Raw genomic sequence first — 72,089 nt, 5'->3', positions numbered from 1 at the left:
ACCACCTCTTATATGTCCGTGACATCCTATTGAATCTTTCACAGCCGTTAGTTTGTCAAAAAAGCCAAAGGAAATGCCAAAGCATCAATATTAGTGAGCATTTTCTTTAATATGCATATTTAAAGTTTTGTATCTTCAATAGCTCAGTTATTTCTAAAGTTGTGGACATAAAACCACCTCTTATATGTCTGTGACATCCTATTGAATCTTTCACAGGCGTTAGTTTGTGAAAAAAGCCAAAGGAAATGCCATAGCATCAATATTAGTGGGCATTTTGCGTCAATATGCATATTTGAAGTTTTGTATCTTCAATAGCTCAGTCATTTCTAACGTTGTGGACATAAAACCACCTCTTATATGTCCGTGACATCCTATTGAATCTTTCACAGCCGTTAGTTTGTCAAAAAAGCCAAAGGAAATGCCAAAGCATCAATATTAGTGAGCATTTTGCTTTAATATGCATATTTGAAGGTTTGTATCTTCAATAGCTCAGTCAATTCTGAAGTTATTGACATCAAACCACCTCTTATATGTCCGTGACATCCTATTGAATCTTTCAGAGCCATTAGTTTGCTAAAAAAGCCAAAGGAAATGCCAAAGCATCAATATTAGTGAGCATTTTGCTTTAATATGCATATTTGAAGTTTTGTATCTTCAATAGCTCAGTCAATTCTGAAGTTATTGACATCAAACCACCTCTTATATGTCCGTGACATCCTATTGAATCTTTCACAGCCGTTAGTTTGTCAAAAAAGCCAAAGGAAATGCCAAAGCATCAATATTAGTAAGCATTTTACTTTAATATGCATATTTGAAGTTTTGTATCTTCAATAGCTCAGTCATTTCTAACGTTGTGGACATAAAACCACCTCTTATATGTCCGTGACATCCTATTGAATCTTTCACAGCCGTTAGTTTGTCAAAAAAGCCAAAGGAAATGCCAAAGCATCAATATTAGTAAGCATTTTGCTTTAATATGCATATTTGAAGTTTTGTATCTTCAATAGCTCAGTCATTTCTAACGTTGTGGACATAAAACCACCTCTTATATGTCCATGACATCCTATTGAATCTTTCAGAGCAGTTCGCTTTTTGAAAAAAGCCAAAGGAAATGCCAAAGCATCAATATTAGTGAGCATTTTCTTTAATATGCATATTTGAAGTTTTGTATCTTCAATAGCTCAGTCATTTCTAAAGTTGTGGAAATAAAACCACCTCTTATATCTCTGTGACCTCCCCTTGAAACTTTCACAGCCGTTAGTTTGTGAAAAAAGCCAAAGAAAATGCCATAGCATCAATATAAGTGAGCATTTTGCGTCAATATGCATATTTAAAGTTTTGTATCTTCAATAGCTCAGTTATTTCTAAAGTTGTGGACATAAAACCACCTCTTATATGTCTGTGACATCCTATTGAATCTTTCACAGCCGTTAGTTTGTCAAAAAATTCAAAGGAAATGCCAAAGCATCAATATTAGTGAGCATTTTGCTTTAATATGCATATTTGAAGGTTTTTTATCTTCAATAGCTCAGTCATTTCTAAAGTTATTGACATCAAACCACCTCTTATATGTCTCTGACCTCCCCTTGAATCTTTCACAGCCGTTAGTTTGTGAAAAAAGCCAAAGGAAATGCCATATCATCAATATTAGTGAGCATTTTGCGTCAATATGCATATTTGAAAGTTTGTATCTTCAATAGCTCAGTCTTTTCTGAAGTTATTGAAATCAAACCACCTCTTATATGTCCGTGACATCCTATTGAATCTTTCACAGCTGTTAGTTTGTCAAAAAAGCCAAAGGAAATGCCAAAGCATCAATATAAGTGAGCATTTTACTTTAATATGCATATTTGAAGGTTTGTATCTTCAATAGCTCAGTCAATTCTGAAGTTATTGACATCAAACCACCTCTTATATGTCCGTGACATCCTATTGAATCTTTCAGAGCCATTAGTTTGTGAAAAAAAGCCAAAGGAGATGCCAAAGCATCAATATTAGTGAGTTTTTTGCTTTAATATGCATATTTGAAAGTATTTATCTTCAATAGCTCAGTCATTTCTAAAGTTGTGGACATAAAACCACCTCTTATATGTCCGTGACATCCTATTTAATCTTTCAGAGACATTAGTTTGTGAAAAAAGCCATATATAATGCCAAAGCATCAATATTAGTGAGCATTTTGCTTTAATGTGCATATTTGAAGGTTTGTATCTTCAATAGCTCAGTCAATTCTGAAGTTATTGACATCAAACCACCTCTTATATGTCCGTGACATCCTATTGAATCTTTCAGAGCCATTAGTTTGTGAAAAAAAGCCAAAGGAGATGCCAAAGCATCAATATTAGTGAGCATTTTGCTTTAATGTGCATATTTGAAGTTTTGTATCTTCAATAGCTCACTCATTTCTAACGTTGTGGACATAAAACCACCTCTTATATGTCCGTGACATCCTATTGAATCTGTCGCAGGCGTAAGTTTGTGAAAAAAGCCAAAGGAGATGCCAAAGCATCAATATTAGTGAGCATTTTCTTTAATATGCATATTTAAAGTTTTGTATCTTCAATAGCTCAGTTATTTCTAAAGTTGTGGACATAAAACCACCTCTTATATGTCTGTGACATCCTAATGAATCTTTCACAGGCGTTAGTTTGTGTAAAAAGCCAAAGGAAATGCCATAGCATCAATATTAGTGAGCATTTTGCGTCAATATGCATATTTGAAGTTTTGTATCTTCAATAGCTCAGTCATTTCTAACGTTGTGGACACAAAACCACCTCTTATATGTCCGTGACATCCTATTGAATCTTTCACAGCCGTTAGTTTGTCAAAAAAGCCAAAGGAAATGCCAAAGCATCAATATTAGTGAGCATTTTGCTTTAATATGCATATTTGAAGGTTTGTATCTTCAATAGCTCAGTCAATTCTGAAGTTATTGACATCAAACCACCTCTTATATGTCCGTGACATCCTATTGAATCTTTCAGAGCCATTAGTTTGCTAAAAAAGCCAAAGGAAATGCCAAAGCATCAATATTAGTGAGCATTTTGCTTTAATATGCATATTTGAAGTTTTGTATCTTCAATAGCTCAGTCAATTCTGAAGTTATTGACATCAAACCACCTCTTATATGTCCGTGACATCCTATTGAATCTTTCACAGCCGTTAGTTTGTCAAAAAAGCCAAAGGAAATGCCAAAGCATCAATATTAGTAAGCATTTTACTTTAATATGCATATTTGAAGTTTTGTATCTTCAATAGCTCAGTCATTTCTAACGTTGTGGACATAAAACCACCTCTTATATGTCCGTGACATCCTATTGAATCTTTCACAGCCGTTAGTTTGTCAAAAAAGCCAAAGGAAATGCCAAAGCATCAATATTAGTAAGCATTTTGCTTTAATATGCATATTTGAAGTTTTGTATCTTCAATAGCTCAGTCATTTCTAACGTTGTGGACATAAAACCACCTCTTATATGTCCATGACATCCTATTGAATCTTTCAGAGCAGTTCGCTTTTTGAAAAAAGCCAAAGGAAATGCCAAAGCATCAATATTAGTGAGCATTTTCTTTAATATGCATATTTGAAGTTTTGTATCTTCAATAGCTCAGTCATTTCTAAAGTTGTGGAAATAAAACCACCTCTTATATCTCTGTGACCTCCCCTTGAAACTTTCACAGCCGTTAGTTTGTGAAAAAAGCCAAAGAAAATGCCATAGCATCAATATAAGTGAGCATTTTGCGTCAATATGCATATTTAAAGTTTTGTATCTTCAATAGCTCAGTTATTTCTAAAGTTGTGGACATAAAACCACCTCTTATATGTCTGTGACATCCTATTGAATCTTTCACAGCCGTTAGTTTGTCAAAAAATTCAAAGGAAATGCCAAAGCATCAATATTAGTGAGCATTTTGCTTTAATATGCATATTTGAAGGTTTTTTATCTTCAATAGCTCAGTCATTTCTAAAGTTATTGACATCAAACCACCTCTTATATGTCTCTGACCTCCCCTTGAATCTTTCACAGCCGTTAGTTTGTGAAAAAAGCCAAAGGAAATGCCATATCATCAATATTAGTGAGCATTTTGCGTCAATATGCATATTTGAAAGTTTGTATCTTCAATAGCTCAGTCTTTTCTGAAGTTATTGAAATCAAACCACCTCTTATATGTCCGTGACATCCTATTGAATCTTTCACAGCTGTTAGTTTGTCAAAAAAGCCAAAGGAAATGCCAAAGCATCAATATAAGTGAGCATTTTACTTTAATATGCATATTTGAAGGTTTGTATCTTCAATAGCTCAGTCAATTCTGAAGTTATTGACATCAAACCACCTCTTATATGTCCGTGACATCCTATTGAATCTTTCAGAGCCATTAGTTTGTGAAAAAAAGCCAAAGGAGATGCCAAAGCATCAATATTAGTGAGTTTTTTGCTTTAATATGCATATTTGAAAGTATTTATCTTCAATAGCTCAGTCATTTCTAAAGTTGTGGACATAAAACCACCTCTTATATGTCCGTGACATCCTATTTAATCTTTCAGAGACATTAGTTTGTGAAAAAAGCCATATATAATGCCAAAGCATCAATATTAGTGAGCATTTTGCTTTAATGTGCATATTTGAAGGTTTGTATCTTCAATAGCTCAGTCAATTCTGAAGTTATTGACATCAAACCACCTCTTATATGTCCGTGACATCCTATTGAATCTTTCAGAGCCATTAGTTTGTGAAAAAAAGCCAAAGGAGATGCCAAAGCATCAATATTAGTGAGCATTTTGCTTTAATGTGCATATTTGAAGTTTTGTATCTTCAATAGCTCACTCATTTCTAACGTTGTGGACATAAAACCACCTCTTATATGTCCGTGACATCCTATTGAATCTGTCGCAGGCGTAAGTTTGTGAAAAAAGCCAAAGGAGATGCCAAAGCATCAATATTAGTGAGCATTTTGCTTTAATATGCATATTTGAAGTTTTGTATCTTCAATTGCTCAGTCATTTCTAACGTTGCGGACATAAAACCACCTCTTATATGTCCGTGACATCCTATCGAATCTTTCACAGGTGTCAGTTTGTGAAAAAAGCCAAGGGAGATGCCAAAGCATCAATATTAGTGAGAATTTTGCTTTAATATGCATATTTGAAGGTTTGTATCTTCAATAGCTCAGTCATTTCTAAAGTTTTGGACATAAAACCACCTCTTATATATCCGTGACATCCTATTGAATCTTTCGCAGGCGTAAGTTTGTGAAAAAACCCAAAGGAGATGCCAAAGCATCAATATTAGTGAGCATTTTGCTTTAATATGCATATTTGAAAGTATGTATCTTCAATTGCTCAGTCATTTCTAACGTTGTGGACATAAAACCACCTCTTATATGTCCGTGACATCCTATCGAATCTTTCACAGGCGTCAGTTTGTGAAAAAAGCCAAGGGAGATGCCAAAGCATCAATATTAGTGAGCATTTTGCTTTAATATGCATATTTGAAGGTTTGTATCTTCAATAGCTCAGTCATTTCTAAAGTGTTGGACATAAAACCACCTCTTATATATCCGTGACATCCTATTGAATCTTTCAGAGCCGTTAGTTTGTGAAAAAAGCCAAAGGAAATACCAAAGCATCAATATTAGTGAGCATTTTGCGTTAATATGCATATTTGAAGTGTTGTATCTTTAATAGCTCAGTCCTTTCTAAAGTTTTGGACATAAAACCATCTCTGACGTGCTTTTCTAAATGACTTTGACTAGGCCTTTTGGTGTTTTTGATAGGCCAATCTGTATACAGTTAGTCCAATTTGTGCAACACGCAGCTCGAGTACATGCCCAGCTGCTTTCTTGTTCCCTAGATCTGAAGTGAACCAGGGGGCTGAGCGTGAGAAGGTGACTGTTTATGTTTTCACAGGGGCGTGGAGGTACAGGATACTGTTCAGGGTGTTATTATAAAAATCCAATGATTCATTTGCTGATGTGAAATTTGTTGAGGGGATTTGCTGAAAGTCCAAAGTCATGTTGTCCGGGTTGATGTTTTTCAGGTTTCTGAAATGAATTTGGCATTTTGGCTTGGTGTGGTGAGATAATTTCAACTCAAATGAAATGGCTTTGTGATCCGACACTCCCAGATCGTGCACCAGAAGATCGGGGCAGTGTCAGTAATGACCAGGTCAAGCGTGTGCCCTCTGTTGTGTGTGGGGACGTCGACATGCTGTTTTAGGTTGAGACATTCCAATAATTGTAGAAGTTCAGTTGCAGGGTGGCAGGAGGGGGTGTCAATGTGAATGTTTGAATCTCTGAGTATGATAATATTTGAAGATGTGGTACAGAGTGAGGTGAGAAGTTAATTTATCTTAGCTAAGCTGGGTTTGATCTTAAAAGGAGGACAGTTCAGGCAGAGACAGAGGGGTGAGTTTCAAGTCACAGCGGTGTGCGGCGGGCTTTCTCCAAATAATGATAGCCAGAAAGACAGGCTTTGTTTAGTGCAAAATAGTCCTCTGGCTAATGCCAGGTCTCAGTAAGACACATGAAGTCACTTTTTTTGTCCAATATGTGATCATCATCACAGGATTTATTTGTTAGAGATTGTGTGTTAAACAGTTAAATTTTGATGCTTGAGGATAGGGTGGTGGACTGTAGAGGCCGAAGTACACTGAAATCTACTCCAAGTTTGTGAACGGGTCTCGCTGTGTTTCCAGCACTACTACTAGTCTCAGATGTGATGGCGTTCCGATGATGTGGTAGTAGTGAGACAGTGCGTTCAGCTCACCAGGAAGATGGGATGGAGTCACCAGACTGTGAATAAACAAACTTTCTGTGGCAACTTCTATGGATGAAGCGGGGTCGGTGTTGAAGTCCAAGTTGTTTAATGGCTGAGGTACATGTTGGAATGCTGTAGTTTCTTTATTTGAGCAGTTTCTGGACGGAGTCATTAACGCCATGCCAGTGTGGCGCCGGGTCAGGATGGATGCAGAGTTTATAGCCATGTGTGTTTGCCACGGACTTGCTGACTAAAGATGGGATGGGACAGAATCAGACAAAGCAGGATGATCCACAGTTGCTAACGTAGTGGCTACCGTTAGCAGGTAGTCACTCGCTGACTGGAGTGTGGCTGGTTGGTTCCGAGGCAGCAGGGTTCAACCGCACCTGAGACAGTTGAGAGGCTGTCCAGGGATATGCCTCACAGTAGCTGGAAGCCAGGGGTATTCAGTGGCCCGCTATCAGCAGGGAGGAGAATTTTCCGGCCGGCTGGCAAGAGGCTAAGCCGGGTGGTGTTTCCGTGCCCAGCTGACGAGGGCTAACCAGGCAGTGGAGTGTTGTCCGGGGAGGAGCCAGTATTGGTACTGGTGTCGGTGGATGATGGCAAAACGGCAGGACCCAGCAGGCAGTAGTAGAAGGTCTGGTGACAGATGAGCCCAGACTCATATTTCAAGTGTGTGACAGATAATCTGTGAAACGGCTCGAGTGCAGGCAGATGGTGTAGGAGGAAGGTTCCAGCAACAACAGGTAGGATACAAACATCCATTAAAATACGTGCAAAAAAAAGGAAAAAAAAAGACTACAAAGTAGATATCAGACAATATGACTAGGTAGCTGTAGAGAGAGAGATAAAAGAGAAATAAATTGGTTTCAGAGGGAGAAGCGACAACAGTCAGTGCCAGCGCCCCCTCCCCTGCAGTTGTCATAACAAGAGAATCTAATCTGAAGTATTATTATTATATGAAGTAGTAGTCCTGCATTTACAGAGTGAAGCGATCTATTAGGATAATACGGAAATATGAGCTCTTTAAGATATGATTATTATTTTGTGACACTTTCTGCATATCTCTCAATACTTCTTGGTCTATGTGTGGTTGTACGTTTTGTACTGTAAATATCTCTGTTGTTGCAGCTAGTTTTGCTGCTGCATCTGCTTTTGCATTACCGCTAGATACTGGGTCTTCTTTACCTGTGTGAGCGGAACATTAACATATTGCTACCTTTTTTGGTAGAAGTGCTACTATCTCAGCAGCTTGAGCTGAGTAGTTTCTTGGTAACGGTTCTGCTTTTAAGGTTTTATCCTGTGTCACTGCTGCATAACCTGTAGCATTAGTCCCATCCTGCAATTTCCTGCTGGAGCCGTCTACAAAGACTGTTAGCTCACTGTCTGCTAAAGGCACATCGATTAGATCTGCCCTTGGTAAAACTCTTTCCGAAATATCTGCTAGACAGTCATGTGGTTCTCCATCAATTGCGGTTGGCATTAGCGTAGATGGATTTAGAGTAGTACAGCGCTCTATGATCAAGTGAGGTTGAGACAAAAGCACAGTCATGCATGACAGATGTCTCGATGGTGACAAATATGAGATCTTGTTCTGGAGTAGTATAACTGATACTGCATGTGGCACCTTCAAAGTTAGGGAATGAAATAATACAATTAAAGCTGAGACTTGGACTGCCAAAGAGGCTGCCACAACTGCCTGAACGCAGGGTGTTAATGCTCTAGCCACTGAGTCAAGTTTGGTTGAATAATAAGCTAACGGTCTATTTTTTACCCCATGAGTCTGAGTAAGCACCGATGTCATAAAGCCGTCTTTGCAGTCTACTGTTTGGATAAAAGGTTTAGAATAATCTGGCAAACCTAATACTGCAGATCCAACAAGCAACTTTTTAACCTTTATAAATGCATTCTCTGCCTCTGGTGTCCAGGTCAGAAGGTCAGAGGCTGCCATGGGTTTATCATAGATTAGAGCTGTCAGAGGCGCAGTTACTTCAGCATAACTTGATATCCAGCTTCTGCAAAAATTAGTCATACCTAAGAATGACATACTTTGCTTCTTTGTTTTTGTTTTGGGGCCTGTAAAATTGCTGTTTTTCTTCCTTCATCTAGGTGCTTTCCCTCCTGTGAGAGATTGTAACCTAGATATTTAATAGTTGTCTGCCACAACTGTAACTTACCCTTGCTTACTCTATGACCCTGTTCAGTGAGAAACTTACGCAGAGCTATGATGTCCATTTCACAATCTTCCTCTGTTGGAGATGCCAGCAAGATATCATCTACATTTAGCAATAATTGACTCCCTTGTGGTGGAATGAATTTAGCTAAGTTTGCTGACATAGCCTGGGAAAATATTGTTGGTGACTCACAATAGCCCTGTACTTTCAGCGTAACTTCTGTTTTTTTTTTTTTTTTCTTCCCATAGTAGCACTTCTAGTGTGCTCAACTCTAACACTTCCTCTTCAATTTCTTTATCTTCTTTCTTGTCCTTATCCCTGTCTGAACCTCTTTCTTCGCCTAGTCATGCTCGTTCCTGTCTTGTCCTGATAGGTCTGATAGCTGGGCGTTCTCTTTTTAGGACAATCTTGTGCCCAATGTCCCTCTTGTCCACACTCCCAACATCCAGTACCGTGACCTCTACCTCTGCCTCGTCCTCGACCTCTTCCTCTGCCCCTTCCCTTATAACTGCCTCTTCCACTATTTAACACCAATATTGTCGCATCATCTTCTTCTAAGATGAGTGCATGTCCTTTTTTGGCCTTCCTTTTATCTTTAAAGTGTTGTTCTGCATGTCTGGCGTATTCTAAAGTATTTTGTAAGCGGGCAGTGCGATGATCAACCATGTGTTTTGAGACGAAGCTGCTGATTTGGGGTTGGCTACCCTTTAAGAATGCGTTCTTTAACTGTTCCTCATAATGGCTATCATTGGCCATGTCTTGTGGTACCTCAACCCCGCTGTGATTATCAATAGTGATCTACGTCTTCATCATCCTTTTGAATGCACCTATTTATCTCTGTCCAATTTGCTCTAGCCTGATATCTGCCTCTCACACGTCCTTCTACGTCAGTGAGTCTCTGCCTAAGGTTAGCGTCACCATATGGCAGTGGCCTTCCCTGATCGTCATTTGGATTCCAATTTCCGCAAATAAGGCACCAATCGTGTCCCATTATCTGTCTCAGCTCTCTCAATTTCGACCCCATTGAGTCTATAACTGGCATAGAGCCCTTCTACTCCTTCTATATATGTGGCTACTTTTACTTTTGGATGATGTATGCCTTCCGTGGCTTTTTTAACATCCTCCGCGGTCCAAGGCCTGTATACATACATAGTTAAATCTCCATCTTCTCCTGGGTTTGGGTTAGGGACCTGAATCATTGTTAGTAAATCATTGACTTGGGGACATTCCGCTCCACTAGCAGCACCTTTAAATGGGCTCATGGCCTGCCCTTTTGCTATAGCCCAATTGCCCCACCCATGTCCTGATCTTGTGTCACCCCCTGCTTGTTTTTGTAACACTATTGGCAGTATTGGTTCTTGGTGGGGTATCTCAGGGTATAGGGAGGAGGCTGTGGGAGGAGGATGTGGCTGTGGATCATCATCATATTCTGGAGGTGGAGGGTTTTGTCTAGATCTAATTACTGAGTTTATATCCTCTTTGTCCTCCAACACCAGAGTTTCTTTACTCTTTGCTTTTGACTGGCCCCACTTTCTGTTATGGGCTTCAGTGAGCAACTCTCTGGCCTGACTTAATGCATTCTTTTTGTTTGATTTTGGATCAGTTAAGCCTATTTTTTTCGATGTCCTTCACTAATTTGTTACATCCTTCTACAGTGATTCTACCTGTAAACCTGAACTTCTTTTCCCATCTTTGCAAATATTTAATGTTTTCCCTATCTCTTATAAACATACATTTTGCATCTTCAAAATCTTGCTTTTTGCAAAATATATTCCCTATTGTGCTATGTTTTGTCAACAGCCAGTCAGTTTGTATGACACTTTCGTTCGGAGCAACTGACCCAATCAGCAAAGATCTTTGGACGGTTTATGTTATCACCGTTAGGTTTCCGCCGTTTGTTTTTCTCTGCTGAGACACTGTCAACAATCCCCTTCAATGGCCAACCAGTTTGTATGGAATACACCCGAGCAACTGGTCTGATCAGTACGTTAATACTGAGACACCACTGAATCTCTATCTCCCAGTTTCACACAAAGACAAAAACATATAATACACAATGACAAAAACACAACACATAAAGACAAACACACACATCAGTCGTCTTCCTATCGCAATACCTTAGTTCCTCGAACTATTTCCTTTTAACGTGTACACGGAGTTATTTATTTCCTGTAGTCTTCTCACACAGACTATGGACTACCACGCTACCTCACAGAGTTTTGATCACAGTTTATTACTGCTGATCTCTTTCTCTGTAGGTTTTTCTTTAGCGCTTATCCTAATTTTGCGACTTTAATTCTCTGACCTTCAACCGCTCAATTCTGTGTTCTCTTGTTTTGTTTCTTTTGGGTCCCGTCACTCTTCCACCCTCCAGTGGTGACTAGCCTCCCTTTACAGCAATTCAGCTGGAGGTCTTTGTTTAGGAGTCCTCTGCACGGTTTCAGTCCCGCTCCTGGAAGGTGGAAAGGATGTTGGGATCCGGCTCGAAGGACCAAGATGTTAGAATAATCTGAAATGAACACAGAAAGTTGAATTCGGTTTTTAGACAAACAGTAACATTTAATACATACATATATTCTTGCTGCAAGGGGACAAGTCAATACAGCAGCACAGTGTCTGAGTACTGAGGTTGTCCTACGAATACAGGAGATGCAAGGATATTTAAGCATGATGGGCGGTTCCCCTTTACAATGTATATCTGTGTATTACTTATTTACAGACAAAGTTAAATGGCAGGTCCTGAGTTTCCTGAGTCGCATTCCAAGGTCATGGATGCCCTGAGGTGTTTCTGCCTTTATAGTGGACAACAGTAACCACAACATCACATCTGTATACAAGATACCTATACAGACTGTTCTCTCTACGATCAGAATGTTCTTTTTAACTAGTTATAATACATATTTTTCTGACAGAATCTTGTGATCAATAGTATCAAATGCAGCACTAAGCTCTAATAGTACAAGAATAGAAACATGTCCACTGTCTGAGGCCATGAGAAGATCGTTGGTCACCTTCAGCAGTACTGTTTCTGTACCATGATGTTTTCTAAACCCTGAATGAAAGTCTTCAAGCAGACTATTCCTGTGTAAATACACACATAACTGGTTAGCAACAGATTTTTCAAGGAATTTTAGAGATAAAGGGGAGGTTTGATATGGGTCTATAGTTAGCTAAGATATCTTGGTCTAGAGTTGGCTTTTTGAGCCAGGGAGGATCGGGAATTTCCTAACCTTAACCCTTGAAAGGACACTTCTATGCAGCCAAATCATTCCAAAAAAGTGGACTACGGCGTACGCAAAACACAAATCCGTGAAAATGTTTACTGTTTTCCCCTTAGCCCTTGTGCTACCCTTTTGCATACTCGGTCCACCAGGGGGGGTGTTTTTAAAACGCCACCGGGCTGTGCGCATAGGCCCAAGACAGAGATCAGATCGCGAGAGCGCCCGCCTGTGTCCCTTTTGTGAATTTTTTTTGGAGTTGGGGCACCCTCTATGGGGGGGGGTCAGAGAATGGGGTCAGAGAAGCCCCGACCCCGAGGCTCTGGGCCGGTTTGTCCGACTCCTGGGTTGGGGTCAGAGAAGCCCGGAGGCTCCGGGGGGTGTCCGGGGGTCCGAGAGACCCAGAGAGCCTCTGAAAATTATACGCGTGGCAAGCGGGAGGGTTAGGTAGACTCGGGCACATCGAGAAGCCTCACGTCTGGGGCCGCGGACCCGTCAAGGGACACTTGTGGGGAGTCGCAATACACACAAAGGGGAAGGCCTTGATCGCAAGAGCGCCCGCCTGTGTCCCTTTTGTGAATTTTTTTTGGAGTTGGGGCACCCTCTATCACCCGTGTCCAGGGGTCGCCGCTGTTTCTTTCTTTCTTTCTTTCTGTGTGTGTGTGTGTGTGTGTGTGTCTCTCTCTCTCTCTCTCTCTCTCTCTCTCTCGGGGGGGGGGGGGGGGGGGGGGGGGGGAGTTGGGGTCAGAGAAGCCCCGACACGACCCCGAGGCTCCGGGGCGGTTTGTCCGACTCCTGGGTTGGGGTCAGAGAAGCCCCGACCCCGAGGCTCTGGGGTGGTTTGTCCGAAGCGGGGGTTGGGGTCTGAGAAGCCCCGACCCCGAGGCTCCGGGGAGGTTTGTCCGACTCGTGGGTTTAGAGAAGCCCCGACCCCGAGGCTCCAGGACGGTTTGTCCGACTCCTGGGTTGGGGTCAGAGAACCCCGACCCCGAGGCTCCGGGGCGGTTTGTCCGACTCCTGGGTTGGGGTCAGAGAAGCCCGGACCCCGAGGCTCTGGGGCGGTTTGTCCGACTCCTGGGTTGGGGTCAGAGAAGCCCGGACCCCGAGGCTCCGGGGCGGTTTGTCCGACTCCTGGGTTGGGGTCAGAGAACCCCCGACCCCGAGGCTCCGGGGCGGTTTGTCCGACCCCGGGGTTGGGGTCAGAGAAGCCCGGAGGCTCCGGGGGGTGTCCAGGGGTCCAAGAGACCCAGAGGGCCTCTGAAAATTACACGCAGGGTTAGCCCTGGCAAGCGGGAGTGCTAACCCTCCCGCTTGCCACGCGTGTAATTTTCAGAGGCCCTCTGGGTCTCTCGTACCCCCGGACACCCCCCGGAGCCTCCGGGCTTCTCTGACCCCAACCCCGGGGTCGGACAAACCGCCCCGGAGCCTCGGGGTCGGGGCTTCTCTGACCCCAACCCAGGAGTCGGACAAACCGCCCCGGAGCCTCGGGGTCCGGGCTTCTCTGACCCCAACCCAGGAGTCGAACAAACCGCCCCGGAGCCTCGGGGTCCGGGCTTCTCTGACCCCAACCCAGGAGTCGGACAAACCGCCCCGGAGCCTCGGGGTCCGGGCTTCTCTGACCCCAACCCAGGAGTCGGACAAACCGCCCCGGAGCCTCGGGGTCGGGGCTTCCCTGACCCCACGAGTCGGACAAACCTCCCCGGAGCCTCGGGGTCGGGGCTTCTCAGACCCCTACCCCCGCTTCGGACAAACCGCCCCAGAGCCTCGGGGTCGGGGCTTCTCTGACCCCAACCCAGGAGTCGGACAAACCGCCCCGGAGCCTTGGGGTCGGGTCGGGGCTTCTCTGACCCCAACTCTGGGTCGGGTCGGGGCTTCTCAGACCCCCAACCCCCTTGTCGGACAAACCGTCCCGGAGCCTCGGGGTCGGGTCGGGGCTTCTCTGACCCCAACTCCCCCCCCCCCCAACTCCAAAAAAAATTCACAAAAGGGACAAAGGCAGGCGCTCTCGCGATCTGATCTCTGCCTTGATCTCTGCCTTGGGCCTATGCGCACAGCCCGGTGGCAATTTAAAAACACCCCCCCCGGTGGACCGAGTATGCAAAAGGGTAGCACAAGGGTTATCGCACATGTGTGATTTTGACCTGATGGGATTAGCCTGCAGGGGGAGCGAGAAGCCCCGACCCCGAGGGCCTATGTGCGCAGCCAGGTGGCGATTTAAAAACACCCCCCCGGTGGACCGAGTATGCAAAAGGGTCGCACAAGGGCTAAGGGGAAAACAGTAAACATTTTCACAGATTTGTGTTTTGCGTACGCCGTAGTCCACTTTTTTGGAATGATTTGGCTGCACAGAAGTGTCTTTCTGGGGCCTATGCGCGCAGCTCGGTGGCGATTTAAAAACACCCCCCCCTGGTGGACCGAGTATGCAAAAGGGTAGAGAGACACACACACACACACACACACAGAAAGAAAGAAAGAAAGAAACAGCGGCGACCCCTTGATACGGGTGATAGAGGGTGCCCCAACTCCAAAAGAAATTCACAAAAGGGACACAGGCGGGCGCTCTCGCGATCAAGGCCTTCACCTTTGTGTGTATTGCGACTCCCCACAAGTGTCCCTTGACGGGTCCGCGGCCCCAGATGCGAGGCTTCTCGATGTGCCCGAGTCTACCTAACCCTCCCGCTTGCCACGCGTGTAATTTTCAGAGGCCCTCTGGGTCTCTCGGACCCCCGGACACCCCCCAGAGCCTCCGGGCTTCTCTGACCCCGAGGCTCCGGGGCGGTTTGTCCGACCCCGGGGTTGGCGGTTGGCAAGTGGGAGGGTTAGCTAATTTAGAGAGGCTTGCCTTGTGACCATTTTCAGCTAGATATTTAAGCAAAGCAATTGAGTCAATTTTACTTGCTTCCTGTGAAGAACTCGCTACGAGAATATCATCCACATATTGAAGTAAAACAGAACCGCATGGAAAGTGTAAATTTTGCAAGTTATCGCGCAACGCACCTTGAAATACACCTTGTCTTCAAATGAAAAGGCAAACCAAAACTGGCTGTCCGGATGAACGGGGACAGAAAAAAGGCATTTGCTAAATCTTTGCAAATTCAGGATTGGAGCGGCGATCTGGGCTCGGTCCGAAAACAGCGTCTCACCCACAGGGAGGAATATTCCTATATATTTGGCCTTCTGCTTTCCACGGAGTCCTGCAAGTCATATTTAATTGAACAAAGCACAACAGAGTCTGGTTCAGAGCTCCTTCACCATGGGAAGGTTCAGATGTCTGACCCAGATCATACAGAAAAAGACATCTTAAATAACTTTCATCTTTCTAAATCCTTCTTTTCTGGCCGGATTGTCTTATTACCATTAATACAGCAGCTGTTTATTAACTCCTTGTAAACCACACTTCCTGTATCTGCATTTCTAACCCAGACTCAGCTAATTATTCATTCTCGTAAATGGTCTTTCCCACATACCAAAAAAACAATTTAAACAGAATATATGGTAATACATGACTATATGAGAAATTTACATCACAACCAGGTTGGCAAGAAGGTCTGGTTATCATCCTGCCACCTGCCTCTCCAGATCGAGTCCAGCAAATTGGCCCCCAGGTACATTGGTCCTTACATCATTGACCGTGTCATTAACCCCAGTGTCCTCCGACTAAAGCTTCCTCCTGCTCTCAATGTTCATCCTGCGTTCCATGTGTCTCTGCCAAAACTTGTGTTGTTGAGCACACTTTGCCCTCCGGCCGAACCTACTCCACCCCCCCGAATCATTGATGATGGTAAATGGACTGTATTTATATAGCGCTTTTCTGTGTACTAAGTCGAGATTCGCTGACACGTACAACATGAGCGGAGTGGTGCGAGGTTGCAGTCTGAGCTGCTCTGCTGAAGTAAACACACACGAGCCACAAAGGAGCAGCCAAAGAGCTGCATGGAGATCATTAGCCTTTTGCGTCCCATTGTGATTGTGTCTACTGAACTATACTGACATAAAAGTAATATTTACACTGTATGAATAGTAATTCACATAAAATTAAATATTCAAATATTTAAAAATTATTATGATTTTTTTTGAGTTGTAGGTAAATGGCAACCCACCATCACATCACCCATTGACTTGTGAACTGCCGTTTTGAATCCTCAAATTATCAATTTTGACCAGCACCATCTTGGAGTTTTTTGCAACCAAACGTAGGAGCAGACGTAGCTCTGACTGAGAGCATGTACACTGCCTGTCCACCTACACCTGCAACCATGCACCCATTAGATGGTACCAGCTGTCCATCATCCTGTATCCATGCTCCAATGCATACCGTGCTTTGTTGTCTATTTAACTCTAAATGAGAACACAATTTACAAGTCATGCTGTATTGGAGAAGACTTGAAACTTGCGAATGAGACCATAAGTTTTTTTTACTTAAGGTATGAATTTAGTGAGAATTCGGGTCATTTTCTCATAGACTTCTAGAGAAACTTTCTACTGGTGATTGAAGAGAATACAGGCTTCAGGAAATTCCACATTGGCACAGTCTGTCTTGATACAGTCTTGATATCTGATCACTCTGTCCGCCTCACGTCACGTCATTCGAATTCGAAGACCAATACAAGAAGATGGCAGCCATTCATTAAGCTGGGTTATTATGCAGGGGGAAGAGGTTGGTTGTCATATGAATTAACAAGTTTCCTTTGTGTACTCAGACCAAATTGACCAAATTGGCCAAACAGACTTGAATGATGCAATTGAAGACTGAGGTCAGGACCATTGTTAAATAGCTAATGGCAGCTGTTTGCCTGCAGTTACATATTTCCACCAATGTAGTGATTGTAACTGTAATTTTTGGTCTTAATGAGTCCCTGACTTCCTCTGGAGGTGGTTTAGGTCATTGGATCACAACACACCCTTAATGTTTCTCGGATGCATTTACACTTGTACATGTGGTAAAGCTTTTTCCAATTGCAATCCAATGACCCAAAACACACTTTGATGCTAAACGGAGGTACATAGTATGTAAACTCCACAAACAGATGAACACATACCCTCTTCACCAACTGACTCTGTCTCCTTTCTCCATGTTCATTCTGAAGTTTAGTGTCAGGCAGGACCTGTCTCTGCATTAATGTGATTTGATTGGCTGGTGCTTAAACTTGCATATTTCTACCGCACACAGCCCAGGCAAAGTGAAACAACGCAAACACAATGCAGTCCGGCACGCATCATGTCACCATATTCAAAGGGAATTAGCTGCGCTTAGGTTGACGCCTCCAACACGGTTGTGTGAATGCTACGTAAATGTTATTTAAAGTAAATGTAAAGGGACATTGCTGGTTAACACTCATTTTTGCATTGAAATTTTCGTTATGCCTTGAATGATGTCTCAAAATGTTAATGCTAAAAAATTAAACAGTGTGGAAAAAGTGGTTTAATTTAAAAGGTACTAATGGAATTTGATTTTTACATTCAGACTTTCTACATTTGGTACAGGATTTAAAGAAATAGCAGTATAGTAAGCTAAAGCTATGGACAGATCAAGAGGTAGGATGCTGGAGAAGTCCAGATAGGCTGAGTGAAGAGAGAGCAGAGCGTTGATACAGGGACTTCCCTGCGCCTCCATCATCTGTAGGGAGGGAAAATCACTCACACACATAGGCTGCCTCCCACATACACACACACACACACACAGACACACATACACACTTTGCTGAGAGCTAGCAAGGGGCTTTAAACAGCTTCACACGAAACAAAGACAAAGGGACTGTAACCTGCTACAATGGAGGAAAACATGGATGAATCGCAAAGCCAGAAAGGTAGGACGGAAGAGTAGTTTGTTCATTTTTTATCTTTCATCAGATTAACCTGTCTGCCATTGTTCTGTTCATCCATCTCTCTTGGTATCATGACCGTCCTTTGTTTGTGTTGTGGGCAGGGAGATAGAAGATAACATACATTTACTGCAGAAAACAACAGAGCATCAGTTCTTAATTTGTACATTTAATGTTCACATTTCTTTGGCACAGGTTCACACAGACAGTTTTTCTCATCGTTCTGTCCGGCAGAAATGAAAGCATAGGCTGGGCATCTAAATTGTGTCATCTATATGTCTGCTTATGATAATAGCAGGGATTATACAAGCCTATTTTGTTGTGTGTTTTCATTGAATGGATGCATAACAAAGGAGATTGTTTAGGGTGAGGATGACAGGAGCTGGCAGACACTAGAGGGTTCGTGTTGTTTTGCAGGCTGGACGAACAGATGGATGGACAGATGGATGGATGGAGGAGTGGGAGTGGTGGGGAAGGGGTTTGGGGGGGCAGATAGAAGGAGGGAGTGTGGGGCAAAACCTTGAACTGAAGACTAAAAATCAGGAGGACGAGGGATAAATGGAGCATTAATTGATGCCTCCATTGGGATTTTCTTTGTTAGCCTCCATTGTTGATACTTCACGCTTGTCGGAACCCCTTCTCTCCTCTCTCCCTCACTCTCTGCATGTCTCCCTTTTATCTGGTATTTGTGTCACTCCCTACCCTTTCACTCCATTTTCTTCATATCTGCTTATCACTAGCCCCCTCCTTAAACCAGAATTTGTTGGGGGCTATATAAGCCTGTCTGTCTATCGCTCTTGTATTCTATGTCCTTCTTTTTCTGTTTGTCTATCTCTCTCCTAACCTATATATTTTGTCTGTTTTTATGTCTCACTCACTTCCATCTCACTCTGTCAGTTCCCTTCCTCTCTGCCTCCCTCATTCCTAACCTTTCTTTTTTTCACTATTTCTCTGTATGTTTATCATTTTTATGTAGATAGCATATTCATATGTTTAATAACATCCTTCCATATTATTGTTGTAAAAATGGGTGTGTCCATTTTATTTATTGCACCTTCAGTCTAAATCCAGTCTGAAACAACTGATGCTGCACACACAAAATCAGAGATGATGATTGCAGTATTCATTAAATGAATAATTCCATTCATCTTGGTGTTAACCTTTATCAAGATTGTATCTATGGTAACACTCTTATGGAATCGTCGTCTGTAGCATGATGGGCAGTGTTTTTTTCTAGAAGGAACCCCTTTTAGCCAATCAGAAAGCTGGATGGAGACCATTATCTTTCAAGCAAACACAATCTTTCATTCTAGCCACTTATTATTTTCAAATTTTGAATAGATATCACTATCACTCCCTCTAGCCATCCACACAACAATTTCCCATTACACATCCCTGTTATCCTTTCCATCCTCGTTCAATAAATGAGATATTATACAGCTGACAGTAGTATGTGAGAGATCTGGTTTTAGTCTTGAATCTGTTTGAATCAGTGTTTAACTGTCTGACTGGCTGAGCAGATGACTTATGGTGTGTTGTTGATGTGTCGCTGGCTAATATTGATAATGAATAATTAAGTACTGCAAAATGCAACATATGGATTGTAAATCCTGGTTGAGGACTCGTACATCTAAGCTTATACAGTTAACCCATACAGTCTAGTGGTGTATCCGTCCATTCAAATTTAACAATAACAAACTCATGATATTATGTAACATAATTACTAGGGATGGGACGATACCACTTTTTCGTGTCGGATCCGATTCTGATCCTACAAACTTGAGAATCTGCCGATACTGATCCAATACAATCTTTTCCCCATTCATGAAATAAAATATTAATAACGCATTGTTCAGGATACACTTTGCTTAACCAAGCCCTCTGAAACCTCATACTCAACTGTAAGACAAATCAACTCCCCTAAAGGAAGACATACATAGCTAGCAACATGACTGTTATGGAATACTGCTGTTTTATTTCTCACAGAACTTTTGGCAGAATGTTTTATGGTCAGCAACATTCAAACAGGCAAAAAACAAATTGAACCGTAACCTGATAATTAAATAATAATAAATTAACATAAAAATATGACGCCGGAATGTCCTACAAGGCTTAGTAGATGTATGTAAATAGGCATTTATTTGGTATGTTTACTGTAACGTATCAGATCGGATTTTACTTCTTTATTCCCATATCCGATCCAGTCATCTTGGTCAATACTGCCCCAATACCAATATGGATAATCGGATCGCGAAATCCCTAATAGTTACAATACAAACTAATCCCAGCAGAATTGGTGGAGTTTTTGTCATCAAGAAATAAAGTGGCAAAGTTGGAGAAGCAAGTCTCATTAATATTTCCCATAACCATTGTTGCTTGACTCACAGTCAGAGAACATCTATGGCTTGGATGAAACACTTGCAGTTCAATCATCAGTACAAAAGCTTAAGAAATATCTAGTTCATTTATAAAAAGTCAATTGTACAAGCCTGTGTACACAAAAACATATTGGGGGATACCATTGATCATCCAGCTGACTGACTTTGCAATTACAACAGATGGGTATTATTGGGGCGTTTTCAAACATTTCCACAATGACATATTTTGGCAAAGTGGAAATAATTAAAACTGGTGGTCAAAATATAAAACTAAAGGCTTATTATATAATTCAGGATATGTTCAACAACATTGAGGATATTGTAAAAGAAAGAGTATCCAAATTTGCAACTCTACAAAGGTTGCAAACTGTTACATATCAGATAATAGGAATTGGACCAACGGCAAGAACAGTTGAGAATGTAAATCATGGAAGCAATACATGATACTATAAAATTAATTATGTAAAAAATATTTTGGTCAAGGCCCAACAAGTCATTAAAACATGTAATTCCAAGTATGCCGGTCAATGTAACCAATGACGGAAATACACAGCATTAGATTTTTTTTCCTGCAAGAAAGCAAGCAAAACATAAGCATATTTCATTCCAGGTATGATCTCAATCACTAGTGTCAGTTCTTCTTCAATACATTATGATGTTCATTTTGCAAATGATGGTTAAATTTAGAGTAACAGACGATTAAAAACAGGATGCAATGGAGTAAGGATATGATCGACAGCTGGTACCGTCCACAACGTCAAAGTGTTGGTGCATGTGCAGTTCCTCAAGCTCTCACTCAAGCCCACAGCTTGCTACTGCAAATATGGTTACTGTCACGACTGAGCAGGAACTGGACCCAAATGCAAAAGTGATGAAAAAACAGGATATTTAATAATAAAACGAAAACAATCAAACCAAGGGTGTCCACAAAATCTAGCAAACAAAGGTACTCCAAATACTGGAGCCAGGGGGAAAAATGCAGACCGGGGCAAATAGCAGGAACAGACCGGGCCAGACAACATGAAAAAATAGACGATCCAACCACAGACAAAGGGAAGCACAGAGACTAAATACACACAAGGAGGGCAGGGCAATTAGAACACAGGTGAGACACATTAGGAACAGGTGCAGACAATCACAGGGGCAGGAGACAGGAAAAAACAAGACACCAGAAACTAGACACAGGACAGGAAGTGAAACAACACAATGAACTAATTCAAAATAAAACAGGAAATGAGAACGCAAGATCATGACTGTTACTTCTTGTGTCAAACCACCAAGATGGCGGCGGCCAAACTTGAGGCTATAAAACAGGAGTTTACAAACCAAATATGACGGGGAGCCACTGAGTCAAAACCAAAAAAAGGAGTGAAAATGTCAATATGAAAACATAAATATTAAGATCAGCAAACCAACTCATTAAGGAACTGCTACAGTTTCATTTAAAAAAAAAAGATAATGTTGAGGCACACCTTATATGAGTAGCATGTTCCAGTTGCTTAGAGCGTGAAAGCTAATGGCAGTGTGAGCAGTTTTCATGGAGACCTGGGAATAACCAGAATTAGTATAAGAATTATTAGCTTTTTTAATAACTCACAACTATATCACAGAGATATTGAGGTGCCAGACCACAAAAGGCCTTATACACAAGAGATAATAATTTAAAAATCAATTCTCTGCATTCTGGATTAGTTGCAGATGAATAAGATGCGTTGTAGATACAGAAGTCTGAGGTTAAGAATAAAGGCAGTAACAGGTTTCCAGCTTCTTTTTGAGATCGTTAAACTCCTTCTCTTTGCAGTATTTCTTAAATTTTAAAATCCTTTTTTAAACTATGCTTTTATTCTGGCTCTGAAAAGTGAGGTCTCTAGCCTGTGCGGGATTTACCAGAGGCAGCTGTGACCCATGAAGAGCTTGTATGCCTTCTCACTGTCCTTTACACAGTCTGGTGCCTCATTAATCTCTAATCATTGGGCGAAAGGGTAATATGTTATTGCCTATCATCAGCATAATGTGTTTCTTAAGCACAAATTAAATGATAATGGGCCTAAAACTGAACCATTGGGAACACTACATAATTTTTTTTTTTTTAATTGAGCTAAAATGCATAGATACATACATGATAAAAAACTCATCTTCTTCTCTTAGGTCTCTGCATTAAAATATCTTGATTGATTGGATTGAATGTTTTTTTTTTCATTTCAAGGTGATCAACTATGTGTTTGTAGACAACTTTGTAGAAAACGTATGATTTTGCTTAGGATCGGAAGGCTAAACTTTGAACTGTAGTTTTTGATAATAGATTATTCTAGTGTGAGTGAGAGTGTGCTTCTTTAAAAGTTGTTAACAATTTACAGTTTGAGCAAGCTAGAAAAATAGAAATAAAATTATAATGGTTATGAAAGTTTTCATTAGAAAATCTTAACAGGTATTAACTTGAGGAATGCTAAAGACTCCTTATTTCTCTACACTGAGTGGACGTTTCAGAGGATATGCTTCATGTACTTGAATTTGTATTAAGTTCAGTACAGTTTCGTGTCAGGCAGGACAATTGAATTTGAGTTATGTAAATAAAAGAACCCTTTCTAATTAAAGTGTCTCCAGAAAGTATTCAGACTCTTTCATTTCATTATGTTACGGTTTGAATTATAACCCTCCCTTGTTTTTGAGATGTGCTTAGAACTTACACCTGTGGCAAATTGACGTGTTTAGACATAATTTAGAAAGACACGCCAATACACCTCTATATTAGGTCACACAATTCATGCTGCATGTCAGGGCAAACACCACAAGTCATAAGAAACCCTCCATAGATGATAAAATTGTGATGAGGCATACATGATGTTCTCTGCAGAGATGGGGAAACCTGTCAGAACAAACTGAGGAAAGGAACAATGCAGCCAAATAAACAGTGGTCCAACCCAAGATTGGGCCGATTGTTCAGTGCGCAGTTCACCTTTCAGCACAGCAAAAACCCAAAGCATACAGCCAAGACAATGCTGTAGTGTCTTAAGGACAGGTCTCTTACTTTCATTGAGTGGCCCAGTTGAAGCTCAGACTCATTGTACATCTGAGCAGCAACCTGAGGATGGCTGCTCACACACAGTTCCCATCCAATCTGTTGGAATTTGAGAGATTATACAGATTGTACAGTTCCAGGAGTCTACTAATTGATTAATTGTACAGAAAGGGGTGGAGCCAAAGTTGTCCATTTAATATGCAACAGAATGTAACATCGTTAGCAATAACCTAAAGTATTTGACATTCATATTAAATGTCCCCAATATGTGACTCTTGATATGCTGCCCTCAAAAAGTAAGGTGAATTGATTGTCATACAGTAAAAATAAAATAATCTACATGACTAATATTTTCAAATTATGTTCATATCATAATTACATTGAAAGCAGCTAAGACTGAAAATGCTGTTGTTGACTATGGACTGCAAATTTTCCCTGTGATAAGATGCTGTGTCCTTTGAAATACATGTATGTACAACATAATCACCTTGAAGGGTGTTTTAATTTAATTCTCAGCTGTGGTGAAGTATAATACTACCAGATAGAAAAGTGTGTTATATCCCCCCAAGATATTTTGTATTTAATTGAAACAAATGGGAAGGCAGGATCAAAATTATATCTTCAGAGAACAGATATTTTCTCCATGTGTCTCACCTACAGTGTCTAAACATGTATAAATAAAGTGTACCTTGGCACAACCTCAACCACCTCCTGGTGACTATGCAGCTGTTGATAAATGTATTGCTTCCTTCATTCAAAATACATTGTTTTTTAATCCCACCAGCAACTGCATTGCCTAATAAAATACAAAGTATATGCAACATGGTCATGGACAGGAGGGAGAATTAGGGCACAGAGATGTGGTGTTAACGCAGCACAATTCATCATATTCACAATGACAAAAATACCGAAAACATAACCAGATTAACAAACACTGTTCTGACACCTGCTGTGCTCTCAATGCTGTGTCTGTTTGATCCACTCTCATTCGATCTGTCTGTTGTTAAGCTTGTGGTACACAATTCTTTGGAAAAAACTTTTGTTCAAGTTAGTTACACATAATAATTGACCAACTTTCAATTAAGATCGGTCTAATGAAATGATGCTGGGTGTTTCACAGAGAGAAAATGTAGTTTTAATGAACTAGGTAGAGATGGACTCACTGTAAATAAACTTTAAACAGGTCAGTGTATGTATATTCTTTTTGTGTTGTGTTCTGGTTACGAAGGATTCTCATACATTACAAATATCCACACCCATGTGTCTGGGATGCGTGGCTCTCCTCCAGTCATGCAAGAGCAAGCTTTTCACTTTTACAATTAATTCACAAAAGAACCACGTTACATACATAACAAAAAATAACATGAACTGGTCATTTAAGCCACATCAGTCATTTTAAAAATCATATGCATACAATTTAGTGTAAAAGCATTTAAATAAAAATGTATGAATTAATTCAAATTAAACAATTGGGCAAAACAAATCATCAAATAGTCCAAGAAACACTCATTTGCCTTTCAGTTTATGAAAAAATAGAAACTGTTATATAAAAAATGAAAACAGAGAATTAAACATCTCCATACCTTTGGTACATGAAACAAATTCATACCGGTGAGTCGTGTGTCTGCGTTGGTCACATTTAAAGCATAAATAATAACTTTAAATGCATTTATCGGCAGATCGCAGCAAATCAGATTTCACCTCCAGTAATGCAAGAGCAGGCTAACATCATAACGCTGCACGCACACCCCCCCACCCACATATATACACGCTCAAACACGCACACAACTGGTGACAGTACACATGGGCAAGAAATACAGAACCACAACAAAACAAACATTTTGGTGAAATGCATATGTTAAAACAAGAACATATTTTTAACCTGTTACATTAGCATCAAAGAACTTCATTACAACGTGCTTTTCCAGTAAAAAGAAGGAGTAAGTGTTTATGGTGCAATATAAAGTCATAAAATACATTGTCAGCATGTATTCAGTGGTTTATTCAGAGATGCGACTTTCTGAACTTGAACCAGAAACTGCAATAAGTAGGCTACTTGTGCAGGACAATTTGAAAGATTCATTTCAATGGGAAAACTGACAGCAGTCAGAATGGACCTTGTGTACAGTATTTGCCTTATATCCATTTCATTATTATGACCACTAATAGAAAGCAACTTAATGGAGAGGGATAGGTCGATACAGATTGACTTAGCAAAACCACAGAGAGTGAGAGAGGAGAGAGAGACAGAGACAGTGGAGAGAAAAGAAGCCATGGACAAGGGCTTTCATTTTTATCTCCCAGAAGTAATTTCATTACTTTCCATCAACACAATAAATGGAAAGTAGCCTGACCGTAAGCAGCTAGCTCATTGGGCTCGCTCTGCCTAAAGAGATCAACCCTAACCCTAAATTTATTTAATATTCTTCTTGTGGTTCGTTTGTGTCACCAACTTATTCACCGTTTTCTCAAATGAAATGTATTTTGCCATCCTCGCCCAACTTTTTATTTATACATAAGAAATATCAAAAGACACTGGGATTACTATGAAATTCACTTAGCACGTTCATGCTGCCCAGCAGATGAACCTTTTAAATACTGGATGTTCCATGAGCTTTCCTCCAACATCAGGACAAAATGGAATATTTTTACTAGAGATATTTACCATTATAATAACATTCAGAGCACATTCATTACTAAGTGGATAAATTTAGGGGAATAATGTTCTTTCCACCAAAGACCAGGTCTCAGATCACTCTTCTAAACAGTCCCAGCAAAAATGACCAAGCCAAGAGGGGCTGTTCTCTGTAAGCAAGGAATGAACATTATCTCGGTGAGGAAGTGAACTAAGCCCTTTGTTGTGTATTTCATTTTGTGGCTCCCAGCCCTGCTCTCGTAGATTCCTGGAGCTGTTCCTGGTTTACACCATTTTATAGTGCCTCTCAAAATGAGTTTGTGCAAGACTTCATCACTAAAGTCATGTCTCTCTCCTGCTTATTTTATGGAGGTAGTGGTTCAAATTCTCCATTTACATCATTACAGTAAAGAGAAATATCATAATGTAACTTAATGTTCATTAAATAAATGAAAAATAACAAGTGTTACTAAACGGCTTAATCTATTTTAATCTGTGCGTTGAATTGATTGGACGGAAGAGCTGATAAAGAAATGTCTTTATTCTATTCTATCAAATAAAAGCTAAAAAATGCACCGCCGAAATTCTCAAGTGAAAATCGTGTTCAGTCTCCTGCTTGCACAATACTCTAATTTTAAGTGGTAGTTAATATGTTTCCACCCATTTGTTTGTTTATTTGTCAGCAGGATTACAAAAGATATACTGAGCCAATTTCCACCAAATCTTTTGGAGGGTTCGGGCCTCAGCCAAGAACAAATTTATTTAATTTTGGTGCAGATGTGGGTAAAGGGGCATATTCAGGATTTTTTTTTCTTCTTTTTCACTGATATTTTCTTCTACATTTTTACTTTTTAAACAAGACAATCTTGTGTAGGATTGTTCAGCCTTGGCATAGGTATGCGAGATACTGAGAGCTATTTTAGTTATGTTAGTTAACTATGTTATGGTGTTTCTGTTCACCATTTTGTAGGTTCTTCTTCTCTGTTTTTTTCTTTTTGAGTCACTTTTAGTTTTTTGAGAGTTGGTTGAAACAGTCACAAAACAACTAATGAAAGTTTAAAAACAGATACATATTTAAGGGTTTTTAATAAAAAGATGACAAACAAAATGCATATATACTACTGACTGTTTGGACCATTCATGGTACAGTAGATCATGTTAGCAACACACAGCAAAAACAGACATTGTGATGCAGTTATTTACTTTTTTGTATAACTTATTATTAACTGCTATAAAATGTTTTGTTTTACACTCAGCATTACTCAGAACTTCTCTTCAGTCCCCATTTAACTTTAAATGTGCTCTACATTTTATTTTGGCAGGTATATTTGAGAAGACAATGATCTCTCCAATAGCGCACCCTTTCACAATATATTCTGAACAGTACTTTTGAAAATGTGCTTTAGTGTGACTGTAACACTAGCAGAGACGTGCTGTTGCCATGACAACACTACAGGCAAAGTGGGTCAGCAGCCTCATGCCACACCCCTGTTGGCATGGCAACAAGGCTGGTCAATTAAACCTCAGTAGCACAATGAGTCATGCATACATATACACACACACACACACACAGACAGACAACCCCCTTTCTGTGCATTGAGGAGGTGAAGGAGGGAAGGGATGTATGTAGGATTCTCTTTATTCTCTCCTCCTGCTTTATGTAGGATTGCTGCTCTGTTTACATGTTGGGTTCAGTGAGGCGGAGTGGTCTCATGTGTGATCATGAAAGAGTGTGTGTGTCTGTGAAGCGAAGGGGGCTACATGAAAAGTTGCATGAAAATATTATTATATTTTCATATTAGTGGTGAGCTACTTAGCCTACAGTTGATAACGTCAGCCATTACCCGGTTGGAACTAAGGTGGGCTGATGACATCACAGCAGGCTGTGATAGGCAAAATACCAGTCATCAGGCAGAGAAACCCTGACACATACTGTAACACCTTCTCTATGAAAAAAAGTCAATCTCAAAAACATCACCAAGACCTATACAAGAGGACACAAGACAAAGTAAACTAAACACTTGAAAAACTATCATTAATTGTGTATTTGTGGTTGTTAAAGTTGGGGAACAATATTTTTCCAAAACATTTCAATAAAGTTACAATTTTGGAGGGATACAGAATCTGGCAGCACATAGAGGATCTACATGCAAAGTCTCCTTACATGATTCGACTAGTGAGATGCTGTGGTCAACACCCTAACCCTACATATATAACTTAAATCTCTCCTGCATATGTAAATCAGTTAAATTATGACATCATACAGCAATCCACTATGACAATTAGCTTTGGCCTAGCTTGTTAATGTTTATACTCCAGCAGGGAGTATTAACTTTGTCATGTGATGTAATGTTACCTGTTGTGCACGAGCACCATGGGTATAGGACAACTTCGGCCTACATGTTACCTCAGAAGCCTGAGCGCATGGTCTTCTGAAGAAAGGGAACGCCAAGACCCCTGGACCCCTCGGCGACCTGCGGAGACCCCGCATCTCCCACCTGAGGGCGTGGTTTGGACATAGGCCAACTCGCATCCCTCATTGACAGAGACCCGCACGGCACCGCGAGGGGTCGCGTGACGTCACAGACTCTATAAAACATTGCGATGCCCACCGATCATCGCTCTCCAGGAAAGGAACCCACTTTGATCAGGTGGGTTCCTCTGACCTACAAAGGAGGCAACCACTTCTAAATCTAGACTTCATCCACCGCGACGATCACTCTAGAACCCAGAATAAGTGACCGTGCACGCAGCTGAACCAGGCCCCAGGATTCCCGACTTCGCCGGACGAATCGGAATCCGCTTTTCTTTTTTTCATCTTCTTTGTGCGCGTTTGGAAACGCACACCGCGCTGGTACCTAGACAAGAGCCGCCGAGACGGAACACTCTGTCTATTGATCCTTGCAGAAGGAAAGATCTGAACCCACAGTCTTTCAACCGAGTCGACCGCCGGTCCGATCCGAACCCCGGAGGACCGCGCACCCCGCCGCCAGTCGCTAGGAAGCGCCGCGGTTCCCGCCTCGCGCATCGCCGCATCCGAGGACGGACCACACACGCTTGTTCCCCCGCAAGGAGTACAGTGAGAGGCTTTAGCTCTGGGCAGAACGTAGATTATTTATGTGTGTTTCAGTAAGTTAACTTACTGTGTATTGTTGTGAAGTTTGTACCGGACCTCCGTGTCCCGTTTATTGCCGCTATAATAACCGCGTTATTATCAGTGTTGCTTGACTGTGATTTGTGTCCGACCACGTCGCACTATTGTGTGTTGCTCTGCCATCGTGTCTGAACTCAGCACCTGTCGTCTGTTTAAAGACCAGAGACGCGCCGGCTCACCAGCTGAGCCGCTGCGCCCCTGCGTCCCAGACCAGGTGCTGGACCTCAGTCATCATCACATGAGCCTTACTGCTGCTTTGATCGCTTTCCCTTTGCTTTCCTACTAACAAACATTTACACACACTCGTGGGTGCTGGAGAGATTCTGGTCCGAAGTTAACTTTGTCCCGATCTCTCCTTTGTTAGAGTCACATGTTTAAAGGTAGCCGCTGTTTAACTTGATGTCTCACGCCCCACCTTTCTCTGGCGCCACGTGACTTCCCAGGTCACGTCCGCCATCTTGTTCCTCCTCCCCCTTTACCGGGGACACGCCTGTGCACACACACACACACACACACTTCCTTGTTGTTGTCTTTTCATGTGATGAGCATATGATATATGATTGGTAGCTTAGCTTATAATAGACATTTATTGATAAAAAGTAGTATTGATTGTAAATTGATATTGCTAAAGTTAATAAATGAGAAGTTGTTTTGTGTTATTTCCACGGACATTGGGATAGTAGCTTGTTGACAGAGTCAGTGCTCTAATTCACACCTTCAGTTCACTCCATAAATGTTCATATCTACCAGATATGGACATTTTGAGTGAACAACTTTAATTCTTGAGACTGAATTAACGATTTGGTTATTGGTCCCGGTTTCCGGGTGGTGCCCCGTTGCTATTAACATTGATTAATAAGCTCTATTACAAAGTATAAGTGTTCAAGTATTTATTGACTGTAAAGTTGTTCCCTTTACTCTCCTCTGAGGGGAACTTTGCCTTTTCATATCTAAGCTACTGCAGCAAATCACAGTAAAAAAACTAAAAAACACCACAGAAGTGAGTCATTGGAAAAAGCCAGAAATGCTGCTCACAGCTACTGCACAATTATTATAATGTAGCACAAGGACAACATTATTTATGCCAAAATATGCCAGTCACACCAGAATGGCATATTAAAAAACAAAGACTGGTTGCAAGTAAATCTGAAAAATTCCATTAATGTTTGAGTGTTAAGCTGGTCAGTGGTTTAAAGGGGCTGTTTGGGATAGCTCTGCTAGAAATTGTATGTAGTGAATGTGAGAGGTTGCATAAAAAGAAAATCATACACACTTACTTACCTCTCATGGTATTTATATATTTATTAGGTTTCCACAGTTAATACAGAAGTGGTGAATGGGATTGTGTTTGCTCACAGGGATGAGTTTTTCACCAGCTTTGCTGCTTCACCTCATTGATCAGTTATTCAAACAGCTTAGAGAGTAGTTGGAAAGTTATTCTGTGCCTTTGTGGTGGAAGCAGACCAGCAGTTTTCTGTGATTCCTGTCTTAAAAGGGATAGTTCAGTGATTTTGAAGTGGGGTTGTATGAGTTACTTCTGCATAGTTAATGTTACCTTATGGAGTTGGTGATCCGCTATGTCATTTTACAGAGTTTGGAGGAGAAGTGGAAGAAGTGAAAAACGGAGTCCTACTGTTGCAGAGGGGACCACCGAAAAACGTCTTTTTTGCCACATTTTTAAAGGAAAAAAAATCTGTTCAATTGTATTCTAAAGGATCAAACTCTGTAAAATGACACACAAGAAAGGGTAATCAAATAAATCATGAACAATATAGTCTACCAAGAAACAAAAGAGGTTATCAGAGTCTTAACTAAGGTTTCAAGATTTTTCCCAAAAATTGGTTTAGCCAATTTCACAGTTTAACATGAATTTAATATTGTCTGCATTGTTTATTCCGAAACAACGCAGACAATATTCATGTTATTCATGTTAAACTGTGAAATATCAAGCCTCAATTAGATTTCTTTGCCACAAGAGTTTGAGAGCAATATCTTAGGAATCCTTGCCTTTCTTTTTTCAATATATATCAGCTGATATATTAGTATCAGAAATCTTTTACTCCCGAATATATATTTTTTTCTTTCTTAAATTTATGGATTTAATGATTTATCGTCACTCTGAATCATCTAATTGTACACGGAATGTTAAAGATTACAACTGTGTTTGTTTTGTGTATCTCCAGGCTGTAAGGAGTGCTGTGAGCGATGCGTGGGCAGTCTGCCCTGGGCTTCTCTCATCGCTACCATTCTCCTCTACATGGGTGTGGCTTTGTTCTGTGGGTGTGGCCATGAGGCTTTGAGCGGAACTGTCAGCATCCTCCAGAACTACTTCGAGGTCATCAGAGCCCCAGGAGAAACACTGGATGTGTTTACCATGTCAGTGACTTGTTTTAAACCTTCACTTCTCACCCAGATTACAGGACTTCACTTTATTTTTTGAGGGTGTTCTAATCCTCACAGCACTGCGTCATTAATCATCATTACAAATGCAAATACCTAAACAATCATGCATTAACCTTAAGAAAAGTAAATACCTGAAAATCCTTCCGATATTACTGTAACGATGCTGATCAACAATAAGACAGTGCCTTCAACTTTAACAAGATCCAAGCAGATTCAAAACATATGAGGACAAAAAACCTATAACCTGCATGTATAGGGAAAATGTCCTCATGGCCCCCCTTCTGTTTAGAGTGACCACCTTCTTGGCATGCATTGAATCTCCCATACATTATGAATGAATAATTAACTAAATGAAAACATTTTAAAACATGAAAATCAGGATGACTGTAAATATAGTCAAAAAATATAATTAAAACTGAACACAAGCTAAAATATGAAAGTGTAATTACTACCCAAAATGCATGATTATGTATGATCAATCAGCATATAGGCGGCTGTGGCTCAGGATGTAGAGTCGTGTGACTTTCCTGTAAAGCGCTTTGACTGCGCTATATAAATACAGTCCATTTACCATATAAATGGTAAATGCAACAAATTCCTTAAACTGAAAGCTAACTAAAAACAACTATAAAACTAACTCATTTGTAACAGACAGATTTTTTTTACATTGTACCCTGTGATTTATGGTGATTATTAGAATGAGTCCTCAGCTCCTGCATGCCCCACCCGTTGAAATATACTCATGTTTCATTTTGTTGTTCTTCCTCGTCCTTTTATTGTTCTGTTCAAACAATCCCCTCGTCGTCCAGACAACACAGACTAGAAAAAGATCTGGTTGTCCAATCACTATTTGAGCAAACTGAGTCCTGTCCATCTGCTCAGCCGCCATCACGTTCATCACTTGAGCCAGTTGAATGTTGGCCATAATGCTCATCTGTCTGTCCATGGTCCTCTGACACTTGAGAATCGGTAAGATGATTTGACAGACTCTGTCCTTTCCTGCTAGAATCCAGTCTAAGGCGTGTTTATTCTGCTGTGTCATTGTACTTGTTAATTGTAACCCAGGGAAGTATGTTCTCTAATCCAGCCTTGATCTCATTCCTTGCTTTGAACTCTTCTGGAATTAGTTTAGGCTGCCCTATAGCATCTAAGTATACATGTTGGTCAGGTGTATATTGTCTGTTAGACCATGTTAGAATCATGTCTGGTGCTTCCTCACCTCGCAGTAGCGCAGAGTGTTTAACAAAACATCCTTTCCACACATCCAATAACTGTCTGCTATGGTGTGTTTGTTCATTCAACAGGTGAAGATTAGGAATGTTCATGGTTATTTTATAACAATTCTGGTATACTGGTTCTGGGTTTTCATACCAGACTGGCGTTTCAATGAGCTGTCGACTCATATTTGAATGTGGGAACCATGATACTACCCAATCACTTTACAGTTAACAGTAGTGTTGCCTACATCAATTCCTCCTTGCTCTAGAGCGTATACTCCGCTGCAAAACATTCGTACTCTGCCCCTCGATCTATTTTATAGTTGGTAGGTGGCTTGTTTTGAGATGATGAAATCATAAACTCAGCACATGCATTGCAAAATTAATATTCAGGATATTCATCTAGATATTCACGGTATTTTCCGGCTCCATATAAATGTCTACATTGTATACCACACATAGAAAATCTGGACAGTGACTCCAACTGACCACAAGGAGTGAATCTACCTTCGCCACATTCATGTTGCTGCATATTAGTACATTCTTTAAACGTGTTTTTCTGGAATAGCTGACGGCAATGCTGTTGGGGCTTCTGAACATACTATGCACTCATTTGTCATCTGTGTATAACGTCCATTTATACCATTAATTCAGATTGGCATTTTCCCAGTCTTTAAATATAGTATTTAAATATAATATATTTCCTTAGTCGTTTAAATATGTTCTTTGGTTCTTTTGCGTTACTTACCAAGCTCTTAAATTCCTCCTTCATGTCCTCATGGTCAGGGTCATTATAAACATAGTTTTCATAATCTACTTCTGTACTTGCCTCATCCACCCTCAACGTGGTATGCATGATTGGATTGGACACTTTGGGACTCGCACCTGGTATTTACATCCGTCCTGAGTGATCCGATCACAAGTTGACAGCTTTAAGTACAGGTGAAAACACTCTCAGGACGCATTAAGAATCAGATCTCAAAAAACACATTCGGAGGTGGTTTAAGCCGAATGTGTCCGCATGTGTCCAATTCTAATAGCAGTGAGAACGGGTATGTGACTTTTGGCCACATTAGGGACTGCCTACTCAACTGACGCCCTCTGCGGGAGCAGAAAGTAAACAGAATTTGACAGATCACGCATATGATCCACGAATCAAAGGGTGGTCACTGAAGATGCATGTCACTAACCCTATTTTCTCTCTCTCCTAGTATTTCTCTGACCCCAGAGCTGCAGGATCCAAACCCGTCATTATTATTATTATTATTATGACTATTATTATTATTAATAACATCATTGCATTTATAATTGTCAGTTTTTCTGTAATTATAAGTTTCAGTCTGGTAGAGATTAAAGCAACTCTTACACAACTCCTCTCTCCCCCGATATGTTTACATTACATGTCACTAACCCTGTCTGTGTTTTCTCTCTCTCCTTGTGTATCTCTGACCCTAGAGCTGCAGGACCCAAACCAGTCATTATTATTATTATTATTATTATTATTATTATTATTATTATTATTATTATTATTATTATTATTATTATTATTATTATCACTAATAATAACAACATCATAATTGTAATTTTTTGTAATTTTAAGTATCAGTCTGGTAGAGATTAAAGCGGCGGTTGTACAACTATCCTCTCTCTCTCTTCTCTCCTCTCACCCTCTTTCTGCCCACCTCTCCTCTCTTCCGCATTTTTCTCCTCACCCCAACCGGTTGAGACAGATGACCGCCCACAAGTGAGTTCGGTTCTGTCAGAGATTTCTTCCTGTTAAAAGGGAGTTTTTTCTCTCCACAGTCGCCAAGTGCTCGCTCATTGTGGGATTTGTTGGGTTTTCCCTGTAATATTGTAATATTTACCTCACTATGTAAAGTGCATTGAGATGATGTATGTTGTGATTTGGCGCTATACAAATAAAATTGAATTGAATTTAATTGAATTTGGTGTCTCCACAGGCCCCACCATTCTCAGTCTCTCCTGCCCCACACTTCCTGCTATCATCCACAAAAGAGTGATCATTACTGCCAGTGCATGACAATTTCCTCTGTCTCAGTACTGCCCTGATTCTTGTCAGGCTCCTTCGTGCAGTGATTCAGATGATACCGCGTGGTGCTTCCTTCGACTTGGACAGCCATTGGTGTTGCTCCTATCACTGTCTAGGGACCTTCCCGTCTCGGTTCGTGCCACTTTCTTTGGAAGACCTTGCCTCTCAGGCTTCTGGTCCTAGTCTGGATCTCTCCTCTCTTTTTGTACATAGATAGACTCATGGAGAGCAATTACTTGCTTCATGGTGCATGGTGGAGCGGTGCCATTTTCATGACTGGTCCAGTACCCTGGCCACACCTCAGGCACAAAAAATGAAACACTTCTGCCTCTAGCGGGCGCTACAAGAAAAAAAAACACGTTTTGGCCTATAACTCCCATACCATACATCGCACATTTCTAAACCACTATTCGCCACGCATTTTTCTGTCACATTCATACACTGTCGGAAGAGCCATTAGAGGCAAGTTAGGGTTAAGTGTCTTGCCCAAAGACACAACAGCATAACGGTAGCATCTCCAGACATAGATGACGAAATGTTATTGAAAGAATTTTGCTCGCTTCAAAGATGCGTAAAATACATACAAACAAATTTGTGTAGCTAGTTGCCAAAACACCAACTTTTGCATATCTCGGCCAAATGAAATGCTATCGATGCAAAACTTTACATTCTGGTTAAGCAGGACACTGAGGTTCGCCAGAGCATTTACTTTCTCTCCTCCTCCTTTATACAGTTTCTACACTGTGCAACTCTGGGGTCAAACCTGTAAACATACATGTTTCTTCCATATCCACCATCCTCACACCCTCTAAGTGTCTACTTCGTCAGACACAACACATTTTGAGATCTTCGAAACAACTTTCACAGACATTCTTCTAGATTCATCATTCTACTTTCACACACTTTATCATCTCAGCATCCTATCTTTTCTGTATAGTGTACTTATTGATCAGATTATAGGATCGGTGCATTCACAATGAAAACTTTAGACTATAAGAGTTTATAAAAACAACTATATAAGCATCAATAAACATGATTAAACCACTAAACATTAATTGTACTTATTTATTTAGTCATCCACCCATATCTATTATACTCTTTTTCAAATTATGTCTGCCCCTAAATCCTACACATTTTCAATGATCTAAGCTTATGGTCTAATGCTCATGGCACTGGTGCATATAGGGCGTGTCCAAATCATTATTTTATAAGCAGAAAACAGTGCACCAACCTGCCTGACTACACCTGGTATCATCCAACACACCCATGGGCGCTGAGATAGCCACAAGTGATTTTGCAATCTAAAGAACTTTTGCACTGGACAGGAAAATTGTAACTGTGTCTTTTGTAACGAGAATAAACACACTCTGCAGTGTGTTGTGCTAGGTGTAAGATTGGGCCCTTTGACTGAATTAGTGAAACACTGACTGTTAAGACCCAGTAATATTTTTGTCATTTGTGGAGCTGAAAAACTATAAATCTGGGAATGATTAAGGGAAAACATTGTATACAATCTCTTAAAACTGACCCAGGTCAGATTTACTAGACCAATCGCATACATATCTCTAAGTAGTGCAATAGTCTGATTTTACAGAATCATAGTACAGAAATTGGCAACCGCAGAAGACGTCATTCCACAGAAAATGACATATGAAGAACACAAACCAGGCGAAGATGTCTGACCATATACGATTTCCACTTAATCAGGAAGTGAAAAGTGCTGGTTGCCTCATCCATAAGTTTAAAATCCCACCCAATGCCTCAACCAGCACCCCATCCCGGATCCAGGATCAGCCTCCAGCTCCACTCATTATCGCTGACCTGTTGGTAGCTGAGGATACAAATTAAGTTTAGAAATTGTACTTCTAGATGGAGTCGTACACAGAAATAAATGAATAAATACTCACTGTGTGTGTGTGTGTGTGTGTGTGTGTGTGTGTGTGTTCTCTCCACAGTATTGACATCCTGAAGTATATCATCTATGGCCTTGCAGCTGGATTCTTTGTGTTTGGAGTCCTGTTGCTGGTGGAGGGTTTTTTTACCACTGGAGCTATCAGGGATCTCTATGGAGAGTTCAAGATCACTGCCTGCGGACGCTGCCTGACTGCATTCGTAAGACAGCAACACAACCAATAGATTACGATACGATTGTTAGATATTTCAAATTGTATTACTCATCTTTCAAATAAACAGGTCACTGGCTGCCAGATGTTGAATGGTAGATGTGACAAATGATGTAATTAGAGATCAAGTCCCGGCTGATATATTTTTTATTACTGTCAACAAATTTATGAAGACACCAGTGACCGTATATAAAGATGGATGACGCATCTCGACTTCCTTGCACTGTACAAAAATGAAGACAAAATATTCTGTATACGTGTGCTGCCATCTTGTGATAGTGACGTTATTTTAAGGCGGACATACCTGCCTGACCAATCCCAAGACAATCACAACTGTCAATCTCGACACATCTCAGACGACAATATAGCATCAAATAACTAATTAAAACCAAAACCATCATAAAAATGAACATGTGATCATAGATCACTGTCACATATACAACAGGGGCCCTGTCGACTGAAAGACAACAGAGACAGATGCTGTTTTTGAACAAACTAGTCTAACTCTGACTTTGTGCAGTTATTCCCTGACATGTATTCTGTATGATTTTCAACACAAACCTCAGTTAGTCACCCTTGATTCCTGTGGAGGAGGGAGACAGGGAGAGAGAGAGGGAGAGAGAGAGAGAGAGAGATAGAGAAAGCCATAGTCCACTTACTATGATCTACATCTGTAGATCTGCGTGCATTGGAGAAGAATGCTTTCTGGTGCAGGCCTCTGGAGAAACACACACACACACACATGCACACACAGGCACACACACTACACACACATGCATGCACAAACATTGCACACTGTTTCATCCTTAATGATGCAGCATTCTAAATGTAATATGATCATATGCGTACTGAATGACCTGCTAATCCCAATTTCCAAAACACAGGTTCATTTGGAAAAAAAAGGATAAAAACTTGATGTGTGGTTTTACAGTGGTCAAACAAAAAGGCCAGAACACTGACTGATTATCTATGTGTCGTGTGATTGCAGCTCATGTTCCTGGCCTACCTGTTCTTCCTGGTGTGGCTGGGAGTGACAGCGTTCACCAGCCTGCCGGTCTTCATGTACTTTAACGTTTGGTCCATGTGTCAGAACACCAGCCTGGTGGAGGGAGCCAACCTCTGCCTGGACCTGCGTCAGTTCGGTATGTGTGATGACGACATGAATGGTAACTGATGTGGCATATCTGCCCTCTGTCATGTTTACTGTTCTCACTGAAATAGTGAGTTGAGCATATTATAGTATACTATAATCTATATATCATATAGTAATATATTACGGGGATAATGTACATTAATATATTGCAGAGACAACATGACTGACTGTCTTACATCCATTTTAAAATTAGTTTTAACCCGATAAAAATGTATACACTAAGATTTGTAGGGATTAACATTCCGCTGTTTAGCTGCTTTAATTGAAAAAAGGATGTTTTTTGTTGGTCGAGTAATGTCTTATATAACAGTTTATGTAACAGTCTCCCCTTGTACTGTAGATGAGCCTGGGTTTTTTTTCTTACTGTATTTTATCATGAGCTATTAAAACTAATTCTATAAAAGAGACAAACATTTCTTCATGAATAAAAACAGTTTATAAAGTGTTTTTTGTTGCTGTTGTTAATTAACAACAGGCCTGTGATCAGGAGATGGCATGATAAGACAGATATGAAAATAACATAGATGGTCTTCACCTACAGTATGTTGATGATTTCAAAAATGCAGTTGTAAAAAAAGAAAGTAGGAAATAATGTAAATATTTCACTCAAAAGACAGTCGCTGCTTAAAAAAGACTTGGACACTCCTGCCAACAGCACATGGGGGTAGGGGTGATACTTGGAACCTCCCAGTGTTGAACAGAACCGGTGAAAACCGGCAAATAGACAGTTTGTGATTATATATATATATATTTTTGTTTTTTCTTTGTGAAGGAGCAGTGACCATCTCTGAGGAGAGGAAGGTGTGTGCAGGATCTGAGAAGTTTTTCAAGATGTGTGAATCCAATGAGGTAAGATAATGGGAGGATAAGGAGGGAGGATCATGGCTCCAAATCCCTTTTTCTTGATGAAAATATTTTTATTTATGACCTGTGTCGAAAACAAAATTAGCTAAATAAAAGTTCTTGACTCCTATTAAAATGATGATTGTATTGTGTGTGTTGCAGCTGGACTTGACCTTCCATCTGTTTGTGTGCGCACTGGCAGGAGCAGGAGCCGCTGTCATTGCCATGGTGAGAACCATTATTCTCACTTGTGAATAATCGTGGAGGCTGAAATAGGCCTCACTCTCAAGCCCACCTAGAGAGAGACAGAGAGGGAAAGGCTGAGTGAATCTACACTTGTGTGTCTGCAGTGATACAGACAATGAGTCACCGAGCTATTCAAATATGGGAGGTGTGGAGAGGATCAGTTCTCTCTACACTTTGTGCATTCAACATTCAATAACCAACCATTTTCTGTACCTGCTCTGACACAGGGGTTTGGAGTCTATCCCAAAAGCACACTCCGTCTTCCCCAAAGTTTTATTTCAGTAAAAAATGTTACACAAAACTGCAGCCTTTAAATATGAAACAACATCAACTGTTGTCAAATTTTAAAACATATACTGAAAGTGATAAATGAGAAAAACAATTATGTTTTGTGGTAGCTGGTATAGTAGGTTTTTTCCCCTAATTGTGTATGCCGTGTATGCTTTAGGCCGTTTACAGAACATGTGAATCAGTTTTTGAAGTAGACTTTGGCCTCTACAATGAGGAGTTGGAGTGTTTGGTGAGCATGTCAGTGGTGTCTTCATGAGGGGTTTGTCAAAGAGAAAGTCAGTATTCAGTATACGTTTGTTCAATAGTAATGTAATACAATACAGAATAACCTGTGCTATGTTTAGTCACGAGGGGGCACCAGAGTTCAGCAAGCTAACAGGGAGAGCAACTATCTATGGATATAGAATCTAAACAATAGATAATCTATATAGTCCAGCTGCTGTTGTTTCTGTTCTCTACCCGAAATCCTTAGTAATCATTTTCTGATGCTTGATCCAATGGTGGTTTTGAGAGTTTTAGTTGAAGAATACAGAAGCTCATGTATTTTATTTCAATTCAATTCTTATTTTAGCCTGCACACTGAGATTTGTGCCCACCTGGGGGCAACATCTGACAGGTATCACCACCTATAATGGCAGAAGAAACCATTTCCTATTTACACATCGAGCAGACACAGAGAAACATTATTGATCATTTATTTTACATCCAATATTCACCTTACTTTGTTTTAGTCTCCAATAACTCATGAAGGAATTATCTGACTCTTTAGCTGCAAAATTCACCAATGTGTTCAACCCTTTGTCATTGAATGTTTGATGATGTAGGGGGGTTTTAAGATCTTTTATCATTGAATGAGAGAGAACCAAAACAGGGACACCAATCTTCACAGACCTGCAGAGTCTCTTTTTACATACAAGTTATTTCATACATTGTAACTGTAAATATTGCAGCTATAGTACACCCCATAAAGTCAGTGGTGAAACAAAACGGCCTATGATCACCACTCTGCCACCTATTCTTATCTGCAATTAATTATATTATTATTTCTGTCCATGAGCTATTTTTATTATTTATTCATACCATATATAATTACACTTCCTAAATATTGAAATACCTTTTTATCTATATTCCATAGTATATACCATATATGCAATTCATATATTATCATCATTATCATATCATTATTACTTATATACTAAGATTGTCATCAATATTGTTATTTAATACTTAACTATTTTAGTATTTTATCATTATGCTATGATGATATATACTCTACTATGATAATATATTATTACAAATAATACACTGTTTTTATTTTTACTATTTTACTCTTGCACTTATAACACATTAATACTAAGTAGGATTCCACTGTGACTTTTTGAAACCTTGAGTTTAGCGTTTTGGCCAACACCATCTTTTGAAGCCAGATGTAACCATATTGTGAGGAGCAGGAGGGTTGGCCTGACTGAGAGCTCATCCACTGCACATCCACCTACACATGCAACCTTGCACCTATTGGATGGTATTAGCCGTCAATCACACTGTATCCCCAATGAATGAACATCATGCTGTTTGTTCAAGAAGATTTGAAACTAAAGATTGAACCATAAACTCCTCAGGAAAATAAATAAACGATATAAATCAAGTGGGATGTAGAATAATTTTCTTATAGACTTCTATAGGAACTGACTTCTTTTTACAATCAGTTGAGTCGCCCTCTGCTAGTCATCCAAGAGAATCCAGGTTTTAAGCACTTCCCTATTGGCTTCACTTTCCGGACTCAGTGACTACGTCCATGTCTTTTTATTTTTAAATGTGTTCCGATTTTTCCTCTCAGGTCCACTTCCTGATGGCTCTAGCTGCTAACTGGGGCTACCTGAAGGACGCCAGCCGGATGCAGAAGTACGAGGACATCAAGTCAAAGGAGGAACAGGAGCTGCATGACATCCACTCTACACGCTCCAAAGAACGCCTTAATGCCTACACATAAACACACAAACACACACACATACACACACACACACACACACACACACACACACACACCTGTCAGAGACACACAACAATAATGTGTGCACACACACCCTCTCACACAAAGACAAAGAGGGAATGATATGAGCCTAAATTAAGGGGAAATATACTTATACATAAGTGGGAAAACAAAGTTCGGCCAGACACGAGTAGGCAGAAATTAGCTGGGAAAAAAAGATGATAAACAAACACTATCATCATCCCCATGTCAGCAGTAGATCATTGGCTCAGGCACTTTTTACAAAGACTTTCATCAAGTGAGTTTTTTCCCACACATATTTTTAACCCTGACTTCAGCCTTAAAGTGACAGGAAGCTTTTATTGATCCCAAAAATAACAAGCAAAGAGCACATCACCAAGTGCTGGAAAGTGCGCACAAATAAAACTCATTGATTTAGGATATTTCCCCCCAAAAATCTGTCTGTATCAGCTTTAAGATTTCTAAATGTTAAGGCTTAAATTTAGGAGGGCGGACTTGGGCTCCTGAGAATTCCATCCCCTTTATCCTCAGCACCCAGAACTACAGTTGGTTATTGGCTAATGAGTGAATGTGCAACCTAAAAATCAGAAGTAAGCAAAAATAACCATGTAAACATTGTTGCAAAATATGTGTTTATATTGCAGTACATGTATAAATCAGCTTGAGAAGAACAAAAGTCGATATTACTGAAAGAAAAAAAGAAAAAATGAGGAGGAGGAGAACCCAAAGAAATGTTACACTTTGAATGTGGTCCCTGATGCATCTGATAAAATTAGTCTGTTTGGGCCAGCAGTTTTTGTTTCCCTCTTTGCTTGTGTCAGTGCTTTCAGCTCAGCACGCAAAGCTGTTAACATTACACACAAAGGCCAATCTATTTTATAATCTCAACTGCAATCTACAGCAGACATGTGGATGAGTCTGATGTCTGTGAGCTCATCATTTGATATGGGGGCTGCTCCCCCCAGCAGTCTCAATACCTGCAGTACACACAGTACACATGATTCATCCGCACATTCTCCCTCTCTCTCTCACACACACACATACAAACACACACACACACACAGACACGCACACACACTCATAGATGTGGCTGAATGGTCGGTGTTGTGCAGGTAGTGTTGTATGGTGGTGTCATGCTGTGTCGTGTCGTTTCACCACTTTATAATGACTAGGTATTGCAGAGAAAGATGCAGGTCCCAGAGGTAACTTGTACACCCGGGTACAGATGGGTAGCTTTGCTAACTTTTCCTTTCCCTCCCTCTCCCCACCCCCTCCATTTTTATCCGACCTTACCTCTCCTCTTTCTCCCGTTTATCACGTCTTCATCTTGTGCCCACTTTCATTAGTTGTTCCACATACACTGTGTAGACAGCATGTCACACACGTAGTTGATTAATTAAAAGAAATGTGTTTAAGCAGACTTTATTGTCAATTATAATAGTAATTAAACTATTTATTGACTAATAAAGTACAGATAAATTGATGTCATTAATAAATCCAAATTCTCTTCAAGTTGCTTTAGGCTTCTGTGATCAAAGTAAAAGTTCCAGGATTTCAAAGAGGCCATTTAGTATGGAAATGGGGCTTTGTGTCCTCCCCCACCATCCCCTATTTGTAAAAACGTGTTAATGTCTTTAGAAAACAGCACATCTTTACAGCACAAAGTCTTTTAAATGTGCCCTCTTCTCATCAGTCTGTTGAATGTCTTTTTTTTTCTCACTTTTTGGGTTTTGCTACATTATTGTGTGATTTGAGCATTGGGGGAGGTATTTAAATCTGTCACGTTTTTTGGGGATTGGGTTTATATCACTTCATCACATTTCCATGTGATGATTCTGTATGTCAGTGGTTCTGCACAAACAAATACACACAAACACACGTGTATACACCAGTCATCATGCAAGCTTCAACGTTTTTTGGTGTTTTATTTCATGTTCTTTCTATCACTAAGCCCTAATGTGACCAAATTGTTTTTGTCAGTTGACATTTTCAAACATCAATAATAACTAACACTGGTGGACTGGGTTACTGTGAATTAGGTGATGTCTTGGTTATGGCTAATGGACTTTGATATTTTCAGGAGTAGCTGTTTCTACTATCATGTGAAGGGTTCAGCTACAGGTGTTTGGAGTGGATGGGTGTGATGGTTATACACGTAATACTGTATACTGTATTACTTCTGGATCAGCAAACCTACGTTTGGTCTAGCTATTTTCACTAATCTGCACAGATTGGTAGAATGGATCTTAAAACAGAGTTTATTGTAACTGAGCTTTTGATTTTTGAATCCAGTTCTCAACTTAATAAGTTCGTAAAGTTGAATCATTAAGTTTTCAAGTTTTTTTTAGGGACCAATTAGACTTGTTGTATAACCTTTATTTATGATACCAAAAATGTATTTTTTTGTCTGCAAGGAAAGTGAGAAAATTGCTAATTGAACTTCCAGGGATGTTACATTTGTATTCTATGTTTAGTTGTGTTGAACCAGCCATCAGAACAACTGTATGTGATGTCCTGGTTGTAGCTGTAAAGGAAAGAGGTGAATCTCTATCTGCCAGTAGAGACGACTGAGAGAAGATTCATTTTGTCTGCAGAATGATTCCTTGGTGGATGATGAAGATGGTGATGATGGTGGTAGTGGTGATGATTAGTTTAATTTGATGAAACTACCAGCACACACACACACACACACACACACACACACACACACACAAAAATATACACACTCCACCACCACAACATCAGTCTGAGCCATAATTCTTTGCTCTTACTTTTCACCAATATCATTTCACTATTGTATTATCAACTTTTAATCAATTAAACTTTTAAAATGTGAAACCATTTAATTGCGGAGGGAAAAGAAATGTGTTCATTTTCTTTTTGTGTGCAGTATTTAGCACTGTACCTACATTAGCTCTGTATAAAGATATACATATATGTGATACAGTTGAAGTGAGTGGCCAGGAGAATGATCTCCTTCTGGTCACAGAGTCTGGAGGAGGTGGTTCAGTCTCAATGTCCTGAGCTTCTACTTCTTATGAAAGCTGCATTTACACGAATGTGAATGATGTGAGCTTTCTCTGCAACACAGCATGTGCGAGTAACTATTTCCACGGAAGAAAGATTGTATTAACGGAAGTAAAACATTAAAATATCTAACGCTAATAGTGTGTATTGACAAAAATGTAAATGTTAATATACGAGTAAAATGAACCATAACAAAACATCAGTATAGTCCTTAAAGAGGCAGAAATGTGTGCTTATTTCGTAGTACTGACCAATTGCATAATGAGCAGTATCATATAAAGCATATGATGAAATATGATGGTTGTCTGTTCAATACTGAAAAACCTGTAAGTTTTCTGAGAGACAGCCAGTCAAAAAAACATGCAGTAGCTATTTATTCCAGGATTATAACTGGTGCAAAGGAGTTCAAACATGTCATTGTGTTGTGTAAATGCAGCTGAATTTGACACAAAAAATAAAAGTAAAAGGTGTGTACCATCAATAGGGAGACTCCTCCAGACTCGCGGCCTGTTCAGGGGGGTCTTGGCTGCGTACAGTCAGTATTTTTAAGGGTCTAGTTTTACAGTCACAGTTTTTGTGTCATTTCATTGCCTGACAATTGATGTCATGTCAGTGTTTTTAACCTAAGATAAAAGAAAAGAAATGTTTTTTGTTTACTGATCATTGTGAGCTCTCTCTTATTCTTGGTGTGTAAGTGCATTGAGATCCCCACTGTGGGACCTGTGTATAGTCTTGCAGCATTGGTTATAACCTGAAGAAATAACAATGATGAAAATGAATGAATTCATAATAATGAAGATAATCTTATACTAGGTTAAAGGTTACATAAGTGAATCTAGTTGTTGTTTGTGGCATGGTTATGCATTCAATGGTCATAATTTTAATGATTAAAATAAAACAAAACAAAAAATAATCATTCTTTCCCACTCGCACTGTTCTGCAGATTTTGTTTTGTTACCCACTTTTCCGTGTGCAGTGTGCTTCCTCTTGCAAATGGTGTTACAAAGCTAGCTTGCTTGCTCAGTTGTTTTCCACCAGAGCAATATATTGTAGCACTGACAAAATTAAGACGTAAACGAAATTCTCTGATATGATCATGATGTTCTTTATTGTTTATATTAATAAAGCAGATTTGCAGATGTGGTGTAATGTATTGCTCTGGCCACCCATAATGCTGCACCCAACTCTGCTCACATCGTCATCCTCTCTCTGGGCATTTAGGCTACGGTCACACCACAACTGATTCATGTCCACTTCAGATTTTTGTGACCCTATTTGACTCATGTCTGATTTCCTGTGCTGACGTATGTGTAAAAAAGAGTCAATGATGCTTAAGTAACAGCTTTGTGTGACAAGAAACAAATGCAGTCAGCACTTCTCACACAGCCAGAACACCATATATAATTTACCCTAATGAGGCAAAAAAATAATCATTCAAGATACCTCCAAAGCAATCTCACTGCCTCACAATCAAATCTGAAAGCAAAAAAATGAGGTGTGAGTTTAGGCTGCAATGACCGCTACCATCTGCAAGGAAACTTATGCTTGCAGAGATAAGAAACTGGCAAAAAATAGAATATATTTACTTTGAGCAAAAAGTCTTGTAAGTTTGAGCAGAACACAGTCATCTTTAGCAGGTGGTGTCAATGTGGCCTAAATGATTCAAAATCACCAACAGCAAAGAGAAAATACTGCTGCTTTTTGGATCCAGGAAGAGAATATGAGCTGCTTCCTCCCCATTTGTTTAAGTCTCCTCATTTACTATGTTGCTCACGTTTCTTTGTAAAGATGAATATGTGTCGACACATATAATCACAAGTCCTTCTTGTCTACCCACTGACACCAGCTGAGCATGGACCCACTTTACCATTCCACATGTATTTGTGGAAGGATTCAGAAAAATGGCCATGTCAGTGAAATAAAGCCTGAACGTCACAAAATATGATTTCTAACTTTGTGTGTTTGCAGCTTCAAAAGCTCAGCTATGTATTACAGGAGGGAAAGTCAGATTGTCTGTGCCTGAACTACTGTAATTCAGCTCTTGCCCATCGTGAACTGAACCACAGGTCTAAAAGATGATCATCGTGTTTTCCAGGTCCAGATGCATGTCAGGTTGGACATTTGGGATGTACGGGTAGAGTTTTCTGTCTCTCCATAATTCTAGGCTTTTTTTTACTTCACTCTGGTTGCTTAGTGGCAGGCTTCATGTTATCCACTCCTCCTTTTTGTACATATCTGTGCAGACAGTGGCTTTTTTATTTGTAAAAACATAAACTTGCTTGCATATATAAATAAAACAAAATAATACACTTGTGTACTTGTTAATAAGGGAATATTGTGAGTTTTTTGTCTTCATTTCACATTACAGCACTTTTCTGATGGTCTAAAATGTTGTCTTTAAAGAAAATCTTCAACATTTAATAGATTCCTATTAATTTGGTAATGTTGTTATGACATATAATTAACATGATGAATTCTATCACACTGATGATAAAAATAGGAATATTGGAAATGCTTACACTTGGGGTTTCAACGACACTGAAAATGTACATGTATATGTGTACATTTATATAAATATATTCTTAAATATGACTATGTTCTACAAATCCCTCTATAGATGGAACTCCACCACTGCTGTTGGTCATCAGGTTTATATATGGAGTCTGATACAGCTCAAGCGCATGCTGTCATTAAAGCATAATGGGGACAAATCTATGAAATTCTGAAACTTCTATACATTTTTCGCGGTGAACATATCATTTGTAATTCTAAAAAATTGTATTACATTTGAAACAAATATAAAATATAAATATCCTGATTAGTGGTGTGGATGGACTTTTTCCCGACTAAATCAAGTGCCAGGTGTAATGGAAAAATTGATGCGGTTGAATCAGGAAGATGGAGACCGTAGATATCTTATGCAAAATATTTATTACAGGAGCTCAACATTTAAGTGGGTTTCTAGTTCGTACACAGATCAAAAAAGTGTCATTGCATGATGTCCCAAAAACCCTTCCTATCCCGGTCAACGTGATGTATTTAACTCCAATCGTCATTAAACAGATAGAAGGGAACCTCCTTAGAAAAGCTGTGTATGTCTGAGTATAATCTGTCATGACGTCCAGAGACAGTGACTGTCCTGACCTGCCAAAGATAAGATGACCTCACACAGTCTCTCACACAGGCGAGGAGAAAGTTCTATGACAGCAGGTATAAGGGAATTATTTTTCAACTCTCAATGTGTTGAACAATAAGCATCTTGCCTCAGGCGTTCACTCAGAAAATATTACATTGTCAGACATATGCCATACTCATACCAGTTCATTGAGAGAACTCACATCCTGTGAAAGACTGACTAAGTTAAGTAATACTTACCTTAGTTAATCCAACATGCATGATTACTTTTAAAATTAAAGCAAAGGCCTTTGGTCTGTAAGTATTTAATGCATATGGAATTTGTTTGAAATGCAGGGTAGATCCAAGATTGACATACAGTAACATCAACAGTACTTCTCTTTAACATACTTATGTGCTTAATTATAAAATGTTGTTTAACAATGACAAACAGGGTAACACCAGGGTCTAACACCAAACATATCACATCGACTTCATTCATGCAAAATGAGTCAACGACGATTATCAACAATCATCATCGACAATGATCAACACATGATTAAGTTGTATGGTTAGAATTGAAGTATACATCTGTATAATAAAAAATAAAACAAATCATAAGCTGCTGTTTTCAGAAAAACAAGAGACATTAAAAGTGACAATACCTATTCAGTTTCCTCTATTAACACAGAATATATGCATTATTAGGGCCCGAGCCATAGCATGTAAGGCTGGCAAGAGCCCTATTGAATCTGTAGGATTTTTTATTTCCCCTAATGAATCACTAATTAGAGGCGCTTAACATACTCAAAAATGTGTAAAAATTTGTACACACATCAGAACCAGAAAAAAATGTATATGTTAGGGGTTCCGGGCATTAACGGCGAATAACTGACTCAATACCGCCACCTACAAAATTGCAAAAAATGGCCATAAATCAAATAGTTTCGCCAAAATGTCCAAAAATCGGTCGGCACGTGTATCATGTCAGGACCTACAAAAAAATATTGCAGCTATGACCTCTGACTAACAGGAAGTCGGCCATTTTGGATTCCATTGCAAATTTTGCCAATTTTTGGAAATTTTAGCACATCATACTTTGTCGAACTCCTCCAAAGATTTCACAGTAAGTAACTTCAAATTTGGTGTCAATGGGATTAAAACATATCAAAATCCTGACATTTCGCAGGAGGGCCTGGACGTTATGGCTTGACGTACTTTGACCCTTCGCCGAACCCTCGCCAATCCTTCGCTGTAAAACAGGAAGTGGCTCGTAATCGCACATACATTGTCCGATCTGTCCCAAAACTCTCAAGCATGATAATAGTCCTGTCCTCAACAAATCTACATGTCAATATTGACCACACATCATAGCACCATCTGCTGCCAACAGGAAGTAGCATGTTCTACACTTTTGTGCCTGTCAGGTTCACCAGATCCACCTCAAATTTTGTCAGCTAGCTTAGGACACATTGATGATGTCATGTTCAGAAACTTATCTCCATGTATTAAAAGCTGTTCCCATGGCGACACTACAATCGCCACTAAAATACGAATATATGTTTAAGGGACTTTGAATGCTTAGAATCTCATGAAAATTAACAGACATGTTGAGAGTGGTGAATTCTCATATCTGAAATGTTTTTTTTTTCGTCTAATTGCGTCAAAATGGCTCCATAGCGCCCCCTACAAACATTCAAAGTCAATGCCCCTCACCTAAATTTGGTGAGCACGTGTATCATGTCCCGACCTACAAAAAAGCCTCAGGGAGCCATGACCTCAGACCAACAGGAAGGCTGCAAATTTGAATTTAGTGCATAAATTTGATGCTTTTTCTGAAATACGGTTGCCATGACAACGAATTACTGGAAGGATTTAGCATGCCTCGAATTTCACGGAATTTGACTGCCATGTCAACACTAGTAAATCCTTCGACATGCAATAGGTCTTAAGTGTAATTCTGTCAAAATGGCTTCTAAAGTGCACCCTACAAAATGTCCAACTCATTGCTCCCACCTTTAACTTTCATGTACGTGAGTAAAATTTGGCCGGCACATGTATCCAGTCGGGACCTCCAAAAAAGCCCCAGAGTACCATGACCTTTTTTTTTTTAATTAAGTGTGAAAATGGGGCATTTTCGGACATCATACTTTAACATACTCCTCCTAGAGGATTAATCATAGCGACTCCATATTTGGTCAGTGTCATCTACAGACCTTTGTGATGAAATTTTATCAAAATAATTTCTTTCACTAGAATGGCATGGGCATGGCCTCATCGCAAATATGGATGTTCCGCTCTAATGAGGTAGTGGACCATTCTTGAATTATGCGTGCATAATTAGTGCTTTTTGGGGCATTTTCGGACATCATACTATAACAATATCCTAATAGAGGATTAATCACAGTGACTCTATATTTGGTCAGTGTCATCTACTGACCTTTGTGATGAAAACATATCAAAATAATTTAATTCGCTGAAATAGCATGGCCGTGCCCTTGCTGCAAAGTGGAATGTTCCTCCACGGCGTTCCTCTGCCCTGCAGGTTTACCTGACATACATGTAACATAACAATGTTGATGCATTTTTAACAAAACCAAATGTAATCTAACATTATGTAACATAACATAATCATTTTATGATATTCTGCAAGTTGAATGACATTTCCAGCAAACATGCATCAAAAAATACTGTAAAAAAATACCATCAGTTTTTTAAAGGCCTGATAAATATATGTGCGTCAATATTCACTAAATATTTGTTAATGGAGACCTCCCACTCACACATTTTTTTTGAATCCTGCCTCTCCAGAAAACTTTGTGATAGTGAGTCCTGTTTTATCTGTATTTTTCAAAAGATGGTCACATATGAATGGACAAACAAATATTCTCCTGAAATAGCAAACATGTTTTCCATACATATAACAGAAAGTGCAATAATTCGAAATAACAGATAAAACATGGTGCCTTTCTGTATATTCTCCCAGTGTCCGTTTGGGTTCTGTCTGGGTTCTCCCACTTCCCCCCAGTCCAAAGACATGCAGATTGGGGTTAGCTTAATTGGAGACTCTAAATTGACCATAGGGCTGAATGTGAGTGTTGAGTGTTGAGTGTTGAGTGTTGGGCATTGATAATGGATAGATGGATAATAGATAAAAGAGATGTTAAACCACACATGGGTTTGTGGTTTTGAATTTTGATATAAAGTCACTAAATGATGCCCAGGTTTTCATAGATGACGTCATCAAGAGATTGATCCATATCTTTAGTTGTGGTTGTGATGCCAATATCAGAGGAAGAGGGAGCAGAGCTTTGGGTGGTGGTGTCAAAAGATGTCGAGGGATTAGATGATGGTGCTCTCTTGCAGACTTGAGCATAAAGGTGGGCAAATGGCTCTGGTTTGCTTTCATCTTTATGGGAAACCTTTCCCTGATCATTCAAAGGCTCAGTATAAATAGGTTCATCTGCAAAACACTTGCTCTGAGAGACAGCTTGTTTACTCTGGACTGGACTGACTCTGTCGTACACCTCTGAGTAGACTGAGTCTGGGTGTGGATGTGGGGTGCAGGAGGTAGGAAGAGGAGCAACAGTTTCTCTTGAACTGGGGAGTTTGAGTGGAAGAACGCTTGCAGGGTCCACATACAGAGCTGAGGACAGTTGCAGTTTTGGTATGGACTGGATGCATTCTGCTGGGTCAGCATAAACGGGGTCAGGTTGGTCACTCTGACGACCTACAGAGGGGCTGTCCTGTGTGGGGACCAATGGGAGAGGCATGAGGGTGATAGGAGCTGGCTGTGCTGATACACATTCTGCCTGAACAACCACTTCTGCTTGAATATGAGTGCTCTCTTCTGAAGCAGCACGTTTCCTCTCCTCTGTCCTTAGGTCCTTCCCCAGAATGGAAGTCATGTTTGTCATATTAGGTATTATGGGTAGAGGGGAATGAGCCTGTATATTGGTTACGATAACTTTCTCCCCCTCTTGGTTTTGGTTACCCGGAGTAATTGCTGAAGTCTTGCGTCTGATGGTGCTCTGAATCAGTGAGAATATTTTCTCAGCCTGCTGTGTCTCGAAGATGAACATCCCAGGACCAGAGTCACAGCGTCTGCCTGCTTCAATGGTTAGAGTCATCTGGTGGGAAAGGACAAAGAAGCACACAAACCATGTTCATATGATCATCAAAACTATGAAAACCAATACAGTGCAATAATCTTGTAATGATTCCCTTCTTTTAGAAACTTCAGTTTTAATTGATGAAGTATGAACAGTTGATGGAGAAGTTAAGATTGTTTGATATATGATACCTTATCTTTTCCATATCGTCTCAGCAGTTCATATGGCCATTCCCTGACAACCCTCTTCTTCTGCGTCTCTCTCAGCTGCAGTGCCGCTCGTCCCACCTGCAGCCAGTGGGACCCCTGGAGACCACAACGTGTTGCTGCATCTGTGCTCTGAACCACAACCCAGAACTCTGAGACTGAAAAGGAGGAGAATATTCTCTGTTTTCACTATGCAAAGAAAATTAACTCATATTTTGATGGTGTGGAACAGTTTTGGTCCCATTTACATACTCGTAAATAAGTGATAACATAATTTTGCAAAAGGATCCTTGAAAAACAAGAAAAAAAAATAGGTGTTAAGACAGGAAGACTGCACAGCTATTTACCTATCACAAGTTTCAATAATAATCCCTCAACAACAAAAGAAATAGGATGAAAGATAGGTGCTACATTATCAGAAGGCAGTTGGAAGAAGGAAGGTTGCCTGAATAATGACAACACAGAAAGTAAAGAAAAATAGTTTGCAAAAAAGAGGATTTACCTTCACCTGCTGAAGCATATATCTGGTTCTCCTCCATATGAGGCTCATTTGAGCCTGAGCCACCTCCTCCCTGAGAGAGAAAATAATGCATGTGGATCAGGCATTGTATACACACTGATTTACGTTCATAATACTATAATATGGAGGACAATAAGTGTCACCGAAATTGCATTCCGTTAATTACCAAATTATTGTATAATATGCATAAATGCATACAAGTTCCTTCACCCCTCCATTATCAACATCAGCCAGGTCAGAGAAACGAAGACTGATCTCAGGTCAGTGCACCTCTGCCAATCAACTTTCAAAGTACTACAGTGTACATGATTCATGTAATTTCTGTTTCCTCTCACCTGAAACGTGCTGTTACACAGTTTTTCGACCCAGTCCACACAGTCATCCTTTAGTGCAGCAAACACCAATGTTCGTTCCTGTGTCTCCACACAAAATGCAGACATGTTCTCCTGCAAGCAGCACAAATGGCATCTTGTAGTATTTATCAACCCTAAATAACATATGGACCAATTATACAATAAAGAAGTTTATGACCACACCATGGGACAGGCCTCAGCGTTTGGAGGGAGTCTGAGGACGCGGATGAGCTCGGACAGTCGGACCACCTTCAGCTTTCTGTCCCCGAGAGGCGGGTGATGTCTCCTGACTGCGCTGCCATGATCGCCTTCTGCACCACCTCCTGGAGGACAAGTGACAGACACATAGAGACAGGCCTGCCAGGTTCAACTACAAACCCCTCAGGTTCAACCGCCTCTGGATCATATATACTCTCAAAAACATGGGGCACATTAGCCCCACCTTCAACAGCTATTTAGCAGATTTGCCTAAAGAAAGTCATATTTTGCATTATGACAACCTAATTTCTTGCAGAGAAGGTATCCTGTAAGATTACACAAACCCTTAAGGGAGGACAAACTGCAGGAGGCAACAGGCTCTCCTGAATGCTGACTAGCCACAGGTGAAAGGTGTAAGTAGGAAGCATGAGTAGTATTTCAACTGAATTAGAAATGGAGCCGGAAGCTTTCAAAGAAATTCAGATTTAATGTTTTACACCAAGAAAAGCAGTCATACTGTTTGTGTCAGTGGACGCCATAAGGGAAATGTTTCCGGTAAAATAACCATAACCTGATAAAACCTGGATAACATTATAAATACTGAAGACAGATAATGTATCAATTAACTGCATTTTGCAGATTGGTATATAGACTTAATCTTTCTTATTTGAATATTTAAGAATTGCTTTAGGCTGATGTGTCTCACAGACTTATTTAGCCTGTGTATGTGGAAGCATTGCAGGAGTTTACATCCCAACCAGCCTATGACCATGTTTCGTGCACAACAGATTCGCTGTTGCAGTGTACAGTAGCTGCATGGAAACTTACTTTCTAGGACACAGGGTTGGAGATGTAGCACATTCATAGTTTGATCACAGCTTTCTGAATAAATAGTGTAATGATTCACTGCACACATGCAAAAAAATCATGTCAGTGCGGTGTGTTCAGTATTTTTCACATCAATAATTTTTCGAAGCACCTGACATCAGTGACTTTGCCCTTACAATCATCTGCCATGTTATTTATTGTTTGTATGGTTCGTTAAAGCTCTGAAACAAGAGAGAATCGTCAGTGGGACCAGAGGCAAAAACACTCACTGCACCTGAAGTGCACATTTTGAGTACATTGTCATTTCTTTATTTCAAACTGCTCATTCACTGCTAAATGCATTTGTCATCACAGGAGCCAAAGTAAGGACAAATTTATTATGTACTCAGCAAACACAGCAAAAACACTTTGTTGAACTTTGGACTCTGGATACACAAGTAGCATATACTCTCACAAAACACACACAAGCACGCACGTGAACACACACATGAATACGATTTTAATACTGCTGGCTTCATACAAATAGACTGTACATCACCCTAGCCGAACCAACACAGCAGTTCATGGTGATAGGAGTGTGTACTCTCAAAAGCATGTCAGCTCTTGTTGAGTTATGTGTTGAATGCCATCTAAGTATGACCTGCTTTTTCCTCTCTAAAAAGTCCAGTGTGTAGGATCTAGAGGATGTATCTGCAGAAATGAAATATGTTATTCGTAATGATGTTACCTAGGAATGTAACAAGTCAGTGATAGGAATCAGAAATCGTTTTAAATGCAAGAGATGAAACTATATTGATTTGGTTCCCCAACAATTGTGGCTTCCACTCAAAACAAACAAATCGGTACTTAGGACCCATCACCAAGTTGATTGTCGTTCAGATGTGACCAGTCCAACCAAAAAGTGACCTTCTTATGTCCAATTTGAATATTTAGTCAGAACTCCAAAGGTAAAATTGTCTCCCCCCTTAAATCAAATTTAAGGGGGGGATTTGGCCTCAAATCAAATTTTTGACCCATCTATGGATAAGTAGTCAGCCACTTGCTTTTTGTGGTTGTAAGAATGAAGGGTAAGAACTGGTAGTGAGGGGACAGCCATGGAGAGAGACACACTAACAGGATATTTTTCGTAATAACCTGCAACTAACCTAAACTAATAGTAGTAGTACCACCGGAATAAAGTGATCCTCCAAATTGTGTAATTCAAACAGTGGCATTTATACAGATTTCCTGGGCAATGATTGATTACTATCAACATTTTCAACAAGTCCTCCAACTCATGATAAACTATGTCGTATGCTCTCTAATAGCATACGACATAGGTTACCAACGAAGGTTACCAACGACCTTCTCATGGCCTCAGACAGTGGATATGTTTCTATTCTCGTCCTTTTAGATCTTAGTGCTGCATTTGATACCATCGATCACAAAATTCTGTTACAGAGACTAGAACACATTGGGATTAAAGGAACAGCACTAGAATGGTTTAAGTCCTACTTATCTGATAGATTTCAGTTTGTTAACGTTAATAACAAATCTTCCATTCATACAAAAGTGAGACATGGAGTACCACAAGGTTCTCTACTGGGACCGATACTTTTCACTTTATATATGCTTCCTTTAGGCAATATTATAAGAAAACGCCACATCAATTTCCATTGCTACGCTGATGATACCCAGCTGTATTTATCTATAAAGCCAGATGAAACTAATCTGGTAGACAAACTTCAGGATTGTCTGAAAGACATAAAGGCCTGGATGACTTAGACTTTTTTACTTCTAAATTCAGAAAAAACTGAGGTCATTATACTCGGCCCTAAGCACCTCAGAGAAACATTATCTCATCATATAGTTACCTTGGATGGCATTACCTTGGCCTCCAGCTCTACTGTGAGAAACCTTGGAGTTACCTTTGACCAGGACATGACCTTTGACTCACACATAAAACAAGTCTCTAGGACAGCCTTCTTTCACCTGCGCAATATCAAGAACATTAGAAACATCCTATCTCAAAAGGATGCTGAAAAACTAGTCCATGCATTTGTTACTTCTAGACTGGACTACTGTAATTCATTACTGCTAGGATGCCCCAATAAGTCTGTGAAAAGCCTCCAGCTAATCCAAAATGCCGCAGCACGAGTTCTGACAGGAACTAGAAAAAGAGATCATATTTCTCCAGTGTTAGAATCTCTGCATTGGCTTCCTGCAAAATTCAGAATAGAATTCAAAATACTGCTCCTAACCTACAAAGCCCTTAATAATCAAGCTCCATCATATCTTACAGAGCTCATAGTTTCATATTATCCCAATAGATCACTTCGCTCTGTAAATGCAGGATTACTTGTGGTTCCCAGAGTCTGTAAAAGTAGAATGGGAGGCAGAGCCTTCAGCCACCAGGCTCCTCTCCTCTGGAACCAGCTCCCAGTTTGTGTCAGGGAGGCAGATACCCTGTCTACATTTAAAGTTAAACTTAAAGCCTTCCTCTTTGATAAAGCTTATAGTTAGAACTGCTCAGGTGTTTAATAAACCATTTCCTTATGCTGTTATAGGCCTAGACTGCTGGGGGAACTTCTATCATGAGCATCTTTCTCCCTCTCCCGTTCTCTCCTTCTCCCTCTCTCTCTCTCTCTCTTTATATCTCTCTCCTTCTCCCACTTTTTTCGATCTCTCTCTCTCTGCCCCCATGTATCTACATTACATGTCACTAACTCTGTTTTCTCTCTCCCCTAGTAGATCTGACCCCAGAGCTGCAGGATCCAAACCCGTCATTATTATTATTACTAGTATTATTATTAATAACATCATTGTATTTATAAGTATCAGTTTTCACTAATTATAAGTATCAGTCTGGTAGAAATTAAAGCAACTGTTATACTACCCCCCTATCCCCCGATATGTTTACAGTAAGTGTCACTAACCCTGTTTGTGTTTTCTATCTCTCCTAGTGTATCTCTGACCCCAGAGCTGCAGGACCCAAATCCGTCATTATTATTGTTATTATTAATATTTACATTTATATCATCACTAATAATAACAACAACGTAATTGTATTTTTTAATTATAAGTATCAGTCTGGTAGAGATTACAGCGGCGGTTGTACAACTGTCCTCTCTCTCTCTTCTCTCCTACTGTCTCTCCTCCCACCCTCTTTCTGCCCACCTCTCCTCTCTTCTTCATTTCTCTCCTCACCCCAACCGGTCAAGACAGATGACCGCCCACAACTGAGTCTGGTTCTGTCAGAGATTTCTTCCTGTTAAAAGGGAGTTTTTTCTCTCCACCATCGCCAAGTCCTTTGCTCATTGTGGGATTTGTTGGGTTTTCCCTGTAATATTGTAATATTGACCTCACTATGTAAAGTGCCTTGAGACAATGTATGTTGTGATACGGCGCTTTACAAATAAAATTGAATTGAATTGAATTGAATATGACCAAATTGACCGACGACCTAAATTAGCACCTCTACTGGTGACAGGGGATACGCCACAGATATTTTTCGCCTCAGAGCATTGTGGGGTATTATTTGATTTACCTACGCATTGTTGAGGAGCTTAAAGGTAAGGGTTAGGTTTATTGTTAGGGTGGTAGGTTATGGTTACTGTCAAAGTTACATGGCAGTGAATCAGCATATTAACATTACAGAATATAAACAAATCAAATTAAATTCGTAAACTTGACTGACACCAGGTTTATGGTTGTCTACCGCCGGCTGTGTACATAACGATCACTAGAGGTCTGGTCTTTAGATGTGCAGGTTAACCCTAGGTTCAGATAATGGCTACAATTCCAGCTTGTTTAAAGGGGTTCTCCATCAATACAGGCATGCACAAAGTTGGGGACATAAAAAGAGATAAATCAGTGTAGCAAAGGGACGGGTTATATTGGCCTTTAGTAAGTAGCATGGGTTGAGCTCCAAAAATACTTGAACCAGCATTTCCTACCATGCATCTTTCATTAGATGTTCCCATCCATTAGCTACACGCTTTATCCATTTAAGGGTTCGGGGGGGCTGAAGCCAATCCCAGCTAACATTGCGCGAGAGGTGGGGTACACCCCATACAGATACGAACAACCATTCACTCTGACATTCACATCTACAGTCAATTTAGTGTCACCAGTTAACCTAACCCCAATCTGCATGTCTTTGGACTGTGGGAGGAAGCCGGAGAACCCAGAGAGAAACCACGCATACACGGGGAGAACATGCAAACTCCACACAGAAAGGCTATGGTTGGTTTGAACTGGGATTTGAACCCAGGACCTTCTAGCTGTGAGGTGACAGTGCTAACCACTACATCACCGTGGATTATTAGATGTTCCCCTGCTTGATAAAAGCACAATAGGGGAAGTTCACTCTCCCAGTATGTGACGAAGGCTTTCTGTTAAAACATCTGTTTATTGCCCCACTAGACTGGTCACCGTGTTCTCACATCTCTGTACACTTTATAGCCAATACTATCAATATAAGGTCAACCTTACAATGAAGTGTAACATTGATTCAACATCATACCAGGACAAATAAATGGTAAATACAGTGTATTTATATAGAGCTTCTCTAGTCTTATCGACCACCAAAATTGCCTTACAGAACAAGTTATATTCACCTACACTGCCACACATAATCACTCATACACTGCCGGCAGAGTCGTCACGGTCAATTTAGGTTTAAGTGTATTGCCCAAGGACACCTCCTGAGCCACAGCTTGTAAGATTGTAGACAATGTAAGATTCCTGTACCTCCCAAATGCTGAATCTCCAGTCGACCCACTCCACTGCTGGTTGGGGGCAGCAGAGACAGCAAAACTGGCTTCCATTTCTGAGAAGAGAGATATAGAAGGTTAATAACATTAATTTGGAATTAATGCTACACAACCTGGGAGATAAATTCCTTTGCATAACTTTGCAGCATGTACTGTAGATACATCACATATGGTAGTCCCACATACTTTTCTTCACCTCCCCTACATTACACCCTCCTTCCACTACCACACACCTGCAATATAATGAAACTTAAACTTTACTTTAGGGAAAGAAGAAAGAAAGAAGGGGAAGAAAGCAAGAAGTTTTCAGCCCTTATTTCAAAATAAAAGCAAGGCAACTACGCAAGTGTTTGTAAGTTTAACACTGCTGTTAATTAACAAATGTTAAATGATGATAATCAGATTTTATAACACATAGGAAATGACTTATACCATTGCTTTTTTATGGACGCTTTGTATCTCAAACATTACTGTAAAAAATGAAGGTTCAAGTTCAGAGATTCAATCAAATATCCACTGTATTGCAGAGCTCTGCCTCACTGCATGGGTGCGTGCTACCTGTCAGTACTGCACAGGAATGTGTGAGATGGAAAACTGTTGTGTTTCAACATGTTCATTTGGATTCTTGCTCTGATGGCTTATTTGTGCAGAACATAGAATGGTTGAGAGTTTCTTTTGCTCACAGCTCATGTCTTATTCCCCTCAGCAAACTTTGGAATCTGAATAAAACTGGCTATGAAATGTCACCTGCATAAAGCACATAACCATGTAGTATTATAAGCTAGTAGGACAGCTGTATCTCTCTTACTGTTTATGTAGTGTCAGTTTTTCGAATGTATTCCTATAAGGATGATGTAATTGTTTGTCTTAATGTAATCCATACACAAAGTAATTACTAAGACATGTCAGAAAACACGGTAAATGAGTGACCTCAAATCACATCTTTGGAAAGGGCTCACTATAACACCTCACAACAAAGACAGGAGAATATATGACAACATGTCTGTACTCACTTTGCCAGTTTTGTGTGGTTGGAGGTAAACCTTCCCTGTTTTGGTGTATGAGTCCATCTGGTAAGCTAGTACCCTTCAGTAATGCTCTGGATTAGGAAATATACATAAGCTTCTTTCTTTTTTTCCTTTGGGCTGGGTCACGCCCACTGAGACATTTTTGAAATATGAGCCTTACCTGAGCTGCATGATCATACGTAGGTTGAGTCATGATTGCAAAAGAGAAGAGGACAGAGTTCAGGACTTATTAAATGTTTACATGTATATTTATTTGCACACATTTATACATACATTGATATACATATAATTATTTTAAAAAGACTTCAACTGTTGCAGTTAGATAATTTATTCATAGAAATTCAATAATGATCAGCTAACAGCCTGAGTTTAAAATATTGACACATACAGAAAATATATATTATAATGAACCTTGATGAGGTTCAGCCTTGCAAACGAGACTCTGAGGTTCGCTGAGTTCAAACAGCTGATCTGTAGGAGAGTGGGTCAGGCAGGTAAGGAGCCGGTCAGGGGTGAAATCAAGTAGATGAACCATGGAGCACAGATTGTGATTACCAATAGAAAGTAACAAGGCATGCCACTCATTAAATAAGTAAAGACGGGCATGGTCACAGGGTTTTCACACAGTGTGACCAAAACAATCTGGATGGAACTGCAAGAGGTGAGTGTCTGATGATCTGATGGAGGAGAACTGATGGTAGATCACACAGTGAAAAGTGGATGTTAAATGGACTGTATTTCCAAAAGGACACATGTCCTGACTGTTATTACAGCAGCTCTCTTTTTCTCTTTTTTACAGCTTAACAAACCCTGAAGGTTAAGAAAGCAACTCACTACTCTTAAATTCAAAACTGGTCATGCTGCAGTAATGTGTGCAATCTGTCCACCTGAGCCACCAATCACTGCTACAAATGTCCCTGGTTATATTTCAATTGAATTCAATTGTATTTGTATAGCGCCATATCACAACATACATTGTCTCAAGGCATTTTACATAGTGAGGTCAATATTACAATATCACATGGAAAACCCAACAGATCCCACAATGAGCAAAGCACTTGGCGACGGTGGAGAGAAAAAACTCCCTTTTAACAGGAAGAAATCTCTGACAGAACCAGACTCAGTTGTGGGCGGTCATCTGTCTCGACCGGTTGGGGTGAGGAGAGAAATGGGGAAGATGTCAGAAGGGAGAGCAGGAAGCAGGGCCCAAATGCAGGATGTGGCAAAAAAGGATATTTAATAATAAAAGAAAACAGACTTACAAGGTCGAAAACCAAGACAAAGTCCAACTAAGGGTGTCCACGAGATGTAGCAAGGTAAAACTGAAACACAGGAGCCAGGGGAGAAATCACAAGAACAGAATCTCTGGAACAGACTGGGGACAAACACTAGGAACATACCAGGAAGTTGACCAGGGAAAACAACAGAGAAAACAACAGACTATCTGACACGGACAAAGGGAGGCACAGAGAATAAATACACACACGGTGGGCAGGGGCAATTGAACATAGGTGAGACACATTAGGAACAGGTGCAGACAATCACAGGGGCAGGAGACACACGAAAAACAAAGTGAACAGACACGAGCCAGGAAAACAGGAAGTACAAAAACTAATTCAAAATAAAACAGGAAATACAAAACACGAGATCATGACAGAAGAGAGGAGAGGTGGGCAGAAAGAGGGTGAGAGGAGAGACAGTAGGATAGAAGAGAGAGAGAGAGAGGACATTTGTACAACTGTCGCTTTAGTCTCTACCAGACTCACACCAGACTCATAATTAAAAAGCGTCCAGGGGTTATTATTAGTGATGATGATGATAATAATAATAGTAATAACAATAATAATAATAATAATGATGGGTTTGGGTCCTGCAGCTCAGAGATACACTAAGAGAGATAGAAAACACTAACAGGGTTAGTGACATGTAATGTAAACATATGGGGGGGGGGGGGGGGATTTGTATAACAGTTGCTTTAATCTCCACCAGACTGATACTTATAATTAGGCAAAACAGACACTTATAAATGCAATGATTTTATTATTAATAATAATAATAATAATAATAATAATAATAATAATAATAATAATAATGAAGGGTTTGGATCCTGCAGCTCTGGGGTCAGAGATCTACTAGGAGAGAGAGAAAACAGAGTTAGTGACATGTAATATAAATACATGGGGAGAGAGGGAGAGACAGAGAGAGAGAGAAAAAGAGGGAGAAGGAGAGAGTTGGAGAGGGAGAGAGATGCTCATGGTATAAGTTCCCCCAGCAGTCTAGGCCTATAGCAGCTTAAAAAAGAAATGATTTATTAAACACCTGAGCAGCTCTAACTATAAGCTTTATCAAAGAGGAAGGTTTTAAGTTTAACTTTAAATGAAGAGAGGGTATCTGCGTCCCTGACACAAACTGGGAGCTGGTTCCAGAGGAGAGGAGCCCGTCGGCTGAAGGCTCTGCCTCCCATTCTACTTTTACAGACTCTGGGAACCACAAGTAGTCCTGCATTTACAGAGCGAAGTGATCTATTGGGAAAATATGAAACTATGAGCTCTGTAAGATATGATGGAACTTGATTATTAAGGGTTTTGTAGGTTAGGAGCAGTATTTTGAATTCTATTCTGAATTTTACAGGAAGCCAATGCAGAGATTCTAACACTGGAGAAATATGATCTCTTTTTCTAGTTCCTGTCAGAACTCGTGCTGCGGCATTTTGAATTAACTGGAGGCTTTTCACAGTCTTATTGGGGCATCCTAGCAGTAATGAATTACAGTAGTCCAGTCTAGAAGTAACAAATGCATGGACTAGTTTTTCAGCATCCTTTTGAGATAGGATGTTTCTAATATTCTTGATATTGCGCAGGTGAAAGCAGGCTGTCCTAGAGACTAGTTTTATGTGTGAGTCAAAGGACATGTCCTGTTCAAAGGTAACTCCAAGGTTTCTCACAGTAGAGCTGGAGGCCAAGGTAATGCCATCCAAGGTAACTATATGATGAGATAATGTTTCTCTGAGGTGCTTAGGGCCGAGTATAATGACCTCAGTTTTTTCTGAATTTAGAAGTAAAAAATTATAAGTCATCCAGGCCTTTATATCTTTAAGACAGTCCTGAAGTTTGTCTACCAGATTAGTTTCACCTGGTTTTATAGATAAATACAGCAGGGTATCATCAGTGTAGCAATGGAAATTGATGTGGTGTTTTCTTATAATATTGCCTAAAGGAAGCATATATAAGTGAAAAGTATCGGTCCCAGTACAGAACCTTGTGGTACTCCATGTCTCACTTTTGTATGAATGGAAGATTTGTTATTAACATTAACAAACTGAAATCTATCAGATAAGTAGGACTTATTGGGGCATCCTAGCAGTAATGAATTACAATAGTCTAGTCTACAGGTGACAAATGCATGGACTAGTTTTTCAGCATCCTTTTGAGATAGGATGTTTCTATCTCTTGCAACAGAAAAATAATCAGTGACTGTTATAACTGTCTTGCAGTGTTTACTTTAATTTGCCATTATGCCGCCTTTCAACAGGTCCTTGTCACATTTATTTAACTATTCCCCTTCCACATTTGTCTTTGTGACAGTAAGAGCAAGCCTTCCCATAAAGTTACTGAGAGACTCTCAATCTCCCACTTCAGATACTTCTGTTAGTACACAGTTGAATACTGTTAACTGTGTAGCGTATCACAGGGCCCATGTGCAGTTACAATGACGATTTGAACACAATTGTTGCCAGACAAAAAATATGCTCACTACTTTTCCCACAACTTAAAAATGTACGTTTTTACTTTCTTGTCATTGGCCCCTGTTTCATATCACATGGAAATTATACCACCATGGAAGGCAAAAACCGTCTCAGTGTGGACGGGCAAAGATGGAAGGAAACATATATGTATACCATTACCACAGATAATGACACTTCACCTTGATACTTTGGACCAGTAGCGGCTCGTTGATAAGGGGCGCAGGGGCATCGCCCCCATCAAAATTCCAGAAAAATGAATGTTTACTTAAACATCAAAATAATCATGAAATTTAAATTATTTTTTACTCATACGATGTGCCAGCTGGTAGTAAGCGCTTGTGTATGTATATCCTTCAACATCAGTCAAGTATGTGACCTGAGGCTGGTCTCTTATTGGTTTCTTCAAGATTGTCTTCCGGGCGCAGCTCACTGCATCCCTGGCCAATCAGAATTGGATAAATGTTATTTTATCCAGTGGTACGACAGCGTGTCAGGGGTCCTGCCATAAGGAAATGGCCTTGGATGTAAACAAGCCGGAGTTTGACACAATTAGCTCTAAGTTCAGCTTGTGCCCAGTGAAACAAGGAGGCAACAGCTCGAACATGGAGACGTTTCTCGTATATATCGTATATATTCTCATGTATCATCGGTAAACGGGCGCAAAGTAACTGACACCCCATTATACCAGAGCTGGCTGGTGTGTCGATCCATTCTGCCTGGGCACAGCCGGGCACAGACTCAGTGCTGTCGTACAACAACTACCCAGTGTCTCCAAACGGTGCAACTCCAGGAACAACACGGCATCCAAACATTGAATTAAAGTAGGCTAGTTTTTAAATTGAATTATTTTGTGCTGAATATATATTGAGTCATTGCTTCAATTATTGCTGCAATTTCCCATTGTGATATAAAGCCCAGACTGTTGTTACTAGTTTGAGTTATCTTTATTAAAATTACATCATTATTAACTGCCGATACTTTGAAATCTTTAACTTAAATTTTTAACTTTTACTTCAATTTTAATAATAATAATAACAAAACTTTAATCAAAGAGTCATTGAGAAATTTTCTGGCCAGAAGGAAAGGGGAGCAAAATTTATGTTTGAGTCAACATTAATTTTGTTAGTGGGTGGGATGATATAGTGAAAAAAACTCTATCATTTTATGTTTGTAACTTTAATTTTGAATGGTATTGTAAAGAAGGTTCTGAGTTCAAAGGCTTCTCGGAACACATGATAGCTGTCTTCCCTTCTGTATATTTACTTTCACAAATCGTACCCTGAACAGCACTATAGTAAAATGAATGAAGACAAATTTATTATTGCAATTATTTTGATCATGTCATTAAAGGGCCCATATTATGCTCCAGGCACCTTTTCAGCCTGCCTCCACGTATATTTTGTTATCTGGGGTGTCTGCCAGCCCACAGAGAATGAAAAGAAAACAATGAGTCGTTGATTCGTGGTTTGGGTTGGCCGTGCAGACAGTCTGTAAACGAGCCATTCATAGCCCGGGTGTCAAGTGGCGTAAGTTGACTCCTGCTACTGGGGCAACCACGGCCCCAACCTGAGCAGCACCTCCCCCCTTGAAGTGCGGAAAAACAGATCGCATCTACGCCATAATTTTCTCCCCGCAAGCGAACGACGACCGTGGGCATGGCCAAGCTAGACTCGTGGCTGGCGTAGCTAGACTCGCGGCTTCCGGCCGGCCGCGAGACGCGAGCTCCGCTGGCCGGGATATCGTTAACGTTGTATCGCCCAGCCCCTTGAGCTCTGTGTGTAATTATGTAGAACGTGTTCGCTGTGCCTCCCGGGTCTCTACGTCGTGTTTGTGCCTTGTCACGTGCGACTGTTGTTATGGCAGGGCAACGCTGTAGTTGTGCAGCAGACCCGGGCCGGAGCGAGGCGGAGCTTTGAGGAACACGAAGGGAGGGGGCCGAGGAGTGAGCAGGAAAGCGCTGGAATCGACCATAGTCTCACAGGACTGTTTATACAGAAAGAGGAGGGTGCTGTGTGGCTTGATCCTTGAGGTGTTTTGACATGGAATGGCAAAGACATGTAGTGCACACACCTGAAAACCAATGTAACTTGTGTAAAAGGGGGCATAATATGGGCCCTTTAAACCCAATCAACATCCAAATTCACACCCATTAGTCCCTTTTTAAATTGCACAAGAACTGGTTACAAAGTCATATCATAACAAACGATTTGCCAATTTTAATGGTGCTACGTGCCAATCTGCACAGTTAGTGGTGGTCGGGCCTATTTGGGGGGAAAGTCCAGGGCTGTTTTTTAGTCCTAGTCCGTCCCCGACTGCGAACAAGAAACAACAATATGAAAAGTAAGAGAAGGCGAGCTGAGGGTTATGTATATTGTGTTTGTTACAATCAATTAGTAAAAATTACCCCAAAAAATAGTACAAGTTTAGGATGAGCGTTTTTTCTACCATCTAAAACTTTCCTCAAAGATGAGACTCGGGAAAACTAGGGCTACAGAAGAATTTCATTTTGTGGCATGATTAAATTCATAAAGCAACAAGCAAACTAAGCAAGAAGCACTACAAAAATGGCATCCTTAGTGTGCTATTTCTCTTAGACATTCACAGCTTTTGGGGCTAAGTTAGATGGAGACTCTAAAATGACCATAGGTGTAAATGTGAGAGTATATGGTTGTTTGTGTCTGTATGTTGACCCTGTGATACTCTGGCAACCTGTCCAGGGTAAACCCGCCTCTCGCCCTTAGTGTGCTATTTCACTTAGACATTCATAGCTTTTGAGGCTAGGTTAGATGGAGACTCTAAAATGACCATAGGTGTACATGTGAGAGTATATGGTTGTTTGTGTCTGTACGTTGACCCTGTGATGCTCTGGCAACCTGTCCAGGGTGAACCCGCCTCTCGCCCAATGTCGGCAGGGATTGGCTCGAGCCCCATTGTGACCCTTAAAGGATAATTGAGGGATAGATGGATTCACAATTTTTTGATTACTTTGAGGCAAGCACAACAAATTGAAAGCAATGAATGTCAATAAAATGGACGTCCTCGTGCTGGAAAAAAATAAGTCCAAATTATTTCGGATATAATGTAGGCACTGCCATCTTGTGGTGGTGACGTCATTTGTTAAGCAACAATGGCAAAGAGAGAGAGAGTGAAGTGTATGAGGGGCCGTTAGGGACATATTCCAGAATTACCTCTCACACACACAACTGAAATGCTCTCACACACACAACTGAAATTACCTCTCACACACACAACTGAAAAGTTCCCACACACACAACTGAAACTACTGAATTCAGCTAGAAGGTCCTGGCGATGCCAGACTTTTTTACTTTGCTAGCCTTGCAGTGCTCCAGACACAAAAGAAATTCTAGGAGCCAAATTAAATTTTCAGGAGCAAAAATATATTGATGTCAGGGTACAATGTCTAATGTCTCCCTTACCTTTTCTTTTCCCCTCTGTACTGTCTGCCTTTGTCTGCCCTGCATCCTAAATGTCAAAAAAAAAAAAAAAATGAATAAAATGATCACTTGAAGCTGTTTTTGCCTATTTGATAAATGTATATGTACTATATTGATTCTTGCACTTTGGGGTAATATCTTAATGGTTGAAAGCACTTACAGTAAGTCCCTTTGGACAAAAGTGTCTGCTAAATTAATGTAATCTAATAATTTTTGTTACGGATTTTTTTTTTTATTGCCAACGTTATCCAACTATGTGGTTAGCTATATTTAACTTATAAATTAAAACTCAGTCGAACAAACTTATATCGAAATAGCCTAAATAAAACACATGATAACACTTCAAAGTTGTACAATGAAACAGGATTTTAAACCGTCCTCCCAGTATTAAAAAGGGTCAGGAGACAAACACGGCGGAGGAGAAGCTAACGTAAGAGCGGCTGCTGTCTGTTCTGCTGGATGATCTGAAGTTTTATTCGGGTGAAGTTTATCTTCATGTGGTGGTGTTTTTTCCCCTTTTTTATTTTTTTATGTTTTCTGCTTCCTTCTCCTCCTCTGACACCAGCGCTCCTGCTGTCTTCCTGATTTCATGCTGGTTACGTTACAGACCGACCTTAATGTATGTGAAACCAAAACCAAACCCGTTCAGGCAGGGCAGGTAGATGCAGGTGTAAGGAGATGAGAGTTTAGCGGGTAACACAAATGAAAGATATAACCATTCCAATTTAATTATTTATTTTTATGTATTGTATATTTGCGTCTGCGTTTTAGTCGCCATCTGGAGCCCTGCCTTGTGGGCTGGATTTCAGATTTTTTAACACAAAGAATGGCCTTCTGTTAAGGCAACGCTCCTGGTCCACTGGCTTTCCTCAACATTTGGTCCTGTCCCTTTTGCTCTACATTCTTTACACCAATGACTGTAGAAGCCAGCATGGGTATAGGAACATCCTTAAACTTGCTGATGATACAGTTATGGTCAGCCTGCTCCATAAAGATGAACCTGAACTGGGCGCCAGATGGTCAGGGACGCTGGAAGTCGGTCAGAGTTAGGGGTGCTGAGAGAAAGTGTATGACGTCATAGTGTGGCGTCCTGGGGGGCCTGGCTTATACAACCCGGACTCAAGTTCTAATTTTTGTTCTGTTCTGTTATTAATGACTGTGCTTCAAGTGTCGCAGTGTTTAATTCATTGAGCCTTTAGCTACATAACATTTAACATATAATACTGCTGAAATGAATTATTTTTCATGAAAGTGATCAAAGGAAATAATGACTGTGTTGTAACATAACATAACATTATCCATACCATCCGTGACAGAAACTATATTATTAGGTCATCTTCATCTCATGCCTGTCTGTCTCTGTCCCTCCTCGTGACTGCATGTTCATCTCCACTAGGAAACAAAAATGGGAATAGTCCATTCCCTGACCATTCCGTGTGAAATACAAAACTCCCTCCTTCAGACGTGAGCTCCTGGTGACCAGAGGAGAATACGGCGGAGCAGCACAAGGACGCGCACGACCAGGCGTGGAGAGAGAGTAGAGGAGGAGTCAATTCCTTGTGAGGCTGCAAAGATCAGCAAAGGGTGTACATGACGGATCGAGGGACGAGATAGAGAATTGTGCCCTGTGCAGGATTCAGTCCTCAGAGGTCTGAAGCCCCGCTGCTGCACAAACAGCTGTTGACCAGAGGTTGGTGAAGCTCGACTCAGTACGCAGAATCCTTAACCGGAGAACAACACGCCTTTGTCATGATTGACAACATCTCTAACGTTGATGAGTCCCAGTTGCTCTGATCAGCTGCACTTGCTTGGACCCTAAACAATGCGCATGCAAAGTGTGAGGCTGATTAGATGAACAGTTCTTAAGATATGACAGACAGACAGGTATCTTGAATTATTAGCAAGATTAGTTAGAAGATGTCTCCAGCAGTAGAGAGTAGCCTCTCTACTTCCGTTATACATTATATATATAAATATATATATATATATATAAATAAATAAATATATATATATATATATATATATATATATATATATATATATATATATATATATATATATATATATGTTTTAAAAATAACTTTAAAATTAATTTATTTTGAAGAACACAAAACATATGTATGATAGTGGAAATTAAATGAAAACCATAGTACAGACAGAGGTATGGTCTTAAAAATATTAGGAAAAGTCATCTGATATATTGCAATATCCTCAGGAAATAATCTGTTCATAATTTCATACAATTTGCAACTTTATTTATAATTCCTGCAGGTGTCAAGTTCACATAATTTCAAAAGAAGTTACTTTTCCCCCTTCCTTTGTAATGGTATGTGGGTGGGGGTCGTCAGTGTCTATACAACACATAGGTGGTAAAGATATTAATGGTGGTGATCTGTTTATTTTTTTTTACATTTATGTATTTATGGTAACGACATTGAAACATATTAGACATGGCACATACTGTGCAAAGAATACATGTTGCACACTATGGGATGCAGGGCATACAAAGGTAGACAGTACAGAGGAGAAAGAAAAGGTAAGGGAGACATTAGACATTGTACTCTGACATCAATATATTTTGGCTCCTGAAAATTTAATTTGGCTCCTAGATTTTTTTTTGTGTCTGGAGCCCTGCAAGGCTTATGTCAAGATTAAAATCAACAAGCAATTTCATCGCTAAATCATGTTGCTGGATAGTGTTAAATGCAGATGAAAAATCCAAAAATAAAAGTCTGGCATGTGTGCCAGGACCTTATAGCTGAATTCAGTAGTTTCAGTTGTGTGTGTGAGAACGTTTCAGTTGTGTGTGCGAGAGGTAATTTCAGTTGTGTGTGAGAGTGTTTCAGTTAAACAGGAAGGCATTTCAGTTGAACAGGAAGCCGTTTCAGTTGAACAGGATGGCATTTCATTTGAACAGGAAGGCATTTCAGTTGTGTGTGTGTGAGAGGTAATTTCAGTTGTGTGTGTGAGGTAATTTCAGTTGTGTGTGAGAGCCTTTCAGTTGTGTGTGTGAGAGGTAATTTCAGTTGTGTGTGTGAGAGGTAATTCTGGAATATGTCCTTAACGGCCCCTCATAGAAGCATGGCTCGATGCACAGCTCTTTTTATTGAATCAAACCAACTTTGCCTATGTCGGGAAATATAAAGTTGTCCTGATAAAAGCTTGTTTTCTAGTTTGTTTCAATTCGTGACCAAATCAATTGTACTAAAAGTTGAGCAGATTTGTTTTTTATACAGCAACATATTTGTATTTACCAGTTTTAGAGTAAAACACACATTACTTCTTGGATCATTATTTGTCTAATGCAGGGCTGCTGCCTCATTTATCATTATTTGCTCTATTAGATCTTGTAAAACTCATCTTTTTTTCCTTATTAGGTTCTCAGAGGAATGAATCAGGCCCCCATCCCTCTCAGCTGCATGATACACCACCCAGGCCTAGAGCAGAACTTCTACAACATCTACAGAATGGAACACGGACCTCTCAGGTGCGGAATAGAAGAAGAGTAAGGTTCTAATTAATTCATATAATGAGATACAACTGCATAAGATAAAACAAAAATCGTTTTCAATATAGCACAGGATCCACAGAACAAATTAAGAAATGAGAAAATTATTTTCTTCAAAATATCTTTATTGGTTGTAAATGTAACGAGACCAGAAATAAACACATAAACATAAATATATCAGTAGAGAGACAATTTGCAACTGCAATATTGCCTCATTGTTTTCACTTCCAGGTGCTTTGGACATGGTTGGTGCTGGGGGACGCCACAACAGGGTCGTCAGCCCATCATGTGTCGTCTTCGGGATCTGCAAGGAGTTTCCTGATCCAGCTGACCAGTATGTTGGCTTCCAACCGCCCCTTAACTGAAGCCTGACATGTGGCGAGCAACCACTTCCTCCTTTGACGGCCTGTCATATTAGGATGACAGATCTTTGGGTATGGGGATTTTTTTCATCTCCTCCACAAATGGTGCTGGATCCTCAAACACCAATCCTCATCAAGTCACCAACATAATCTGTTAAACGTTTCATTCAATCATTCATTTTCTTGTGTTTTCCTGAATCCACCTTTGTTGTTTACTTAAAATGTTCATAATAATGTATTAATCATTTGAATTTGTTAGCATGTTGTAATAATAAAAAAGTGTTTTACAACTTACTGAATGTGGGTTCTGACTTAACAGGCTTTGTGGTGGCTTCACCCTTCTTTGTCTTGGGGAACATGACTCTGTAAACTGGTTGTCCAGAAGATGTTGAAGCTTGCTTGTGGTTCGAATTTTTATTATAATGGGGAACATTTGGGAAAGAGGGGGTCTTCATGCCATGGATGTTGAAGAGGTTGCACTCCCAATAGACATGGTTCTTTAAACCGTGGAACAGGAGGGTAGCCGTTTGGTGTGATGTATTGGTACTCTGTCATACAAGGGCAAATAAAACAATGAAAAAATTGCATCAAAAGACAACAATCACTATCTATTCTTAGCTGTTTCTCCCTCATCATAGGCTTTATTGTCATTGTACAACGAAATTCTGTTTGGTAGCTCTTGCAGCTATATAAAAAACAAGATAAAGATAAGAAAAATGTGGATCACAAATTTATTTTAATATATAAATATATACGTATATATAATTCACATATATAGTATATACAACAACATGTGCTGTGTAAACGAACAGAACACACAAAAAAAACACAGTATATTATATTTACTTGAATCATCAGCCCGGGTCTAGCTCGGGAACAAATATACTGTGGGATAAGAGTAATTGAATTCATATAATAATTTACACACAGCCATGCTATCGATAGCTCTGTTTATAACAAAGACCGGGCGCAACCGGTGTCCCTCGCTCAACTGCTTATTCTAATTTGCCGTCATGTACAACATGTCAAAGTGTATCCGAGACAGTTAATCCAAAATCGGATGTTTGGAAAGCAACCGACCGTCAAAATAGCCGCATCAAATGGGCCCCACCTTACACAGAGCATTAAATGTCAAAATTAGAAGCAATAGGAGTAGTATCACCATTAGAAGGCCCAGGGTTTGGGTGAACATTGCCAGAGGTAAGCGACATGAGGATAATTAACGTGCGTCGGAGAACAACGCCAAAATAATATCCATGATTAACATTCACAGAGGGCTTAATCAAAGTTAAAGAGGAAAATGTAATGAGCTGCTGCAGTAGCATATACGAGTACAATGGGATAAGGTGTGTTAAACAACATATAAGGAGGCCAACAGTCATTGTAAT

The 72,089-nt window shown here is 40.1% G+C and overlaps 2 protein-coding genes and 1 long non-coding RNA gene across 3 annotated transcripts in view; 1 reads left to right on the top strand and 2 right to left on the bottom strand.

Moving 5' to 3' along the window:
- Window positions 1-17,708: 17,708 nt before the first annotated feature.
- Window positions 17,709-46,851, top strand: gpm6ab (glycoprotein M6Ab). Its single transcript, XM_035638268.2, has 7 exons — window positions 17,709-17,953; window positions 31,338-31,530; window positions 36,780-36,936; window positions 37,936-38,089; window positions 38,873-38,949; window positions 39,106-39,171; window positions 41,318-46,851. Exons 1-7 carry the CDS (start codon window positions 17,917-17,919, stop codon window positions 41,468-41,470), a joined length of 837 nt encoding a protein of 278 aa, XP_035494161.1. The 5' UTR covers window positions 17,709-17,916; the 3' UTR covers window positions 41,471-46,851.
- Window positions 46,852-47,432: 581 nt separating this feature from the next.
- dok1a (docking protein 1a) lies at window positions 47,433-59,745 on the bottom strand. Its single transcript, XM_035638241.2, has 7 exons — window positions 59,617-59,745; window positions 58,581-58,659; window positions 53,007-53,146; window positions 52,806-52,916; window positions 52,453-52,522; window positions 51,936-52,108; window positions 47,433-51,762 (listed from the first exon to the last, which is right to left on the bottom strand). The coding sequence occupies exons 1-7, from the start codon at window positions 59,671-59,673 to the stop codon at window positions 50,842-50,844; spliced, it is 1,551 nt and encodes a 516-aa protein (XP_035494134.1). The 5' UTR covers window positions 59,674-59,745; the 3' UTR covers window positions 47,433-50,841.
- A 10,722-nt stretch (window positions 59,746-70,467) lies between these two features.
- The window catches only part of LOC118312685, a 2,324-nt gene continuing 702 nt past the window's right edge, over window positions 70,468-72,089 (bottom strand). Inside the window, exons 2-3 of the long non-coding RNA XR_004794271.2 lie at window positions 70,997-71,249; window positions 70,468-70,852 (exon numbers count right to left, since the gene is read on the bottom strand). This is a non-coding gene — a long non-coding RNA (uncharacterized LOC118312685). The remainder of the gene's footprint in view (window positions 70,853-70,996; window positions 71,250-72,089) is intronic.

This window comes from Scophthalmus maximus, chromosome 8, assembly GCF_022379125.1.
Source record: "Scophthalmus maximus strain ysfricsl-2021 chromosome 8, ASM2237912v1, whole genome shotgun sequence".
Classification (NCBI taxonomy): domain Eukaryota; kingdom Metazoa; phylum Chordata; class Actinopteri; order Pleuronectiformes; family Scophthalmidae; genus Scophthalmus; species Scophthalmus maximus.
Note: the sequence above shows the minus strand (reverse complement) of the source record. Positions and strands in the feature narration are given on the sequence as shown.

What these genes read in the sequence shown, in the direction of transcription:
- dok1a (XM_035638241.2), bottom strand. Translation starts at nt 59,673, where the DNA reads ATGGACTCATACACCAAAACAGGGAAGGTTTACCTCCAACCACACAAA. An exon ending in AACCACACAAAACTGGCAAA is followed by an intron (nt 58,660 to 59,616) that starts GTGAGTACAGAC and finishes CTCTCTTCTCAG; the next exon opens with AAATGGAAGCCAGTTTTGCT. An exon ending in ATATGCTTCAGCAGGTGAAG is followed by an intron (nt 52,109 to 52,452) that starts GTAAATCCTCTT and finishes CCTCCTTTTCAG; the next exon opens with TCTCAGAGTTCTGGGTTGTG.
- gpm6ab (XM_035638268.2), top strand. Translation starts at nt 17,917, where the DNA reads ATGGAGGAAAACATGGATGAATCGCAAAGCCAGAAAG. An exon ending in GACGCTGCCTGACTGCATTC is followed by an intron (nt 36,937 to 37,935) that starts GTAAGACAGCAA and finishes GTGTGATTGCAG; the next exon opens with CTCATGTTCCTGGCCTACCT. An exon ending in CCTGGACCTGCGTCAGTTCG is followed by an intron (nt 38,090 to 38,872) that starts GTATGTGTGATG and finishes TTCTTTGTGAAG; the next exon opens with GAGCAGTGACCATCTCTGAG.